Raw genomic sequence first — 67,638 nt, forward strand, 5'->3', positions numbered from 1 at the left:
ACCTCGAGATGTTTGTGCCGCGTCCTCCTGTGGCCTCATCCTTACTCCTTTCATACCTCCCCGTCGGGGTGCTGGGAGAATTAACTCTTGGCCAAATGCGTAGAACTGTCTTCAATGTTTGCTCTTAGGATTATTATTATTATTTTGTGGCATATGGAAGCTCTGGGGCCAGGGATAGAATCGGAGCCTCAGCTGCAGTAACAACCGGATCCTTTAACCCACTGCTCTGGGCCAGAGATCCAACCCAGGTCTGTACAGCGAGCTGTGCTGCTGCAGTCAGGTTCTTAACCCACTGCACCATGGCGGGAACTCCTCCCAGGATCATTATTGCTGTCACTTTTTTACCTGGAGGATCCTCTTCTTGCCTGTCACTACCCCTCTTCCGGCAGGGCTCCGGAGGGGGGCCGGAGAGACGTCCAGGGGTCTTATCTTCCTTGTAGGGAAGTCACAGGGGCAGGGCAGGCCTGCAGTCAAAGCGGGAGACGTGGGCCTGAATACAACCCCCAGCCTGGGATCCATCTGCCTCCCAGCAGGCTGAGAGCTCCCTGAGGCACATAGCAGGTGCCCGACGAATGAACAAATCCGACGAATGAACAAATGAATGCTCTGAGACCCATGACAGAACCGTATTCCCTGGCCATCTCCGCCCCAGAACAAATCCATTTGCTCCCCCTGAAATGTTCCTTAAGGGACTAAAAAATGAATCTGATGGAGTTCCCTGGCAGCCTGGTGGTTAAAGGATCACTGCTATGGCTTGGGTCGCTTCTATGGCTCGAGTTTTATCCCTGACCCAGGAACTTCTGCATGCTGTGGGCATGGCCAGGGAGCAAAAAAAAAAAAAAAAAAAAAAAAAAAGAATCTGAGAAACAGTGGATGAAAACGTGTCATTCCTATTGACCAAAGTGGATTACCCAAGTGGCTCCATCTTCGGTGATCACCCAGGAGTTATCTTCATCAGTTCGCCACTGTGTGCTGGGTCAGAACCACGAGCTGGGGATGCAGAGAAGCAGACAGCTCCAGCCCCTGATCGCCTGAAGCATGCATTTCCATGGAAGAGACAATGTAAATCAATCCAAAAAAGCAAACACATTTAAGATGGCAGTAAAAGTTTTAGGGGGTGAAATAACAACAGCTGGGGATGGTAAGTCTCTCAGGGAAAGAGACTTTTTTAGGGCCAAACCCACAGCATAGGGAGGTTCCCAGGCTAGGGGTTGAATCAGAGCTACAGCTGCCAGCCTACACCACAGCCACGGCAACACCAGATCCTTAACCTGCTGATCGGGGCCAGGAATCGAACCCAAGTCCTCATGGATACTACCTGGATACTAGCCGGTTTCATTTCCACTGAGCCACAACTGGAACTCCCTCAGGGAAAGAGACTTTTAAGCTAAGACCGTAAAACATGAGAAGGGGACACATGAAGAGTGGGAGGAGGAATGTCTCAGTCAGAAGGAACAACCTGTACAGAGATCTCAGGCAGAAAGAGCTTAGACGGTTTGAAGAAATAAAGGAAGATCGGTGTGGGTGGGACCTGGGGGCTAGGGGGAGGGGGAGCAGGACTCAGATCATGTGAGGCCTTGGGGGGTCACAGTGGGGCCCGGAGAAAGTTGACCCTAACCACAGGCTCTGAGGTGTCTTTAGTGGGGAAGCCTTGTGAGCTGCATTTCACAATTCCTCGGGCCATTGTGCAGAGAATAGATTAAGAGGGAGTAGGAGTGGAGGCTGCAGCAGATGGGAGAGGATGGGGACCCTGGCACAGGTGGGGCCGTGGAGATGAGTGAGGTAGAATTGATAATGTATCTGTTTTGGGGAGAACATCAACGGGTCTTGGTGATGGGTTGGCGGTGGGGTGACAGCAGGGTGGCACTGGATTTCGGGATTTTGAGTACCTGGGAGGTGCCCTTTAAGGAGGTGAGAAGACTTAAAGACAAGGTCAGGAGAGAGAAGGACTGGGCTTGGGGGGAAGAAGTATGGAGGACAGAATCGCCCACCACGTGGCAGTTTTGTATATGGTACCAACTTCTTCGACCCGTCTTCCTTGGGGAGGTGGGCTTAAGTCTGCTCCCCTTGAATCTGGGGGGCTTGGGATCGCTTTAGCAATAGCGTATGGTGGAAGCCACTATATGTGTTATCCCCAGGCTGGGTACTCAATGGCCATGGAGCTTCCTCCTTTTTCTCCAGGGACACCCTTTGTGTATGCACCCTTTCCGGCACACCTTCTCAGGGCCCAGCGTCCTCGCTGTGAGTGGCCCAGGCCACATGCAGAAATCCCATGTTGTTTCCCTCTTCAGCTCTAGCTGAGCCCAGCCTTTGAGTCTTCCCAGCCCAGATATGTGGGTTAGAAGCCTCCAGGTGATTCTAGGTCCCAGCTGTTCTGAGTTAACTCCTCCTCTGGCTATGCTGGTCTTTGCAGCTGAGACCCCAGCCTTCATGGCGCCGACAGAAGCCACTTCAGCTGGGTCCTGTCTAAATTAGTAATGATGGAATTTACAATACAATGGTTATTGTTTCAGACCAAGTTTGCTGGCGTGGTTGTTGAACAGTGATAGTATCTAGAACACACATCAAGTTGACAACCAAGTTTCAAGGTCCTACTGTGCCAAAATCATCAGAAATGGCTCTGGAAAGAAAGAAAGAAAGAAAGAGAGAGAGGAAGGAAGGGAGGGAGGGAGGAAAGAAAGAAAGAAAGAAAGAAAGAAAGAAAGAAAGAAAGAAAGAAAGAAAGAAAGAAAGAAAGAAAGAGAAGAAAGGAAGAAAGAAAGAAAGAAAGAAAGAAAGAAAGAAAGAAAGAAAGAGAGGAGTTCTTGTCGTGGCACAGAGGAAATGAACCTGACTAGGAACCATGAGGTTGTGGGTTCAATCCCTGACCTTGACCAGTGGGTTAAGGATCCGGCATTGCTGTGAGCTGTGGTGTAGGTCACAGACACGGCTCGGATCTGGTGTGGCTGTGATGTAGGCCGGAGGCTACAGCTCCAACTAGACCCCTAGCCTGGGAAGTTCCATATGCCGCAGGAGCAGCCCTAAAAAGAGAAAAGACAGGAAAAAAAAAAGAGAGAGAGAAATGGCTTTGAATGAGAGGCAAAACCATGGGGCTCACAATTACTCCTTTGGCAGGCTGAGTAGCACCTGCATTGGTTTTTGGTTTCTTTCTTGAGGTAAAATTGACATATAGTAAAATATATCCACTGTGGATATACAGTTACATGAACTTTGACAAACATATACAGTCGTAGAACCACCACCATAATGAAAAGGTAGAATCAAAGTATTCCTCACTCCCAGAAGTCTCCTCATACCTTTGGACAGTCACTGGTCTCATCCTGCACCCAGTCCATACTAACCACTGATCTGCTGTCTGTCCCAATACTTTGCCTTTTCCAGAATGTCGTATAGATGACACAACACAGTGCATTGCCTCTTGTGTCTGACACAGGGTTTTTGACATTTTTCTTTTTTTTTTTTTTAGGGCCACATCTGCAGCATCTGGAAATTCCCAGGCTAGGGGTTGATTTGGAGTTGCAGCTGCTGGCCTATGTCACAGCACTGCGTCTTCGACCTGTGCTTGCAGCGAGGCCAGGGATTGAATCCACATCCTCATGGATACTAGTCGGGTTCTGAACCTTTGGAGTCACAACGGGAACGACTGACAAAGGACTTTTGATATTCACCCATATTGTTGCTGCCTGTACCAGTAATTTGTCCCTTTTTATTGCTAAGTACTTTTCCCATTGTATGGATAAACTGCAGTCTGTTTATTCATCAGATGTTGGACATTTGGGTTGTTTCCAGGTTTTGGTAATTATGAATGAAATTGCTATATGTATGACCCAAGCTTTCTGTGTGGATATATGTCTTCATTCCTACTGAGTAAATACCAAAAATGGGACTATTGAGTTGTATAGTAATTGTATTTTTAACTTTATAAGAAAATATATAAACATGCTCCTTACCCTCACCAGTATTTGATACCGTTAAATTTTAGTTTGTCTTTTGGTCTTTTTTTTCCTAGGGCCGCACCTGCAGCATATTTTGGTTCCCAGGCTAGGGGTCGAATCGGAGCTGTAGCCGCTGGCCTACCCCACAGCCACCGCAACACGGGATCCAAGCCGCGTCTGCAGCCTACACCACAGCTCATGGCAAGGTCGGATCCTTAACCCACTGAGCAAGGCCAGGGATCGAACCTGCAACCTCATGGTTCCTAGTCGGATTCGTTAACCACTGCGCCATGAGAGGAACTCCTTTGTTTGTTTTTTTAACACATTCTAATAGGTATATAACAGTTATTGCATTGTGGTTTCAATTTGTACTTCCCTAATGAACAAGATTCAGAGTTTTTCTTTTTCTTTTTTTTGTCTTTTGTCTTTTTAGGGCCACACCCGTGGCATATGGAGGTTCCCAGGCTAGGAGTCCAATCGGAGCTACAGCTGCTGGCCTACAGGGATCAAACCCGCAACCTCATGGTTCCTAGTTGGATTCGTTTCCGCTGCGCCATGACAGGAACTCCAAGATTCAGAGTTTTTAATGTCACTTTGGCCTGGCCTAGGGCTGGGTGATTTGTAGGGTGGACTGGATTTTTTTTTTTTTTTTAATGCCAAATAAAGGTTCTATTCATTTGTTATCTCAAAGTGATTAGAAAAGCCACGGAACCTGGAAGATTTCATCCAAGGCAGAGAAAACCCACCTCTGGAGCAAGGACAGAGCTATCCTGTCCAGTCTGCTCATTCAGTGACATGATGACATCCCTGTCTCCTTCCTCCCTACCTCCTCATCTGTCCTACCCTGCCTTTGTGCCTAGATGGTGCGTCTCTCATTTTTCACCTGTGGCATTCCAATTTAAACTAAACGTCACTTCCTTTTGAAGCCGCTAGGATTTCCAGAAGCTTCCGGACATAGCATGCAAGATAATGTTGAAAAAATGCAGCCTCTTTGGGAGTCAGAGTTGGATTTGCCTTTTTGGCTTTGTTCTTTACTAGTTGTGTGATTTGGGGCAACTTAATTGCTTTGAGCCTCAGTTTCCTCTGGTGTAAAATGGGGCGAATACCTATCTCAGAGGCAGGTGTTTGTTGTGTAAGAGGTATTTCGTCACTATTATTATTACTACTGCTATTATTATTAATTTGCCTCACTGAGTTGAACCATAACTAATTCCTTCCTAGTTTCTCTCCCTTGCCAACTGCTCTTAAGAGGGCAGACCCTGTGACTTAGGCCCCCTCTGCCCTACCCCTGACACCATGTTGGTAAATACTAGTTCCTCAAATACTAGTTCCGGACCCGGAGGGGCCTCTAGCTCTCATCAGGGAAGGGAAGCTGCTTTCCTGGAGCAGGGACACTGAGTGAACACCCCGCTTCCACCGAGGTTCAGCTTGTGACTGGATTACAGGGGACATGTGGGTTGGATAGGTCAGTAAAAGGGGAACCGAAAGAACGGATGCTCAGGGAAAAAAACAAAGTGGGGAGGACAGGGATTACAAGGAAGAAACTGGAGAAGGCTGGTTTTGAAAGTGTGGGCCCAGTGATGGCGTGGGGACCAATGGTGAGGAGCGGGGGCGGGGGACGCGAGGTTGGGAAGGATGCAGGCCCTGGGGGCTGGGTGGTAATGGGAGAGGCGGGGGTGGGGGGGAGCGGGGGGGGGGAATAACGCACCGACACAGAAGAAAGGGCCTGGAGGCACTGGATCCGGATAAGAAGGACGCCGGGAGGGCTACGACAGTGGATGGGAGCGACAGACCCCGGGCGCCGGGAGTGGGCGGGGCGGGGCGCGGCAGGTGCGGGGGGCGGAGTCCTATCGGGCGGGGCCAGGAGGGGGCGGGGTCGACGCCGGGCCGGCGGGCGGGGTGCGCAGCTCCGCTCCTGCGAGACAGCTGGGGCCGCGGAGTGGAGCCGGATACAGAGTCCGGGCCCGGGCGGGAGTCAGGGCTGGGGCCGGGCCGGAGCGGGCTCCAACGATATGGGGTCGGCCGACTCCAAGCTGAACTTCCGAAAGGCAGTGATCCAGCTCACCACCAAGACGCAGGTGCGCACGGGGCCCCGGCCTCCCCACCCACTTGCCGGACTGGGGGCTGGGCAGGGCTGGGGGGCTTCGAGAACTTGGCTCGCCGGGAGATGGGGAGACCAGCTGGCCAGGAGGGTGACGCCGAGGCCAGGACCGGAGCGAGACTCCTTGGCCTGTACCCCAGGGCTCCATCCCCTAGCCCCCCACCCCCAACCTCTTCTCCCGGGAACATCCTCTCCCTCGCAGCTACTGCTGCCACCTTAGGCTGACGTGTGCCTACACCCCAAGCCGGCGTCGCCGCTGTCCGCCCCCCAGTCTGCACCCCCCACGCCCCTCCAGCCTCGCATGTCCAACCTCTCCCCACCCCCACCCACCCAAACACCTCCCTGCTTTCCTCGGTGCCCGTGGGTCCCGGACGCACAGACCCGGCTGACTCAATGCAAACAAAGCCTGCCGGCGCCCTCCTGGGTCGGGGAAACAGCTGGTGCGCGGAGGCAGCGGCCTCTCTGGGCCCAGGTCCATGGCCACGGCCAGGGAAGGCCCAGGTTTTACTGGGAACATTCAGAGTGGCAGGCAGCACTGCAGCCTGGCAAGCGGACCTGATCCCAGGGCCATGGAGTCCAGGTTCCCAGTTGAGGCCACTGCTGCCTGGGGCTCCTCCTTTGAGGCCCAGAGGTGGGGATGGCTGTGTTTGCAGGTGCCCTCTGTTCTCTGGATCAGGGCTAAGAACCATCCAGGCTGCCCTTGGACTAGGTGCTGTGGGGCCTGAGGGTATCTTTCACCCTAGTCCATTCTTTCTTGTACACTCTCTTGAGTCCACAAGTGACACAGAGACCACCTCCTTGTCCCCAACACATAGGATCTGGCCCCAGCAAGGGTACTCCCCTGCCCAGCCCTGTCTCCTTAGCCCTTGAGCCAGGCTGCTCTGGCCGCAGAGATGCCCAGCTCTGCTCCCAGATCCCCCACTTTCAAGGGAGTCAGGACCTGCCACCATTAGGGTTTCCATCCTACCCCCACCCCCAGGGCTCTCTCTTGTTCTTGGCAATTAGAATGGGATCAAGGGAGCTGTCCCCACAGCCAGCTGGTCACAGCTCCAGAGGCCAGACCTCTGGTCCCACACTCTCTTGTGCCCACAAGAGAAAGGTCAGGAGCCCAGCAAATGCCCAGGGCCCCTGGAGAGTCCAGCCCTGGCTAACAGGTATTTGATAGAAACCAGGCCTTGCTTCTTGCCACTTCCCTTATGGCTCCATATATCTCTGGCCTTTGGCTTTCTTGACATGGGGCTTCTAGATCTGAGGGTGGCAGGTGGGCCAGCCTCTCAGTGTGAGGCCACAGGCAGAGGAAGGGAGGGAGGCACCCATGTTTACCTACTTGGTGAGGGAGACACCTTATTGGAGGAACGAGCTATGGGCTATAGGCTCAGCAGCCAGGGTCCTTGACCGGGCCAGCAGGACTAGCTCAGCCAGGTCCCAAGGCATCTGAGTGGACCAGACCGCGATGCCCTCTGGCCCTCTCCCCCAAATACAGAGTGCCTCAATCTCTCCCCCAAATACAGAGTCGACTGAGATGGTGCTATCTGGTGTCCCAGCTGAGGACAGTGAGTTGGCCTGGGACAGGACCAGAGCTGGAGACAGCCTGGCTTTCCCTCCAGAGAGCCCTGGGGCCCTGCAGTGGTAGGGTGCCTGGGCCACCTGGAGGGAGAGACCTTCAGGGGCTGAAGCCACCAGCCCTGCAGAGTGAGGACCAGGTCCCAGATGGTCCCAGACCTTGCCGCTCAGTGTCCCCAAGGAGATTCAGGCCAGTTGTCCACAGGGTGTCTTCCTGTCCCAGGTTCCTCAGAGGCTGTGCTGGGAACACAGATTTTTGCTCGGGGCAGCAGACAAACTGGCCCAGCACCTTTCCCCGTGGCCTGGGCCTGAGTTCGGCCTCCCCTGCCTTCCTGAGCTGCATCCTGTTTTCTTCCTGCCCGGGCGAGGCCTGACCCTGGTCCTGAGGGTCAGCAGCCTTGACTGCGTTTCCCCAGCCTTTCCCGGAGGGGGTGGGGCCCGAGAGGGGGCCCATCCCTGGACCTGAGACCTTCTCCTGGCCCCTGCTGGTTTCGAGATCCTCTGCCACAGGCTAGAGGATATTGGGTGGGTGGGTGTGTGTTTACATGTGTGCACACGTATGTGTGTGTGTGTATGCCGTGGTGACATAGCCCTCCGGCACAGGTCACCCTGAGCAAGCTAGAGCGCCGCTGGTCCTTCCCTTCTTCCCCCAGTGAGGTTCAAAAGATGCAGCCGGTCCCCCAGGCTGGTGGGGGCTCTGGCCTGAGCCGATCCTGGCAAAGCTGGGGTAAGAATATCTGGTTTCCCACCGGGATAGCTTAGTCCCTGTGCCCTTGGCAGTGTGGGCCTGCCCACCTCCAGCAAAAATAGTCTTTTCAAAGAGACTGGCTTGGATTTTAGAAGCTTTCTTGCATTGGCGAGAGCCCAGCTGGGGTAACCGAGGCAGGAGCTAAGCCATGTCACGCCACCAAAATTCCAGTGACCCTGGCCAGTACCTGTAGCATCAGGCTAGCCTGGTATGGTCAGAGAATTGTCACCAAATTGAAGTGTCCAAGCCACTGCTGGGACCTGGAGAGGAGGCCCAAGTTGAGAATGGGGAAGGTGACGGTCACCACTGCTGACGTTCAAGGCCAGTTCCCACAGCTGGGACTTTCCTGGGCTTCAGGGCTGGGCTACCCTGGGGCCCCCCAAGCTCCCTCCTAAGTGCTCTCCTCCCTTTGAATTCGTTCCCCAGGTGACACTTGCCGGATGAGCTAGGTCAGAGGTCAAGTCCACCCGATGAGGAGTTTTTGCCCCTTTAAGGGGATAGTGGCTACGTGGGAGGTGGGGAAAGTGGCTTCCCAGAGGTGCTGCAGATGGTGGGGGGCCCTGCATGTTTTCTGGGACGTCCTTCCCCGCTCCTCCCCTCCCCCTTCCCCAGCACCCACACTGGGGTGTGCTTGCCCCCCCCCCCCGACCCCAGTGAGTGTCAGAGGGCTGTCCCTGAGGCTGGGGACCCAGCAAACCCAGCCCCAGGGCCCCTCCTGTGGTCTTTGTTCCTCTCCCCCAGCTAACTCGCTCTACCAGTTCTGGGACTGAGCAAGTCCTGGTGCCAGGGCCTGCCCTGCTGCTCTGTACCTCAGAGGGTTTTCTGGAGGTGGGGTGAGCTAGGGAAAGCCTGGACCTCAGTGAGGCTCATGACTAGCCCTGGGTTTGCACAGCCCCTCTGATGCTCAGATCTGGCCAGTGATCTGGCTGAAGGGATTGCTAGGACCAATCACAGCCTTGAGCTGAACAAATATTGGCAGCACGTCAGCCATATGCCCCAACTGCACAGTCAGGGAAGAAGGGCTGCTGGTCTAGTTGGGGCCCCCGGGGTGAGCGCACATGAGCCCATAGAGTCAGGGACTATGATGACTGATTGAAGGGAGTGGGGTGTGGGGTTCCAAGGTGGGAGGGAGCCCCTTGGTCGAGGATCTGGGAGACTTCTTGGATGAAGTGGCTTCAGGGAACAGATTTTTTTTTTTTTCCAACACTCACGGCAAGTGGAATTTCCTAGGCCAGGGGTTGAACCCAAGCCATAGCAGCGGCAATGCCGAGACTTTAACCCCTAGGCCACTAGGGAACTCCTAGGCTTTTATAACTGTATACTTTTTTTTTTTTTGGTCTTTTTGCCTTTTCTACGGCTGCACCCGCGGCATATGGAGGTTCTCAGGCTAGGGGTCCAATTGGAGCTATAGCTGCTGGCCAGTGCCAGAGCCACAGCAACACGGGATCCGAGCCATGTCTGCAACCTACACCACAGCTCACGGCAACGCTGGATCCTTAACCCACTGAGCAAGGCCAGGGATCAAACCTGCAACCTCTTGGTTCCTAATCAGGTTCGTTAGCCACTGAGCCACAACGGGAACTCCTATAACTGTATAATTTAACACAAAGTTGTGATCATCTTATAGTTTTTTCCTTTTTTTTTTTTTTTTTCTTTTAGGGCCATACCTGCAGCATATGGAACTATGGAAGTTATGGAAGTTCCCAGGCTAGGGGTCAAATTGGAGCTACATCTGCAACCTACACCACAGCTCACAGCAATGCCGGATCCTTAACCCACTGAGCAAGGCCAGGGATCAAACCCGCATCCTCATGGATACTAGTTGGGTTCTGAACCTGCTGAGCCACAATGGGAACTCCTAATCCGATAGTTTTATATCTTGCCTTTTTCACAAATTGTACCATGAGCATTTTCCACTCATTAATACTCTTTGAAAACGTGATTCTGACGGCTGCATAATATTCCATTGTATGACTGTGCCCTAACTTCTTAAACATTTCCCAGTTGTTGGTTGTTTAGGTTGATTCTAACTTTTCACTGTTGTCAGCAGTAAGTGGCACTTCAGTAACCATCCTCATACGCGCACTTCTCGGATCCTTTCCTTAGGAAAGATTTCTAGAAGGGGAGTTCAAGTTCAAATTTGTTGCCTATATGACCGACTCCATGACTTAAGAAGCCTAAGTGTGTTGAAGGCATATTGCCTCCATAGGATGGATGGGACTTTGGAATGTGTTAGAAGGGCTTGCTGGAGGAGTTCCCGTCATGGCTCAGTGGTTAACGAATCTGACTAGGAACCATGAGGTTGTGGGTTCGATCCCTGGCCTTGCTCTGTGGGTTAATGATACGGCGTTGCCGTGAGCTGTTGCCGTGAGCTGTGGTATAGGTCGCAGATGCGGCTCGGATCCAGTGTTGCTCTGGCTCTGGATAGCTGTGATTCGACCCCTAGCCTGGGAACCTCCATATGCCACAGGAGTGGCCCTAGAAGAAGCCAAAAAGACCAAAAAAAAAAAAAAAAGAAGGGCTTCCTGGGAAGAGGGGACAGTCTGAGCAAAGAAAGGCAAAGAGAGGACTTCCCTACTGGCTCAGTGGGTGAAGGATCCAGTGTTGTCCCTGGTGTGGCGTGGGTTTGATCCCTGGCTCGGGAACTTCCATGTGCTGTGGGCTCAGCCAAAAAAAAAGGACGAAAGTCAAAGAGAAAATAAGACGGGGTCATGTTCTTGGCATAGTAAATGCAAGTGTGATGCACGCACACACGCCCATACATGTGCACACCTGTGTATGTAGGTGTGTGTACGTGTACGTGCGTGTGCCTGTAGGTGCATTTGGGTGCAGTCTTGGCTGACGGGCCGAGGTCTGGACTCTGCAGGCAGTGGGGAGCCCTCACGGTCTTGTTTGAGGAAGCAGTGCTGTTGCTGCTGTGCTTTGCAAGTGGGTTGGGGGCAGTGTAGAGGCGGGATTAGGGGGTAAATTTGGGGGTGGGGCCCTGGTTTGAAGGTCAGAGCCCCGTGGTGGACACTGAGAGGAGCAGGTGTGGTCAGAGAGCCAGGGGGCAGCTCCTTTAGATTTGGCATCTGTTGGGTGGGCCGGGAGAGGGTGGTGGAGGTGTGGCTGGGAGGCCCCCAGGTGGGGAGGCCCTGCCAGCGTGGGATGGTGAATTACTCGGGGCTACACAGACCCTCAGGGACTGAACTGAGCTTTGGCAACTGAACTCAGTGCCTAGCTGACCCCTGACCGTCAGGGTCAGGTGTCCCCAGCCTGCCTGTGCCAGCCGGGGCTCCCACTTAGGAAGGCTCCTGGGCACCAGCAGGGGTGGGGTAGGGGGCTTCTCTCTCGGGGGCTCCCTTGGCTCCAGGTTGGGCAAACTGTGAGCCTGCCGGCAATCGATCCTGTGACTCTGGACACTGGGTCCCCCGCAGCCCGTGGAAGCCACTGATGACGCCTTTTGGGACCAGTTCTGGGCGGACACGGCCACCTCAGTGCAGGATGTCTTTGCGCTCGTGCCGGCAGCGGAGATCCGGGCAGTGCGAGAGGAGTCACCCTCCAACCTGGCCACTCTGTGCTACAAGGTGAGGGGTGCCCGCCGCTCGCTGCCGCGCCCACCCTCCCAGAGAGGCCAGAGCTGGCCCAGCCCTGGGCTTGGGCACTGAGGATGTGCCCCACCCAGCTTGGAGTAGTCCTAAGACTTCCCCTGCTTCTCCCCCTGGCTGGGCTCTGGGGGCACATGATGGCAGCGCCCCCTGTGAGGGCTGTGTGAGGGTGGCACATTCCATGGCTCATTTAGCTCATGCTCCGGGGTTGGTACTGTCTGTGTTGCCATATCACAGGTGCGGAAAGCGAGGCCCAGATGGGCAGTTACTCAGCAAGGTCTCCGCTGTGCGGGGTGGGCTGGGTCTCATTCCCATGATGCTCTAGGTGCCAGCCCACCCCCACCCCCGCCCCCAGCCCATGGCCGGTCCCCCTGGGCTGGCTGACCCTGTCTGGAGAGGCAGCCCTGCAGGGTGACCCGGCTGCCTCTCCCCCTCTGAAGGCCGGAGTGCCCAGCCTGACCCCAAGCACCAGATCCCCACTCCCCACCCTGCCAGCCTCTCTGCCCGTCCCCACAGGCTGTGGAGAAGCTGGTGCAGGGAGCAGAGAGCGGCTGCCATTCGGAGAAGGAGAAGCAGATTGTCTTGAACTGCAGCCGGCTTCTCACCCGCGTGCTGCCCTGCATCTTTGAGGACCCCGACTGGAGGGGCTTCTTCTGGTCCACAGTGCCCGGGGCAGGCCGAGGAGGGGTCTGTGTGCCTGGTTGGGGGGCTGGATGGGAGCTGGAGTTGTGGTGTCAGGGGAAGAACCCCCTCAGGGCCAGCCATTCCTCCAATCCCCTTCTTCGAGGACAGTGTGAGGGGGTGGGCAGTGATTCCCAGCAGGGCTAAGGCTCCAGAGTTTCGGGGACTCGCCTGGCCCCTCGCACTCAGCAGAGCCCTGTGTGGTCGCTCTTCTGCCTGAGGAGGTTTGGGGTGAATGAGCATCTACTTCCTGCCCTTCTCCCACCTCTTCCTCCATCCCTCTGCCCACGGGGGCCTGCCTGGACCAAGACCCTGTCTCCTTCCCGCCTTCGAGTCCTGGGGCCACCTCTCCTTGGCCAGCTGTGACTGAGAGGGCCTATGGGTGCCATGTCCCAAGCAGGGCGAGGATGATGACGAGAACGCCCGGCCGCTGGCCGAGTCCCTGCTCCTGGCCATCGCCGACCTGCTCTTCTGCCCAGATTTCACCGTCCAGAGCCACCGGAGAAGCACTGTGGTGAGAGGCCCCCAGCCCCCCACCCCCCTAGCTGAGGCGGGCTCTGGTCCCCTGCGGCTGGTTGAAGGTCCCTTGGGGAGGGGCTGTTCCGGGAGGGCTGGGCTGCCTGGCACGCATGGTCCCAGGGAGGGGGTGGTGGCTGGCATAGCTGGAAGGGAGCCAGCTGTGTGGCAGGCCCTGCCCCCTGCATCCGGGAGGCTGGGCAAAAGCACCCATTGTCTTCGCCTGGGCGGTGGGTGGGGGTGTGGGGCTTGGACACAGGAGGCCTGGGCCTTTCATTTCCTGTGGGTGCGTGAACTGGACCTGGAGTATTCTCTGCCCCCCACTGCCACACACCACCAGGGGCACCTGATTCCACTGTGCTGCCTCCCTATCCACCCCCCCACCCAACCAAACTGAAGCAAAGTGAGCCTTCAAGAGGCTGAGGACATTCATTTCTTCCCTGTGCATGAGCACCCGCGGCACTCGGAGGCTCTGTCTCGAGAATAGGAGGATTTGTGCTCCCAAGGATAGTGGCAGGCTTGGGTTGTCCCCCCTCAGCCTGACCTCTCCCTGACCCCGTCCCCAGGACTCGGCGGAGGACATCCACTCCCTGGACAGCTGTGAATACATCTGGGAGGCTGGCGTGGGCTTTGCTCACTCCCCGCAGCCCAGCTACATCCACGACATGAACCGGTGAGCAGTTCTCAGGCCCGGAGCTGGTGATGTCGCTGGACCCCAGGCCTCCTGCCTCCCACCCCAGCTCAGGGAGCACAGACCCTGCCCACCCGTGACCCAGCGTCAGCCTCGCAGGGATAAAATGGAGTCACTTTACAGACTGGAGCTGGGGCTGGGCGGGGAGGACATGCCCTGCTCCAGGAGGATTGAGATCCTCAGGCACTGAGCGTCCCTGCCCCCCACCCCCAAGGATGGAGCTGCTGAAACTGCTGCTGACCTGCTTCTCTGAGGCCATGTACCTGCCCCCAGCTGCAGACTGTGGCAACACCAACCCATGGGTGCAGTTTTTTTGTTCCACGGAGAACAGGTGAGGGCCCCCCTGGCTGTTCTTTCCATTCTCCCCGTCTTGGTTCCAGGCAGCTCGGAGCCCAGGCCGTTTACGAGCCGGGTGTCTTATTTGGTGGGAAATGCTGCCCCCTGGTGGTAGTGACCTATAATAGCAGCCGCACCTATGCCAGCGCTGTCCAATGTCCCACTGGGGAGCCCTGGGTGACTGCCTGCGACCTCCGTCTAGAGCCAGGCTGTCCAGTAGAAGTATAATGCAAACCACATATGCAATTTAAACATTTCTAGTAGCGACATTAAAAAAGTAAAAACGAGGCGTTCCAGTTGTGGCACAGCGGAAACGAATCTAACTAGGAACCATGAGGTTACAGGTTCGAACCCTGGCCTCTCTCAGTGGGTTAAGGATCCAGCGTTACTGTAAGCTGGGGTGTAGGTGGCAGACACGGCTTGGATCTGGCGTTGCCGTGGCTGTGGTTTCGGCCGGCGGATACAGCTGCGATTCGACCCCTAGCCTGGGAACCTCCATATGCCACGGGTTTTTTAAAAGATTAAAAAAAACAGTAAAAAAGAAACAAGTGAAATTAATCTTAATAATGTGTTTCATTTAACCCGGTGTATCGGAAATATTAGCATTTAACATGTAATCAATATACAAAATTATTGAAGTGTTTTACATTCCCTCTTCATACTAAGCTCTCAAAATCTGCTGTGTAGTTTACGTTGACAACACATCTCATTTTAAGCTCTTCATAGCTACATGCGGCTTGTACTGAGCCGTTTGTTTATTTATTTATTTATTTGTCTTTTTAGGGACACACCCACGGCATATGGAGGTTCCCAGGCTAGGGGTCCAATCAGAGCTGTAGCTGCTGGCCAACACCACAGCCACAACAACGCCAGACCCGAGCCGGGTCTGCAACCTACACCACAGCTCACGACAATGCCGGATCCTTAACCCACTGAGCGAGGCCAAGGATCGAACCTGCAACCTCATGGTTCCTAGTCGGATTTGTTTCCGCTGCGCCATGACGGGGACTCCCAGCAGTACAGTTTTAACAGTGGGTGGCAGGGGGGGTAATGAGTATCCTGAAGGCTGGGGGAACCCAGCCCACATGGGGGTGCCCCTGGGCTCTGGGGGGCATCTAAGTACATGGGGGAGTCACATAGTGTGATTGAGTATTTGGAGCAGGTACACCTGCTCCAGCTGTGCCCAGGGCCGGGCTGGCGGCACAGGGGTTAGTGCCCCTGAGGATCTGGTCTGCCTTCTTACTTCCAGACTCCGATTCCCACGCGGCCCACCTCAGCCTTCAGGTTTTGCTGGCCTCCTGGCCAGCCTTCCCCCTCCCAGCGCCCAGAAGTGGCAAGAACCCACGCGATGCCCTCCACCAGCTACAATCAAAAGCTGGGCTGGGTTTTCTTTGTCACCAGTCTCGGAGGGCAAACGGCCACCTTTGCCACTTCATTAACCTCCCTGGGTCTCAGTTTCCTCGTCTGTAAGATGAGGAGCCTGACCCCTGACATCTTACAAATCCCTGAAGGGAGTCATTCTGCGGCCGGGGAGCTGGGTGAACGGGGTGCCGGCTCTGCTTCCTGAAGGGAAGCCCCCCTCCCTGTGGGCCTCTAACTCTTCTCTGAAGCCCCAGGGGAGGGTCCCTGCCCCTCAAAAACCTCGGGGGCATATCCTTTATCCATTGATTCAAGCCCCTAGATTATACAACATCCAGAGTGAACCCTGATCTAAGCCGTGGACTTTGGGCGATGTAGGTTCATCCGTTGTAATAAATGCCCCCCTTCTCGGGGGTTGGGGGGGAATGTGGATGGTGGGGGAGACTGCACACGTGTGGGGGCGGAGTCTACCGGAAATCTCTGTACCTGCCAATCAGTTTTGCTGTGAACCCAAAACTGCTCTAAAAAAATAAAGTATAATAATAATAATATAATAATAATAATAATAAAATAGGCTTCAACCCCTGGGGGTGCGAAGCTAAGGCGTGTGGACACGATGTTCCGCACAGAGCATGACTCGTCACCCCACTCTTGGTAATAAACTCCTTCTGGACTCAGCCAGCCTGGCCTGGGTCGCAGACGCAGGAAGGGATGAGCCCCTGGTAGTACTGCTCCCTGGCCGGCGGACCAGGGCCTGGCCTTGAGACACAAGTGGAATGGAGGGACCGCTTGGCCGACCCTCCCACCTGGCGGTGGCTGGGGGATGGGACGGGTAGATGTGGGGACTGGCCCGGCGTTGGGGGGGGGGATGGGAGGGGCGGCCGGGTGGGTGGAGTCTCTGTAGCCCCGCCCCTCCTCTCCTGCCGCAGACACGCCCTGCCCCTCTTCACCTCCCTCCTCAACACCGTGTGTGCCTATGACCCTGTGGGCTACGGGATCCCCTACAACCACCTGCTCTTCTCTGACTACCGGGAACCCCTGGTGGAAGAAGCAGCCCAGGTGCTCATTGTCACCTTGGACCATGACAGCACCACCAGCGCCAGCCCCACGGTGGACGGCACCACCACAGGCACCGCCATGGACGATGCTGATGTAAGGACCGGAGGGGGGCGCAGCAGCCCAGCCAGCGTGGCTGGGTGGTACTCCCTTTAGCAGAGCCGGGAGAGGGATACTGGAGAGGCACCTTGTGAGTCTGGGGGTATCTGGGGTCAGAGGGGGCAGTGCCAACTCCCTAGGCTTGGGGTAGAGGCAGGGGGTGGAAGGATCTGCTCACCCCAGGCTCCCCCCTCTGCAGCCTCCAGGGCCCGAGAACCTGTTTGTGAACTACCTGTCCCGCATCCACCGCGAGGAGGTAAGTGGAACAGTGCACCTGTTCAGGTGGGTTTTTTTTTTTTTTACTCCCCCCTTTTTAGGGCCACGGCAAATGGAAGTTCCCAGACTAGAGGCTGAATCAGAGCTGCAGCTGCCTGCGCCACGGCAATGCTGGATCCGAGCAGCGTTTGCGACCTACACCACAGTTCACAGCCATGCGAATCCTTAACCCACTGAGGGAGGGCCAGGGATCGAACCTGCATCTTTTTACTGGTTGGGTTCTTAACCTGCTGGGCCACAATGGGAACTCCCCTCCGGTGGGTTCTTGATGCCCACCCCCCACAAATGTTATGGCCTTGCAGGGGCTGAGGGGATGCAGATGAGATGGGGGCAGAGAGAGTCCTGACCCCTCCATGGAGGAGCCACCATCTCCATGGACTCCGGCCACCTTAGGGAAGTGGTGATGGCAGGACCACGAGGGTCTTGCCATTCAGAAAAGGGCTGGTGGCCTCAGCTGGGTGAGCGTATCCGGGAAGACTTCCAGGAGGCGGGAGCTCTGATGTTAGGTTTGGCAGGGGAATGACAGTGGATGTCAAGGCCAGTCAGACCTGAGTTCGTGGGTCTTGTGACCTTGGGGGAGGTTCCTGTGTTCCCAGAGCTCTAACCTCTGCAGCTGTGACATGGGGACAGAAACTGCTCCCTTGCCTTGCGGTGAGGACTGATTGAGAGCATGGTCCGCCAGGAAGCAGGTGCTCAGTGAATGACAGCTCTTTGAGGATAGAATGCTCCTCAGGTGTGACAGGATGACAGGGAGGGTCGGGGGGTGGCACCTGTCAGTGGGGAGGCCAGGTGGGCAGGGGCCGAGGTCAGGGCGTGTGTATGTGAGGGTTCACTTGGAGCAGACCAGGGACCTGTGCTCCAGCGGAGGGGCAGGGGCTCTCTAGAGCTTCCTGGAACCCAGCCTCGGAGGGTAGGCCCTGGGACAGCCATTGCTAACAGTGGATGAGGAGGCATCTGGGCCCCTCTGGCTCTGGAGGTGGATCAGGCTCTGGGGAGTAAGGAGACATTTGCGGAGGGCCTGGCCGGGCAGCCGGGAGTGCAGGGAGCGGGGCCTGATGGGCCTGGCCCTTCCCCCACCCAGGACTTCCAGTTCATCCTCAAGGGCATCGCCCGGCTGCTGTCCAACCCCCTGCTCCAGACCTACCTGCCCAACTCCACCAAGAAGATCCAGTTCCACCAGGAGCTGCTGGTCCTCTTCTGGAAGCTCTGCGACTTCAACAAGGTGGGCCGGCCTGCGGGGCCCGGGTTGGTGGGCTGTAGTCTGCCCCAGGGATGGGGCAGCATCAGGGAGACTCCCAGGAGTGGGGGGAGGAGGGGACAGAGCTGTCCCTCCCTCTGACCCTGCCTCCTTGTCTCTTCATTCCCCAGAAATTCCTCTTCTTTGTGCTGAAGAGCAGCGACGTCCTGGACATCCTGGTCCCCATCCTCTACTTCCTCAATGACGCCCGAGCAGATCAGTGTAAGGCTGGGGTGGGCATAGGGTCCTGGGGGGTTCCTCGAAGAGGGGCAGCTTCAGCCGGAAGGGCTTCTCCCATTTCCCCCCCCCCCCCCCCGCCCGGGGCTCCCTTCCTCCCCTCCCCTCCCCACTCAGCGTGGTGACCCCTCCCCTGCCGCGTGCCGCAGCTCGGGTGGGCCTGATGCACATTGGCGTCTTCATCCTGCTGCTTCTGAGCGGGGAGCGGAACTTCGGGGTGCGGCTGAACAAGCCCTACTCAGTGCGCGTGCCCATGGACATTCCGGTCTTCACCGGTACCCACGCCGACCTGCTCATTGTGGTGAGGGGGCTCCCGCCGGGACCTGGGGGGCATGGGGGTGACGTCCCCTTGGCTGGGTCTAGAGGCGACAGGGGCCCCACGGCTGCCCCTCTGCCTCCCCGCACAGGTATTCCACAAGATCATCACCAGCGGGCACCAGCGGCTGCAGCCCCTCTTTGACTGTCTGCTCACCATCGTCGTCAACGGTAGGGGGGGCCAGGAACCCGCCTTTCCCGTATTCACCACCAGGTGGCGCCAGGCCACCGGCTGACCTGCGGGCGGGCGCGGGGGCGGGGACACCCCGCAAGCCGCACCGGGTCTAATAGAAATACAAGCCCTCTGGGTCTAATAGAAATATAACGGCAGCCGAGTATGTATTGGTCGATTTTCTAGTAGCCACATTGGAAAAAAAAAAAAGCAGGTGACAGTAATTTTGTATTTAGTTTAATCTGTTATATCCAAAATACCATCATCTCAATATGGAACCAGTGTACAAAATTATTGAGACTTTTACATTTCTTTTCGTGACCACTCTTTAAAATCTTGTGTGTGTTTCACATGTGGAGCGCATATTTCATTAGCACTACGTTTCAAGCCCTTCACGGCCACACGTGGCTTGTGGCTGCGGTATTGGACTGCCACGGTTTTGAATGAGGGCCCTACCCACCAGCAAGGGCTATAGGCACCTGCCTCTGAGCTGGGAGGGGGCTCAGGCCTGCTGGGGTGCTGCCCCAGCAAGGTGGGGGCCCTGGGCTGGGGCAGGGTGACTTTAGCATGGCTGCCTCTTGGAGAGGACAGTCCTGAATGGGAGGGTCTGTGACCACAGAGACCACTTCTCTGTGGTCTGTGAGTTCTGGGGACACAACCTCATCTTCCATCACTGGCTCCATCCCCCAAGTCTTTTTTTTAATGCTTTTTAGGGCCACACCTGCAGCATGTAGAAGTTCCCAGGCTAGGGGTAGAATTGGAGCTGCAGCTTCTGGCCTAGACCACAGCCACAGCAACACCAGATCTGAGCCCTGTCTGCCACCTACACCACAGCTCAGAGCAACACCAGATACTTAATCCACTGAGCGATGCCAGGGATGGAACCCACATCCTCATGGATACAGGTCGGGTTCATTGCTGCTGAGCCACAACAGGAACTACCACCTGCCCCCTCCACCCCAATCTTATCTGAGTGCTGGGATGGGTGAGGCCAGCTCTGAGGATGCATTTCTACTAAGAGAGCCACTGACCCTGCCCCATCCTGGTGAGGGAGAAAGACACGAGGCAAGGAAGTGCCCAGATAAGTCTGGGACTTCAAGCTGTGTGCAGCCTTTCATCTCTGACTCCCCCTTCACAGGCTGTGCAGAAAAATCCATATCTAGTTATACGCAGAATATCAACTGGATATTCTAGAAAGACAAAGATCCTGAATTGGCATCTCTGCCCAATCATTCCATAACTAGGGAACTGTGGGCAAGTGTATGTGCCTCTCTGAGCCTCAGTTTCTTCATCTGTAAAATGGGGATGGTCTCATCTCAAGTGCAGGGAAGAGTGGAGGAGAGGCTTTGCAAAGAGTACGGCTGTCCACACGGGCCAGGGACCCATGTGGGGTTCTGCAGAAGGCTAGGCCAGTGTGGCCTTGGCCTCTGGGGCAGGGACTTCACAGGCAGGGGGGCGGGGAGGGTCTGGGAGGGGGAGCAGCTTGTCCTGGTGAGGCTGAGGGTGTGCAGGGATGGCTGGCGGGGGCCCCAGGAGTGAGCCGTCCCCTCCCCCGCAGTGTCCCCCTACCTCAAGAGCCTGTCCATGGTGGCCGCCAACAAGCTGCTGCACCTGCTGGAGGCCTTCTCCACCACCTGGTTCCTCTTCTCCGCTGCCCAGAACCACCACCTGGTCTTCTTCCTCCTGGAAGTCTTCAACAACATCATCCAGTACCAGTTTGACGGTCAGACACTGGCCCTAGCTCCTGGCCCGGCCTTGGGGGCAGGGACGAGGGCGGGCAGTAGCCAAGGATGCCATCCCATCCGTGGAGGGCACAGCCCTCCGCTCCCCCCCCCCCCAGTTGGTTTGGCCAATGTGCACTTATGGAGCACCTGCTGCATGCCAAGCCCCGTGCTAGGTGCAGGGCACACAGTGGGGAACAAAGCAGAGTGCTTCCCACCCCGAAGCGCTCATAGCTGGGGAGGGAAGCACGAGGGAGATTTTAAACAGAGGGTCACGCAGAGACACAGATCATCTTAAATCTGATGAGAGGGAAGTTCAGGGTGGCACGGCCCTGCTGGACCGCTGGCTGTCAATGAGGGCCTCGCAGTTAGCGCTGCGACTGTGGGCACATAGCCTCTCTGAACGTCAGTTTCTTCATCTGGAAGATGGGCATAGCAATGGTAGCCTATCCCAGGGGGTGTTGGGAAGATTAAGTAACCTCCCCCCCACCAAAAAACACTTAGCATAGTCCCCGGTGATTAAAATATTGAGTTATTAGTATTACTTTCAGAATAAGTAATATTTGGACTTATCTATGAGGGATGAATGAGGGTTGGGTGGGGTAGAAAAACGGGGGGGGGGAGGAGTTCCCGTCATGGCTCAGTGGTTAATGAATCCGACTAGGAACCATGAGGATGCGGGTTCAATTCCTGGCCTCGCTCAGTGGGTTAAGGATCCGGCATTGCCATGACCTGTGGTATAGGTCACAGATGCGGCTCAGATCCCACGTTGCTGTGGCTCTAGTGTAGGCTGGTGGCTACAGCTCCGATTAGACCCCTATCCTGAGAACCTCTCTATGCCGCAGGTGTGGCCCTTGAAAAGACAAAAAAAAAAAAAAAGAAAAGCATGGGGGAGGGGAGTGCACAATATATGCAAAGGCCCTGAGGTGAGATGTTGAAGGGGGAGCAGAACTGAGTGGTGAGCGGCAGGGACCAGAGCAGTGAGTGGGGCATGGATGGCACAGAAAGCCTCTGCATCTCCCCCGGAGCCAAGGGCACACGTCCCATTGTCCTTCCTCGTGGTGACCTGGCTAGCCCCACTTTGCCTGAGATTACCCCTTAGTGCTGGGTGGTGAGAAGATCCAAAAAGTACCGGGAAGGGTCATGGGCGGAACTCAGCCCGGAAGCTCTCTTCCCAGAAGGTAGCATCTTTGGGTGGCATCAGCCGCATGTGCTGCCAGGTGCCAGCCCTGCCCAGGGTCCTTCTCTTCTGTGCCCTGTGCTGTCCCCGCCCCTTGGGGTAGACATCCAGCTGTCCTCCAAACTCCCCCTCCCCGGAAGCCCAGGCAAGTGGGGGGGCAGGTTGGGGGGCGGGGGGCCCTGAGGTGAGGCCTGCTCTCTCCCCACAGGCAACTCCAACCTGGTCTACGCCATCATCCGGAAGCGCAGTGTCTTCCACCAGCTGGCCAACCTGCCCACCGACCCGCCCGCCATCCACAAGGCGCTGCAGCGGCGCCGCCGGGCGCCCGAGCCCTTGTCCCGCACTGGCTCACAGGAGGGCGCCTCCATGGAGGGCTCCCGGCCCGCCGTCCCTGCCGAGCCAGGCACCCTCAAGACTAGCCTGGTGGCCACCCCAGGTCTGGCCCTGGGGAGGGGTGTGGATGGTGGCAGCAGGGTGCTGGCGGAGGTACTGGGGGGCTCAGGAAGGGTAGCTTGGTCAAGGGCCCCGGGGCCTAGGGGTGTGGGGGGGATCAGACGCAGCATCTCTCAGGTGGGGGGGAGATGCAGACTTGTGGGGGCCAGGCTGGTGCAGAGGCTTTCTAGATGGGGTGCTGCTGTGGCAGGGTTCTCACCGCCTCCCCCCACCCCCAGGCATCGACAAGCTGACGGAGAAGTCCCAGGTGTCAGAGGATGGCACCTTGCGATCCCTGGAGCCAGCGCCCCAGCAGAGCTCGGCAGAGGGCAGCCCAGCCACGGAGGTGGGCACCCAGGACTCCTGGAGTCGGCGAGCCTGGGCGTTCCCTTTCTCCCTGTCCTCTGAGTGTGGGCCAGGCCAGGGCCCTCTGGGGTCACCTGCAGCCGAGGGGCAGGCACCCCGTGCCCAGGGCATCAGAGCTGGCACTGCTGACTCTCGGGGGGTGGGGGGCTTTCACGGACCCCTCCCTTGTTTGTTGGTCACGGGCTCAAGCCCTTGGCCTTCAAAGTCCTCATGCATCAGCCTTATCTGAGTTCGGGCTGGCCTTTACCCAGTCTGCCCAGTCAGCCCCTGGCCCTAAACCTGTCACTGGCATGGGCTGGGTTGGGCAAGGCCTGGGGCCCAGGGCAAAGGGTGCTGGGCTGGGCCATCCCCTCCTGTGGGAGTGAGCCCCCCTCCCCCCAGCCTGGGCCAGTGGAGAGGCCTCATGGCCCTGCCTGTTCCAGACTGTGGGAGGGTCTGGGAAGAGGAGTTGCCCTCCACCCCCACCCCATACCCTCTCCCTCCACCCCTCACCCTCACGCCTTCCCCCCCACCCCTGACCAGGAGCCCAGCCAGGCGTGGCGGGAGCAGCGGCGACCATCGAGCGCATCAGCCAGTGGGCAGTGGAGCCCGACATCGGAGTGGGTGAGGTTTGGGCAGATGGCACCAAGGCGGGGCTCAGGGGTGCCAGCTCCTGGGAATGACCAGGAAAGGCTCGGATGGGAACGGGTCCAAATCCAAGGACTGCTCTGGAGGCAGTTCTCCTGTCTTGTGACCTTGGCCTTCCTGGTTTGGTTGCTTCCTCTGTCTACGCTGTCCCAGAGTTTGTTCCCCAGCAGGGTTCAGCTTCAGTTGTCTGCAACCATACCTTTCTTAATCAATCACCCTTTCCAGCTTCCTTCCCTGAATCACTTGCCCACTCCACCTGAGATCACCCCTGACTGCCTTTGGGTGGGGACAGTAAATGTCCCTACCTTGTCACGCATTGTCGGGATCAAAGGGCCCACTTTCTGGCATATCAGATGTGCTCAGTGAGTGGCCAGGCCCTTGCTGCAGCCAGCAGAGATGCTTTCTGCCTCGGGGAGCCCACGGTTCCAGGTTGGGATTCAGGCCTATGCCAGGGCCTCTGGGGGCTGCTCTGCCCACCCAGGAACCCTGGTCCGTCCCCCAGGTCCTCTCCTGGAAGTCCAAGCTGCCGCTCCAGACTATCATGAGGCTGCTCCAGGTGCTGGTTCCCCAGGTGGAGAAGATCTGCATTGACAAGTGAGGCAGGGGGCGGGGGGGGGGGGGGCTCAGCGGAAGCATGGGGCTCGGAGGTCCAAGTGGAGCCCCCTGCAGGCCTTGACCTGCAGACGGGGCGCCTTGGAGACCGCCCTCTCCCTGGCAGGGGCCTGACGGACGAGTCGGAGATCCTGCGGTTCCTGCAGCATGGCACCCTGGTGGGGCTGTTGCCTGTGCCTCACCCCATCCTCATCCGCAAGTACCAGGCCAACTCGGGCACGGCCATGTGGTTCCGCACCTACATGTGGGGCGTCATCTACCTGAGGTGGGCCCCTGGGGCGGGGGCAGTCAGCTGCCTGGGGGGCTCTGCCGGGCGGGGGCTGTGCCCCGCCTAGGGGGCGGGGTTAAGGTCAAGACAGCCAACCAGCGTGGTCCTGTCTGGTTGAGGGCGGGCACCCACTGCCCCAGGAAGGGGCGCATGGGGTGGAAGGACCACAGCCTCGTGCCTCCCTAGTCTTTCCCCGCAAGGCCTCCGGGCGCCTGAGTGACAGCCCTCTCTCTCCGCAGGAACGTGGACCCACCCGTCTGGTATGACACGGACGTGAAGCTCTTTGAGATCCAGCGAGTGTGACGATAGAAGTTTGCAGGGGGTGGGAACCAGGGGAGGGCGGGGTCCCCCTGTTGGTCCTCCCCACCCACCGTTCTGAGCTTTAACTTACCACCATCAGGGCTGGGGGCTTGAGGGACTGAGGCCTGGCTGGTGGGCCAGGGGCCCCTCATGGCTGGGATGGTAGGGGACTGGCCCCGTCCCCTGCCTCCAGGCTGGCCTCAGAGGAACCTTCTGTCTCCAGGGCTGCAGGCTCCGGCCAGGGCCCCCAGCTCACTCTGGCTCCCCTTCGGGACCTGTTTCTGTGCTGACCCTCCGTGCCCCTAGCCCTCGAGGCCACCCGGTCACCATGCCCTAATGGGCTGTCCCTTGAGGCACCTGGGCAGGGTGAGGGGAGCCTTTCCAGGCCTCCTAACCTGACACCACCTGGTCCAGGCCTGGCTCACTGCCAGGGCCATGGGAAGGAGGGTGGCCAGGCTGACAGATTACAAAAACCAGACTAAGGGACCTTATGCATTTTAGGCATTTGGAGTGGGCTGCTGAGGGCCTCCTGCCATATTCTTCCGGGTCAGGGGATCTAGCCTGGCTGGCTCTTATACAGTAATGGGGGGGTGAGGGGGTGGGTGTGGGGGAGCCGCTGTTTCAGTCCTCCCTGCCTCGGCCCACTGCCTGCATGCCCGGGATGGGGGGGAGGGACCAGGATGCCACCCCTCTGTCCTGCTGGCTCTGGCCGCTAGGTCTCCCCACCCCACCTGTGTCAGTACAATCTTTGCTCTGTACAATCGAAGTCTTTACACAATAAAACCCCCCTCTCCACACCCTGCGTCCTTGTGCTTGAGGGGAGGGCGTCGGGCCCTGGCTCTGGTTTTCGGGGAAGCTGAGGACTCCGCATCCCAGAGTCAGGCCCCAGAAGGCCCCTGGCGTGCGACTGGGAACCAGCATTTGTCATTTTCTTGGGTGCAGAAGTGGAGTGTTTGACTCGCTAGGCTGTGGTCCCACAGAGAAAGAGCCCATACGGGAGAGGCGACGGGTCTGCTCACAGCCCCCTGCATGGCCCCCAGGGTCTCTGCTGGCCCCGGGGGGCCCCTGGGACTAGAGTCCTGTGTGTGCCAGCACCTGGCTTCCTGGGATACAAGCCTGGCCTGCGGGGCCAGGACTCTCTTCCCTGGGCCTCCCCCTGGGCCTCGCCAGTGTTTGCGCTGGGCTGAGAGAGATGGATGGGCTGTCAGTGCCTTTCCTCCCCACCCCATGGTTCAGAGGATCCGAAAGGCCTGGGGACTAGGCAGCCAGAGGCCACAACCCTGGCGATGAGTGGGCACAGAAGGCACCCGGGGCTCTGTCCTGGGGGAAAGGCGTGCTGGCAAGGGATGGGGGGATGCGAGAGCCTCAGGTCCGTCGCTTGCCCCTCCTCCTGTGGGTCAGACAAAGGGTGTAGACCCCTCCTGGCCCAGAAACAGGACTGTCCCAGCTCTATAGACCAGCCCAGGAGGACTGTCCCTTCCCACCATATGCCGAGTGGCAGCTCTGTGCCCAAGAATAAATGCCACGAAGCCCAATGTAATCGATCAAACAAACAGGGTTTATGGCAGCGGGAGAGAGCTGTTGAACCCTGCCTAGCAGCTAATTAATGAGCTCATTAGGGAACAGAGCATGTGGGGAGAGAAGGGCAGCATTGCCTGCTGAGCCACGAGCTTCCAGATGTCCTGGGCTGAGCTTGGCCCGTGCAGGAGGCAGACTGTGGAGGCCTGGCTGGGTAGAGCCCCCTCCCCAGGCTCCCTGGGACTCAATCATTTAGGGCTGAACTTCCCGGAGAGTAGCTGGGGCTTCTTGGCTACACTGATTGAGGTGGTGAATCGGGGCAGGCGTGCACGCAGTTGTGGGCATGGGCATCAGCAGCTCAGTGTCGTGGCCCTGGCCTTGGGCTGTGTGCAGACAGCCCCCTTCTCAGAGAGCACCTGGGAAGAGGTGGTGTTGGGGAACCCGGGCTGGTCTAGGTCCCCCTGGAACAGGGCATCTGGAATATGTTTTCCCCGGCCGTGGAACTTTGGGGTTCTGCAGAGGGTGGGTTCCCTGGGCACCCTCAAGCCGCTAAGTAGACCTCCACCAGCCCCCCCACAGAGTGCATGCGGTAGAAGACGCCCAGGGGCAGGCCAAAATTGACGATGGTGAACCACGTCCGGTAGCCGTAGAAATCCTTTTCCAGCCCGTTCTCGAATTCCGGGTGGATGCCAAAAGCGGGCATCATCCAGAGCTGATGGAGAGAGGAGGGGGCGGCGTGGGGGAGGGGCTCTCCCATCCCCAAGGCACCCAGCTCAGGGGAGGCAGCCCCAGAACCTGCCGCCCCTCCAGCACATCCCCCACCCTAGCATTCCCTCACCCGTAGGCTTTCAGAGCCAGCCCCTCCCCGCCCAGATCCCCCTCGTCCTCACACCCCGGAAAGCCTCAGCCACCTCCTTGGCTTGCCTGGGGCACAGCCCAAATCCAGCTGGATCACGAGCCCCCAGGTGGCCACCACTACGGTACAACCTGCTCTATCACCTGGGCTCCCCTATGCCCTGATCTCAGTCACCTTACCCGTCCTGGGTTCATTCTTCCGCTAGTCACGACTCTGCCTGCTGCGTCCCTGCCCTGCCTTCTGTCCAAATTCTGCCCGTTCCTCAAGGTCCAGATCAAACTTCCACAAAGTCTCCCTTTGGGTCCGCACTTCCTTCTCTGGGCTCCTATCACAGCTTAGGGCCAAATTATTACTTATGCGCTGCCTGGACCAGAGGTTTCACCATCAGAGGCATTTTCAGCACAGTCATTATCAACGTGGCTCAGACAACCTGGAGTTGTCCCAAGAATGCCACTTGCAGGCTTTGGGAACGTGAGCACATCAAACAGCCTAAGCCTCAGTTTCCTCATCTGTTAAATAGGGACAGTAGTCGTGCCTGTTGCTTGGGGTCAGTGTGACGATTCAGCGAGATTCAAAAGTATCCCATGGAAAGGTGGGCTTGGGACCTAACAAGCACTGAGACACTAAGAAGCCATTGTTGACACCTTCCCCTAGAGATTCTTTAGAAAAACAGGTACTTTCTGATCTCTTCCTTTCACTTAAGTCAGTGGGCCATTAATTATTTGCTAATTCTCTGAGTGGTCCCCCTATGTCTCCCCAACTAAGCAGTAAGCTCCCCCAGAGCACGTAGCCACATGCTTGGCACATTCATTCATGCCAGACCCCTTGCAGGGAGCTGGAGGACACTCTCTACTCTCAAATAGCATCAACCTAGTTGGAAAGAGGCCTGCGTCCTCAACAAAGGTACAAGCTAGTTGCCCTTGGCACAGTCAATGCACAATGACTACACCTTGATCCATCCTTTCCTGAGTGAGGCTTTCTGGGGCTGCCTTGCCAGCTCCACTCGCATGCCTCTTGGCCCCACCACTCACTGTGATGTTACAGAGGATGAGGAAGAGTGAGATCTCCTTGAGGGCCCGCCGCTTCCAGTTGAGGTGGCTGTAGGAGTGGATGTAGGCCAATGAAGCCCGCCGCAGATCCTGGCCCAGCTCCAGCAGGGATCCCCTGCGGGGCGGCTCAGCCTCTCGCTTCCCAGCCAGGCTCTCGGGCGCTGCCTCCCAGAGTGGGCGCCGGTGTAGGCCCTCGATGATGAAGAGGTTCTGGGCTATGTGCTGCAGGATGAGCAGCAGCGAGTAGGCCAGGATGAGGCGGTTGAGCCCCTCGTGGGGGCGAGTGGCCACGATGGCCACGATGGAGAAGTAGGAGATGCCTATCTGGCCCAGGGCGGCGCCCATCAGCAGCATCACGTCCAGGCTGCGGGTGGGGTTCTTGAGAGTGTCCAGCTCTCGCTCCTCCAGCCCGTGGATGGCCGTGCCCGCCAGGCATGCCAGGCTCATGGCGGGCAGCACGGCTACATAGAAGGCGTAGTAGATGGTGAAATACTGGCGTGCGATGGCAGGGCCACTGGCTTGGATCTGGAAAAGCACGAAGACGCACACGCCTGCCACCAGTACCAGCAGGCCCAGCAGCGGCCCAAAGATGGCTCCGTGCAGGTGGAAGGGCGGGGTCCTGGGGTGGCCGTCTACGTGGGGTGCCAGGCGGCGGCCCACGTTCTTCCACATGACGAAGAGCACAGCACAGCAGATGAGGCAGTACTCGGTGCTGAAGGGGTAGAGCATCAGGTAGCCCTTCTGGAAGACCTTGCATATGGTGACATTGAGGCACAGACAGGTGTTGGTGTCGTTGCCTGGGAGGGGGCAGGGTGGGAGGGCACAGCTGTTCGGGTGGGCGGACCTTGCTCTGAGCAAACCAGCTGCACAAACCAACCCCCTTCACCTCCTGGAGAGCGGTGGAGGCGGAAGGGATCCAGCCACCCATTTCACAGATATGGAAACTGAGGCTCAGAGACAGAAATCAGAAATCACAGGCTGGTCATTCTTTGACAAAGGGGTCCTAGACCCCAGGTACCAAGCTTAGGTAAAGCATTTAACACATGATGTCTTTGATGCTTAATGTCACCTCCGCAGATTACCTGCTGAGCACAAGAGGAAACCTGTAACTTTATTTATTTATTTATTTTTAGGGCTGCACCTGCAGCATACGGAAGTTCCCAGGCTAGGGGTCGAATCGGAGCTGCAGTTGCCGGCTTACATCACAGCCACAGCCAGATCTGAGCCTCATCTGTAACCTACATCACAGTTCATGGCAACGCCAGATCCTTAACCCTCTGAGTGAGGCCAGGGATGGAACCCGTGTCCTCATGGAAACTAGTCAGTTTCATTACTGCCGAGCCACAGCAGGAACTCTGCAACCTGCAGCTTTATAATGGGAGGGCTGTACGGCTACACCTGGATGGTCAACAGCATCCACAGTGCGGTCCTCAGACCTCTTGCCTTGCGATGAGGTGCCTGTAAAGCACGCAGCAGCCCCTGTGGAATGCTAGTCCCCCAAATGCTTAACCTGAATCGAACCAATGCTTTGGGCCACACTTCCCCTTTCTAGGAAAAATAAGGGAGACAGGAGCAAGTCAAATGCCCCCACGAGGAAGCAACCCCTCAAATCTCAATGTCATTAGGGAAGAGACTTCACTGAACCACCAAAAGTACTGCATGTTTGAACAAACCATCTGGAAAAGACATTTCATGGGCCGATTGGAGAAAGTGAAATATAGGCTGATACAGAGGATGGGGATGGGAGTTCCCACTGTGGTGCAGCGGAAACGAATCCGACTAGGAACCATGAGGTTGCAGGTTCGATCCCCGGCCTCGCTCAGTGGGTTAAGGATCCGGCATTGCCATGAGCTGTGGCGTAGGTCGCAGATGTGGCTTGGACCCTTCGTTGTTGTGGCTGTGGTGTAGGCTGGCAGCTGTAGCTCCAATTGGTCCCCTAGCCTGGGAACCTCCATACGCCATGGGTGCAGCCCTAAAAAAAAAAAGAAAAAAAAAACAACAACAAAAAACAGAGGATGAGGATGATGTTAAAACATTTTGTTAGAAATTTTAACAGCATTGTGCTAATGTAGGAAAATATATTATTTCATTATTTTATTTTTGGCCACACCTGTGGTGTGTGGAAATTCCTGGGCCAGGGATCCAACACACGCCACAGCAGGGACAACCCTGGATCCTTAGGCCACTATACCACTAGGGAACTCTGGGGGAATATATTATTTTAAAGACATGCCTACTGAAATGTTTTGAGATTAAAGGCCACAATTTATATAATGTAAGTAACTCAGCAAAAATGTTGGAATAAATATGGCAAAATGTCAATATTTATTATGTCTTGGTGATGAGTATGTCCTGTTCTTTCACTCATCTGTATGTTTGAATTTTTTAATAATTAAAAAAATCCAGGGAGTTCCCGTCGTGGTGCAGCGGAAATGAATCTGACTAGAAACCAGGAGGTTGCAGGTTCGATCCCTGGCCTCGCTCAGTGGGTTAAGGATCTGGCATTGCCAGGAGCTGCGGTGTAGGTCGCAGATGTGGCTTGGATCCTGCGTTGCTGTAGCTGAGGTGTAGGCCGGCAGCTACAGCTCCAATTGGACCCCTAGCCTGGGAACCTCCATATGCCACAGGTACAGCCCTAAAAAGGACAAAAGACAAAAAACAACAATAACAAAAAATCCAGGCGTTCCCTGGTAACCTAGCAGTTAAGGATCTGGTGTTGTCACTGTTGTGGCTCAAGTTACTGTGGTGGTTTGGGTTTGATACTTAGCTCAGGAACTTCTGTGTGCCTTGAGTGTGGCCAAAAAAAAAAAACTTAAAAAAAATCTATGATGGAATTCCCCCTGTGGCGCAGCAGGATTTGCAGCATCTCTGCGGCGTTAGGATGTAGGTTCAATCCCCAGCCCAGCACATAGGGTTAAGGATCTGGCATTGCCACAGCTTCATTGTAGGTCACAATTTCGGATCGGATCTGATTCCTGGCCTGGGAACTTGCATATGCTGAGGGTGTGGCCATTAAAAAAAAACATGTCACTTACCAAAGCTTCTCTTTGTACAGCTCTTCTGAAAAGAGTATCTGGAGTATGAAGAATGCCCACGGTATACAGGCGTGCCGAGATTTATGCACTGGGTGTGTGAATGTGTGAGTGTGTGGCAAAGGCTTGGCTGTACACAGGTCAGGATGGTGATGCCACCTGAGGGGGTGCTGTATACATACAGGTGTGGCTGAATCTCACAGACAGCAACGTTCCCAGGTAGGTTTATGGGACATGAACTCTAAGGGCAGAATGTACCGGTAGGGCATTGCATACATGGAACAATCCGGAAGGTTCTTTCTCCCCAGAAATCTCCTGTTCCTCCTGATACGTCCAGGTACCAACCACTGTGTTGGGAAGACCTTCCTTTCAGTCTGGAAGGCTTTTTAGTTTCTTGCAAGTAAAATGCAAACACCAGGGGTGGGGTGCATACCTGGACTTATCAGTGAGTGGCCTGGCCAGGATTAGTAGCTGGCTTTACTGATAGCTAGATGGATGCCTGGAGCGGGGTTGCACAGTGCCAGCGCAGCATGGGTACCATTGGCAAATGTCAGTTTCTGTTTAGTTATGATCCGGCTCTACAGTTTGCTCCCAACTCTAGAGCCACTGAGCCTTACTCGGTTTTTTGCTGTTGTTGTTTTGGGGTTTTTTGCTTTTTAGGGCCACACCCCTGGCATATGGAAGTTCCCAGGCTAGGGGTCCAATCGAAGCTACAGCTACTGGCCTACACCACAGCCACAAGAACGGCAGATCCAAGCCTCATCTGTGATTTACACCACGGCTCACAGCCACACCAGACCCTCAACCCACTGAGTGAGGCCAGGGATCGAACCCACAACCTCATGGATCCTAACCGCTGAACTACGAAGGGAACTCCTGAGGGAGTGTAGCGTGTGTGGTGTGTGTGTGTGTGTGTGTGTGTGTGTGTGTGTGTGGTGTGCAGCCAGGGGTGGGTCCCCTTCGTACCTGAGAACTTCTTCATGAGGGTGTTGAGCTCGGACTCGATCTCGTGGTGCATGGAGTCATTGGTGACAGCCAGAAGCCACAGCAGCAGGTTCGTGGCCAGGGTCAGCATCAGGCCACACCTGGAGGAGGTGCGACACTCCGCCCACACAGCCTGGCGGGCTCCCTGGGGCTCCCACCTTCACCATCACGGCCTCAGGGGTGATGAGTCACTCCCAAAGCCAGGTCCTGTCCGCTATTAGCACTTCTGGAGGGACCTACACCCAGGGCCACCCTGCCCAGAGAAGCTGGGCGGGGGCGGGCACTCATGAGGGGCGGGGTTGGGAGGAGAGAAGGTGCCTGGATCTTACCTAGTGAAGTTGGTCTGGACCTGAACACAGTCCTTACAGTGTTTCCAGAGCACCCAGGTCTGAAAGACAAAGGGCCTTGAGCCCAGGGGCTGAGGTGGGATGCGGGTTGGCGCCGGGACCGTGGGGTGTGTGTTCTAGATGCTTGTGTGTATTTACAATGGAAGAGACAGTGGGGAAGCCAGGGTTAGATCAGAATCCTGACTCCACACTTTCCTTGCTGTGTGACTTTGGCCAGTGGCAAAACATCTCTGAGCCACAGTTTCCTTGGCTCTAAAACGGGACTAAGGAGGTCTCGTGTCTCAGCAGGTTAAGAACCAGACTAGTATCCATGAGGATGAAGGTTCAATCCCTGGCCTCGCTCAGAGTCTCAGCGGATCAAGGATGTAGCTTGGATCCAGGCTTGCTGTGGTTGTGGCTCTGATTTGACCCCTAGCCTGGGAACTTCCATATGCTGCAGGTGCGGCCCTAAGAAGAATAAAATAAAATAAAACGGGATTAAAATGGACTGCCTCTCAAGGGAATGCCCACTTATAGGAGCAGTAAAAAAGATGACGTAGGAGTACCCTGCTGGCTCAGCAGGTTAAGAATCTGATGTTTTCACTGCTGTGGCTCAGGTCGCTTCTGTGGTGTGGGTTCGATCCTGGCCCAGGCACTTCCGCCTGCCATGGGTGTGGCCAAAAAGAAAAAAAAAAAAGGAATAGTTCTGTGTATCTGGGGGCTGTAGATTTAGGTATACGCAGGTATGTACAGGCAGGTGTATCTATAGGTGTCTGTGTTCCAGTGGCATGGAGTGTGTGCCGAGGCAGATGCCTGTAGGTAGCGTGGCCGTGGGCACAGGGAGGCAGGTGTGGGGGGGGAGGGGCTGAGGTGAGTGAACGTACTCTGGGCCAGGTAGGTATCTGCTGATGGGGCTGCTTCTAGGCGTAAGTTGGGGTGCTTATGCACCCAGCATGGGGGTGGGAGAGGTCTGTCACCTGGACGCCCATGAAGATGATCTCGATGGCAGGGAAGATGAGCTCCAGCTGCGACTTGCAGTCACTGTGGCTGATGTCATAGCCCACGCGGAAGATGTTGAGGCAGATGGTGCAGCTGCCAAAGAGCACCAGGGAGCCTGGCGGGGCCAGGCGGCCATGGGCACCTGCGCTGGAAAGGGTCGTCCCTCGCCACCACCCCCCCACCCACCAGGTGACCCCATACTCACCCAGCACCCAGATGGGTCCCGCGTGAGGGTCCTGGTGGGGCACGGCGTGTGGCTGGCGGGTGGTGCCAGCGGTGTAGTAGAGGAGCCAGAGGAGGGACAGGGACTTCAGCGTGGCCAGCAGGATCCACACGTCGCCCAGTGTGATGGCCACGTTGTTGAAAATCATGCTGCAGATGAAGGCGCCGCCCAGGAACACCACGTTGAGGGCCAGGAGCCCCGAGAAGAGCTGCCCGGCCTTCTGGGCCTGCCGATCCCGCCGCAGCAGCAGTGAAAAATGCCTCACCAGCCAGGACTTCTGGACCGGTGGGGCAGGGGCCTTTGTCCCCTCAGCCCCCATGGCTGCTTGGCTCTCCTTGGCCGGGGTTTCGCCAGGCTCCTGTGCTTCTGGAGAGGCCACTGGTAGAGCTTCAGTAGGGGCTGGGGAGGGAGAAAGGGTTCTGGTTGGCTGCCAGGCTGATCTGGGCCCAGTTCCACTCCTGCCTCTAATGGCTGTGTGACCTAGGGTAAGCGAAGCAACCTCTCTGGTTGGGACATTGGAAATAACAGCAGCTGTTTCATCTACCTTTTTTTTTTTTAATTTTTAAAAAAATTTTTGGTTTTTTTAGGGCTGCACCCGAAGCCTGTAGAAGTTCCCAGGTTAGGAGTCGAATCAGTACTGTAGCTGCTGACCTACAACACAGCCACAGCAATGCTGGATCCTTCACCCACTGAGTGAGGCCAGGGATCAAACTCACGTCCTTGTGGATTCTAGTCAGGTTCATTACCACTGAGCCACAACGGGAACTCCTGCCCTATCTACCCTACAGGACCCAAGGTGGTTGGTTCAAACAGACCAGGGAATATGGAAGCCCTTTGTGCTCCACATAAATCCTGGAATTATTTCCACCGGCTTGAGGGGCACCTTCCCCTCACCCCCTCATCCTTCCCCCGCGCTTGATCCTAAGTTAGAATAATAATGTCTGTCCACTGGGCAGTTTCCAAGGCTGTGACTTTTTATTGCTAAAAGGCACTGCTCACTTTGGGGAGATCTAGGCTTCCTCTTTTGTTCTGACTGATTGGTTGGGTGGTCGCTGCCTGGGGTTTAAGAAGGACCCTGGGAGTTCCCGTCGTGGTGCAGTGGTTAACGAATCCGACTAGGAACCATGAGGTTGCGGGTTCGGTCCCTGCCCTTGCTCAGTGGGTTAAGGATTCGGCGTTGCCATGAGCTGTGGTGTAGGTTGCAGACGTGGCTCGGATCCCGCGTTGCTGTGGCTCTGGCGTAGGCCGGTGGCTCCAGCTCCGATTCAACCCCTAGCCTGGGAACCTCCATATGCCGCAGGAGCGGCCCAAGAAATAGCAACAACAACAACAACAACAACAACAACAAAAAGACAAAAGACACACACACACAAAAAAAGAAGGATCCTGAGGCTGAGTGTGGGCTTGGTGGGAAAGAATGCTCTGATGTGGGGCGTTCCTGTCATGGCGCAGTGGAAACGGATCCGACTAGGAACGGGTTCGATCCCTGGCCTCACTCAGTGGGTTAAGGATCCAGTGTTGCTGTGAGCTGCAGTGTAGGTTGCAGACAAGGCTCGGATCTGGAGTTGGTGTGGCTGTGGTGTAGGCTGGAAGCTGTAGCTCCAGCCTGGGAACCTCCATATGCTGTGGGGAAAAAAAGGATGCTCCGATCTGAAATAATACTCTATTATAGGTAATATAGGTGTGGGTAAGATTACTTTTAAAATATCTGTAAGATACCGCTGTTGCGGTAAATATTGGGCAGGTTGCACATGGAAGGCTGGCAGCTGTAGCTGCCCTTTTTATGGCCATACTTGCAGCATATGGAAGTTCCTGGGCTAGGGGTCAAATTGGAGCTGCAGCTGAGGTCTAGGTCACAGCCACAGCAGCATTGGATCTGAGCCGCATCTGCCACATACACCTTGGCTTGCAGCAACGCTGGATCCTTAACCCACTGAGAGAGGGATTGCACCGGCATCCTCATGGAGACTAGGTCGGGTCCTTAACCCACTGAATCCCAATGGGAACCCCCTCACTGTTATTCTTGCTTCAGTTCTGCCCCCTACCTTGTCCTGCCCCCTTGTCACACTCCAGACACCTGCTGCCCCCAAAATTCATCCAGTCCCAGCCAGAGGACTCCCTGTTTCTCCTGTGGGCCCACTCCTCCCGCCGTCACTCCTGCAGCCTGCTGTTCCTTCTGCCTCTCTTGCTGCGCTCCCCCAATGCTTTTGCCCATCGGTGCCACCAACCTTAGGCACCTCTCCTGGGAAGCCTTCTTCGCCTGGCTGGACAAGCCCCCCCGCCCCCAATTTGGCACAAGCATGAACTAAGCCAATATTTGCTGACTGACTCTGGCATTTTCTGGGGGAACTTTCAGCACCAGAAGCATGGACAGAGAACCTTCCCATCAAACCCTATGTACGCTGGCCCAGTGGAGACTTTCCGGGTGATCTTTGTCTTTCTTCCCAGGCTCCCCTGCCTAGGTTGAGCAAGACCCAAGCTCACAGGGACAACTCCCTGCTCGCTTTCTCCCAAATCTGACTGCCCCATCTCGCCTTCCCAGAATCCACCTGGAGGCAGGAGGATAGCCTAGTGATTAAGAGTCCAGATTCTGGCACGAACTACCTGTGTGACCGTGAACAAGCTTAGACTTTCCCGGCCCCAGTTTCTTCCTCTGTAAACAGACATACAACTATGGAATAGTACCTGCTGCAGGGTAGATGGTCAATAAAGATTTCTTGAAAGAGCAAACAAAGGAATTAACTTACCCGATGGAGATTTTTCAAAATTAAATGATTTGACACATGTACATACATATAGAGCCATGCCTGGCACACAGGAAGCCCTCAATTTATGTATTTCCTTCCTGTTCTGTCCAGGTCCTGGAGAGGCCGGAAAGGCTGGGATTATTGATGAATTTCAGGGGCAGGTGTTGATTGGACTGCAGGCCTAGAGAGGACACTGGAGGACAAGGTCCTATTCTCCAGGGTCCTCGCCTTGACTATCTTCCCCACCCCCACCCCCGGGGGGCCAAGCCTCCCTCGGCCGCTAGAGGGAGCTCTCAAAGTGGCGGACTCGTTCCTCGGTGGGGCAGGGTGTCCCGGTGGGCACCCAGGGTCACGAGAAGAGGGTGAGGGCTTCCAGATTGACTTGGAAGAATCCGCCACCCTCTGGCACGCCCCTGGGCGCGACGCCAGTCCAAGGGAGGGCCGGGACACCAAACTGGTTTGTAGGTCGCGATTAGAGGCAGGTGATGAAAGCTGCGGGGCCGTCGGGGCGCGGCGCGCCTGGACAGTTTCGAAGGAGGCTGCTGAGCACGGGCGGTGGGGGGGTGCTTCGGGCGAGATCTCTTTCCGAGCTACTCGAGTGACTGCGAAGCCTGAGACGGTCGCCACACGTAGGCCTCTGGGCGTCCAGGCAGCCCCAACCCCACCCTTTTTTCCGCTTCCGTCCGGGCTTTTTGCTTCTTTCCAGCTTCGGCGGCCCTTTTGACTGTGCGAGTTCAGTCCCGGCTAAGGCCAGGCGCGCCCCGCTGAACTCAGTGCGTCCCCAGTCCGCGGAAAGCAGATGGGGCGCAGAGCGGGGGCTGGGGTGGGGGACAGAGGGGGCAGAGGGGGGCTGGAGTTCAGGTCACCAGAGGTTGGCCTGTCTCTCGTCATCTCGCCCTCCCGCCCCAGTCCCTGCAGCCCCGAGTCTGTAAACCTGGCTTTGGGAGCGGAGGAAGTGTGAGCATCAAGGGTCGGCTGGCCCGGAAGGTTCCTCGGGGGTCCGAGGGCGCTCCGGGCCGGAAAGGCGCCGCGGGGGAGCCTTACCTGAGGCCGGGGCTGGCATCGCCGCAGGCTGACCACAGCAGCGCCGATCGTCCGTCCAGGTGAGGCCCCCGCGCTGGGAGGGATGCCCCCGATGCCCTTCCCCCGCACGACTGCGCAGCCGCCTCTTGGGCTCCGCGGCCCATTGATTTTTCTGTTGACTTTGGGGCTCTCATTAATCTTTCGTTAATTACCCCGCCGGGTGCTCCCCGGACGGTGCAGCCAATAGCGAGGCGGCTGGACAGGCGGGCAGGGCCAGAGGCGGTGCAGGCGCGCGGCGGCAGGGTCAGGGAACCCACCAGCAGGCCCACTTGCCACGTGGGGTGAGATGTCCTTAGGCCGCAGTAAAGGCCTTGAGGGTTCAGGCCACACTTTCCTCTGGCGGCCAAACAGGGAATGGATCCTCCCACACAGATCTGGGGTCCCTTTTCCTGTACCCCACCTTGCATCAGGCCTGGCTTTGCAGCAGTCTCTCTAACTCCCACGTGAACTTGGGGCAGAAGGCCAGTGGGGTGGGAAGGTGCCCCGCTCTGGCCCTCAACTTCCTGCAGCCTCTGAGACCTGCCCACCTCATTCTGCTGGTGGGTCCTGGCACATTTTCCTCGAAGTCCCCTGTGCCCCGGGAGCCACTGCTCCCTGAAAAATGTCATTTCTTCCTACCCCAGCCCCCACCTCTGCCTGTCCCCCCTTTCACCAGACTCCGCTGGCCACCAATTCCATCTCCTCTTCTAGCTGTTGGTGCCTCCTTCGTGCTCTCTCTGTGCACCATCTGATTTTCTGTCTCTCTCACTGCTAAGTCCATCTCTCTTTCCCCTTCCTTATTATTATTATTTTTTTTAAGATCAAGCTTTTATTTGAGGGGCTTTCCGAGAGGGTCAGAGGGCTGGGAGGACAATGAGATCCCACGTCCTCTGCCCCGCCAAGATCTCCCCCGCTTCGCAGTCACCCTGTCTCTACATCTTTGTAGACTAGAGGCACACAGGCTTTAGAGGAGTTGGGATGATGGGTAAGAGGAGACCCAGGGGGTGAGGATCTGTGCCACCCAACCCCTGTTAAGCTAGAGCAGCCGTGTCCTAAACTATGTTAGAACAGCCTATGTTATAGGCTTGGGTTCCTGAAATGTTTTTTTTTGTCTTTTCTAGGGCCGCACCTGTGGCATGTGGAGGTTCCCTGGCTAGGGGTCGAATCAGAGCTGTAGCCGCCAGCCTATGCCAGAACCATAGCACCCCCAGATCTGAGCCGCGTCTGCGACCTACACCACATCTCACGGCAACGCCAGATCCTTAACCCACTGAGTGAGGCCAGGGATCGAACCTGCAACCTCATGGTTCCTAGTCGGGTTCGTTAACCACTGAGCCACGACAGGAACTCCTGAAATGTTTTATTTGAGAGGGAAAAAGGGCTCTTATGCGTGAAAAAAAAAAAATGGAAAATGACTGTTCTTAGGCACTGGTTCCCTTTTGCTGTGTGGCTGTGGGCAAGTCATGTTAACATCTCTGGTCTCAGTTTTCTTCTTTGTAAAATGGTAGTTGGATTAGATCCGTCCTACCTAACCTTCCATGAGTTGTGGAACACATTAAAAAAAAAAGTCTATGTCACTTGAGGATGAAGGGAAGAGGATGGTGGCAGCCTGGGTACCCTGCCCAGCTCCTGGAAGCCACCCAGGTTCTAGTCTGTAACTAGTCTGTAATTCAGACGTGGCTCTGCGCCCCCCCCCCGAAGAGCTCGAGACCTGAGTATCTCCAGGGGAACCTGCAGCTTCTGCCCCAAGATCCCCTCCTGCGATCACCTTAGATGCGGCTGCTGAGACAAGAAATGGGGCACGGGTGGGGGAGGGGGAACATCAGGTTTATTGATTTCTAGCTCCAGGCAGCAGCACTGGCCAGGACACAGGACTGGGGTAGGGGTGCAGCCAGAGCCTAGGACACTTCCACATCTTGCCTGGTCCTAGAAACAGTGCAAGGAGAGGTCTTCCTCCCCCGTGGCCCCATGCCCCAGGGTCGTGCCAGGGTGGATGTGCGTGTCCTGACTGTGATTTAAAAATTCATCCCAGAGGAGTTCCCTGGCGGCCTTGTGGCTAAAGGATGCCGTGTTGTCACTGCTGCAGCTCAGGTCACGGCTGTAGTGCAGCTTCGATCCCTGGTCTGGGAACTTCTTCTTTTTTTTTTTTTAATGATTTTTTATATTTTTTCCATTATAGCTGGTTTTACATCAGCAATTTTTTTTTTTTTGGTCTTTTTGCTATTTCTTTGGGCTGCTCCCACAGCATATGGAGGTTCCCAGGCTAGGGGTCTAATCGGAGCTGTAGCCGCCAGCCTACACCACAGCCACAGCAACGCGGGATCCAAGCCGCGTCTGCAACCTGCACCACAGCTCACAGCAACGCCGGATCCTTAACCCACTGAGCAAAGGCAGGGACCGAACCCACAACCTCATGGTTCTTAGTCGGATTCGTTAAGCACTGCGCCACGACGGGAACTCCCTGGGAACTTCTGCATGCTGTAGGTGTGGCCAAAAAAATTCATCCTAGAAAAATAACTTTGCTGAAAATTCCACTCTGGGGCCAGCGGGGCATGGGTCGTTTCATGGCACCGTGACTGCTGCCTGGGGTTCCTTCCTGGGGGGTTTCTGGGTGGGTTCCTGAGCCGAGCCCCTCCTCCCCAGGTCTCTCCAGGGCTTCAGGACAGCACGTAGACCTCCACCAGGCTGGAGACCGCATGCATGCGGTAGAAGATGCCAAAAGGCAGGCAGATGTTGACGATGGCGGCCCAGAGGGAGTAGCCGTAGAAGTCCACCTCCACGGTGTTGCTGAAGTGAGGGCGGGTCCCGAAGGCGGACATGATCCACAGCTGTGGGGACAGAGGCGTGTCAGGACCTGGCCGCCCTGGCGCCTACGGCCCATCCTGTGGGCTTTGTGGGGGTTGAGGAGATGGGGGTCCCAGCCCCCTGGCTCGTGGACATCGAGGGCTGGGTGCTGCTGAGGGGGGACCTCCAGCATCTTGGGCAGAGCCTGGCACTCACTGGGGAGCTCAATAAATGTGCCCAACTGAACTTTCCCACCCCCCGGGGCTAGGGCTTCCCCTGTGATCACACCTCCCACCCTCAGTCTGGCCCACTTCTGGGTGGGGGGGAGGGGAGTTTCAACAGAAGGCCTGAGTTTGGAATCAATGGCTACACCAGGAGCTCTCTCCTGAGAGATGTTTGCAGGGTGGTGGTGGTGGGAGCAGAGAGACTCAGAGCAGGGGCAGGTCAGGATCCTGCCAGAAGGCTCTAGGAGCCCCTGCCTTCTAGCTCTGCCCCCCCCCTTCCAGGCTGGGAGGAGGTTGAAGCTGGAATCCTGCTTCATCTCTGGCTGTGCACTCCAGTGCTTCCAGGATGGGATCTCAGGCAAAGAACAAAGGCCTCTGGGCTAACGCCACTCCCCCAGCCCAAATTTGCCACATCTGTGGGCACATCACAGCCCAGATCTGAACCTGCTTCTGTCCTATAAAATGGAGGAGTCAGAGATGATGCTCTCAGAGGTGATCCGGGCTCAGATACCCGGAGCAAAAGCAGCCTTCCAGGGAACTCCCAGCCTGCAGGCTTGGCCTTGGGAGAAAGGGAAGGTGGGGCGGGGGCTGGAGGCCACACCAAAGGCAGCCCAAGACAAGGCAGGTGGTTTGAGGAATGGTGACCACCTTTTTTTTTTTTTTTTTAATAGGTTACCTGTAGGAGGGACAATATTCACAGGGCAGACTTCACCAAGAGTGCCCCTTGATTAGGGCATATATTTCATGTAGACCCCCCTGAGGTGCAGTCTCTCTGGAGGTGGTTCTATAGTGGGATATACCCGCACTAAGGCGATTTCTATATTTGGGGTGTCTTTCTGTTAAAGGTAACAGCTAAAAGCACTGTGTGGGGGTTTTTTGGGCTGTGTCCCAGGCATGTGGAAGTTCTCGGGCCACAGCAGTGACAATGCTAGGTCCTTAACCTACTGTGCCACAAGGGAACTCCTGAAAGGACTGTTTTTATATTGAGCAAAACTTATCTATTTGGGATGTACTCTCACACGTTTCTGTGTGAGAGATTTCACTCCAGGGGATTAAGTCTACACTGGGGCCCTTGTCTACTGGGTTGAAGCTCCACGGGGAGTATTTCTCTATGGGGATCCACTTTTAAGAAGGGTGTTCCCAGGAGTTCCCAGTGTGGCTCAGCAGTAAGGAACCTGACTAGCATCCATAAGGATGTGGGTTTGATCCCTGGCCTTGCTCAGTGGGTCAGGGATCCGGCGTTGCCATGAGCTGGGGTGCAGGTCACAGATGCAGCTCAGATCTCGCATTGCTGTGGCTGTGGCGGCAACTGCAGCTCTGATTTGACCCCTAGCCTGGGATCTTCCATATGCCTCGGGTGCGGCCCTAAAAAGCGCCCCCCCCAAAAAAAGAAGGGTATTCCTATACAGAATGTATATTTGTATTGCTAAGTCTGCTGCTATTCAGAGGCTTTTCTCTTAGAAAGGGGCTTTGCTGAATCATTGGGGAGGGGGCAGCAGTTGCGGATGGCCCCCTCCCGGCACCACTCACACTTATGCTGGTCTCTGCCACTTCCTCTTGCTGCTCCCATTAGATTATTCTAAGAAGCAGGCTGGTCACAAGTTCCCAGAAGCAGTCACACCTCCCATCTGGGAGTGAGGCCCCCCCCCCCCCCACGTCTCCCTCTCACCTCTTCCCAGCCCCCACAGCAGCAGCAGCGTTCCCTGGGTCCCCTCCACCCATTGCCTAGATGCCGGAATGCTGGAATTTCATTCTGTCCGTGTGCCCTAAGATGCTGTTTGCCAGGGGGACTGCCCCTGACCCTCTCCGAACCTGCCCCTTTCCTAGAGAGCCATGCACTGATGAGTAAGCTGGAGCAAGACAGAGGGGCCCGAGTGGAGGAACCTGAAACAGCATCTTTCCTCGGCCGTCTCTCCCCCGCAGCCCACCCCGCCTCCACCCAGTTACTCACGATGACGTTGCAGGGCAGGAGGAACAGAGCAATGTCCTTCAAGCACCGGCGTTTCCAGGGGCTCCTGGGAGCCACGATGCTGCCCACGGCTTCCTGTGGTCCTGCTGGGTTGGGCCCCACCAGCCTGGGGGTGGGTGGGCAGGTGGGCAAAGTGTGGAGGGCGTCGAGGTTGGTGAAGGTAAGGCCGTGGCAGGGCTCCTTGGGGGGAGTGGGGTGAGGCTCAGCCCCCGGGGGGCCGCGGTGGAGACTCTCAATGATGAACACATTCTGGAAGGTCTGCTGGGCGATCATGAGCAGTGCGTGGGCTAGGTTGAGAGCCGCCAGCAGGTCCCTGGGGGTGCCCACCACCACGGCCACGATGGAGTAGTAGGAGATGGCGTACTGGCCCAGGGCGGCCCCCATCAGCAGGGCCACGTCCAGGGTGCGCGTGGGATTCTTATGGTGGTCCATGGCCCGGCGATCAAATCGGTAGATGACCGAGCCGCTCAGGCTGACCAAGGTCATGAGCCCCAGACAGACGATGGTGAAGCTGTAGTAGATGACCAGGGCCTGCTGGGCGCGGCCCCTCTCCTCGCTCACCTGGACCTCGTAGATGATGAGGACGGCCAGCCCCACCACGAACAGCATCAGGCCCAGCACCGGGCCGGCAAAGAAGGTCTCCCGGAAGAGGCTGACCGAGGATGGGGTGTGGCTGTGGCCGTGGGTCGAGGAGGCCAGCAGCCTGCCCACGTTCTTCCACATGACATAGAGCATTGTGGAAGCAAAGAGGCTGTACTCAATGTTGAAGGGATACAGGTAGAAATACCCCTGCTGGAAGATCTGGCAGACGGCCGTGTTGCAGGAGCAGTCTCCACCGACGGTGCTGCCGGCACGCTCGACTGTGGAGAGAGGGGCACGGAGCTGCCCTCCCTCCCGTCTTCCCAGAGGCCCCCCAGATCCTCCCCCTTTGGAAAGATGGGGTTGCTCTCAATCGCCACCGAATCCCAAATGCCTACACCAGGCCTAGCACATTTGTTCACGCCGCAAGCATTTATTGAGCACCTACTATGTGCCAGATACTGTGGGACATGTTGGTAAACAATAGCCAGTGCTCGGAGGTCCCACTGTGGCTCAGCGGTAATGAGCCCGGCTAGTATCCATGAGGATGTGGGTTTGATCCCTGGCCTTGCTCAGTGCATTAAGGATCTGGCGTCACCATGAGCTGTGGTGTAGGTCGCAGACGAGGCTCGGATCTGGCGTTGCCGTGGCTGTGGTGTAAGCAGGCAGCTGTAGCTTCAGTTTGACCCCTAGCCTGGGAACTTCCATATGCCACAGGTTCAGTCCTAAAAAGACAAACAAATAAACAAACAAATAAACAATAACCAGTGCTCAATTTTAAAAAAATCTAGGAGTTTCCTGGTGGCGTAGCAGTTAAATATCTGGCATTGTCACTGCTAGGGCTTAGGTCACTGGCTGTGGTACGTGTTTTTTTGTTTTGTTTTTTGCCAGCCTACACCACAGCCACAGCAATGCCAGATCCCAGCCACATCGGCAATCCATGCTGTAACGCAGATCCAAGCCGTGCCTGAGACCTACACCGCAGCTCATGACGACCCTGGATCCTCAACCCACTAAGCGAGGCCAGTGGTCAAATCTGCATCCTCATAGATACCATGCTGGGTTCCTGACCCACTGAGCCACAACTGGAACTCCTGTGGCCTGAGCTGGATCTCCGGCCTGGGAACTTCTGCATGCCTCAGACATGGCCAACAAACAAACAAGACAAACAAGCCTGAACGGCAGAGCTGCACCTTTTATCCTATCCTATTCCTTCAGGAAAACACTCCCAAGCCTTCTCCCACCAGTAATGATGCCTGGCTGCCCAAGATAGGCGAGGCTCTGGTCCCGATAGAAGGCGGCCCTTTGGCGACCGCTGAAATTCAAGCTTCCTCACGGCTCTCCCCAGCATCCAACTCAGCCTGAAAGCAGCTGCTGTCCCCAGATCTCACCCGCGACCTCCCATCACTCTGGTTTGTACGGTACCCGTAGGAATGCCCACCTGCATCCAGACTGTGCCCTGTGGGATACCTCGGGCCACGGCGATCCTCTCTTGATCCCCGGAACTACCCCAGCTGCTGTTCCAGAAGGAGGAACTGAGGTGACTCACCCCTGAGGCACGGTCCTCTCCAGGGTGCCTCTCTGTGCCCCTGCAGCCCCAACGAGTTACGTTGGCCACCTCCTTGGGTTGGATTTAACCATCCGCAGGGACCCTCTGTCTGTGGAGGGTGGCCCCTTGTCAGTCCTTCTGGGCCAGGGTCTCCTGAAGACCTGGATCCCTGCTTTCCATTCCTGGACCCTCCCGTACTGGGTGTGTGTGTGTCTTCAGGTGAGGTCCAGATGGACTTGGCCGTCTAGTCTGATCCTGGCAGGGTGGTGGTGGTGGGGGAGCTCTAGAGAAGACCGGAGAACTGTGGGCCTATACTTCTTCAGTATAGCATATGGGCTCAAAGCAAAGATGGATCTTAACACCAGTTCTTCCGTTTCAAGCTCTGTGACCTTTGGCAAGCTACGTAACCTCTCTATGCCTTAGTTTCCGCATCTGTAAAATGGGACTATCAATAGTACCTATCTCACAGGGTGGTGGCAAGCATTAAGCGAGATAGTATTTAAGACACTTAGCACAGCGCCTGATGTCAAGAACTCTGTGAACTTCCCTATTGTCATTGCGATGGTATTTCTCCCTTCTCCTGGCCGGGCACTCCTGTCTGATTCCACGCTTCCACCACTGAGCCTCACTGCCTCCCTTCCCCTCTCTCCAGCTTCATCCCTCACCCCTTCTTCCTGGAGCATAAATCCCTCCTTTGGTTGGGATGGAGACCTGGACAGTGGGGCCAAAGCTGTACTGTCCAGGATGAGACAATGCCTCCTTGTACTCTTCCTCCTGGGTCACTTGCACCTAGATGTCTTCAGAGCTGTAGCCTGGAGCAGGAGGAGGCCCCTGACTTTCACCTTTGCCTCCATGCCCTCCCCAATCCACAGAGCACCCAGCCCAAGGCTTGGCTGCCCTGGAGCCAGAGTTAATCTGAAATGAGAGCACTCACGGTCCAGAGCAAGGCGGGTGTGGCTGGTGCTGCTGTTAGAATCGCTGTAGGAGTGCGCCTGGTGCACGGATTCATCCACCACGGCCGCCATCCAGATGGCCAGGTTGGTGGTGATGGTGAACATGAGGCCACATCTGTTTTAGGGGTGGGGGGTGGGGAGACCCATGAGGGTCTTCGGCTGACCTTGGGTCCCTGGCAAGGTGGAGGGTTGGGGAGGCTACACTGGGAGAAGGAGCTGAGACGCAAGAAAGTAGTCAGGTCCCTGTGTGAGCAGGGAGGCTGGGTTTGGAAGGAACATTGAGCCTGGCTGGGCTGCCTCCTAGGAGAGGGCTGGGAGTCGGGGTCCAGGCCACTGCTGCTCCCTCCCATAGGGGAAAGGACATTTGCACACTACACCTGCCATACCACGCATGCACACACCCACATATACACACACGTACACAAGGTGGTGGAAATCAGGCTGACAAAGCCAGGGGGCCTTGGCTGAAAGCCCACCTGGGGGCTGAAAGAGGACCCACGCCCCAGGTTTGGAAGCGCTCATTTCATGCCAGGGGAGCCTGGCACCTGGGCGTGACCATCGGGCTGTGGAGCAGGTACTCACCGAGTCAGATCCAGATGGGTGTGAATGCAGTCTTTAGCGGAGACCCAGAGGAAGTAAGTCTGTGTCGAGAGAGGGTGGTGGGGTCATCTACTCTGCAGACAGGCTCAACCCTGGAGTGCCCTGTTCTCACCTGGCACCTCCTCAAGAGCCCTCCTGCTACCCGGTCAAGTTTATTTCAGCTTTACAAACAGAGACATAAGCCTTCTCTTTTCCCAGTCTAAAATAGCCCTCTGTCCTTTAAAAGTTTGCAAAATGTCACTTGGAAATGCTCCGGTCGTGGGGTTTGTTTTCTCCTTCCTTGCAGGATGGAGGAAATGGAGTTTTGACTGCCTAGATCCCTGCTTTCCATTCCTGCCTCAGACTAGGAGGGAGGAAGAATCTCAGGGGGCTCTCATCTTTCTTTGACGGCATCCCTGACCCATCCTCATCCTTTCTTGCCCTGTATCTTTTGCTGTCCTGGCTCTCACCTGGCTGCCCACACATCTTTGCTGTCATGTTTGTTGACGTTGGTGTATCTGTATTCCAGTTTTCCTGAGTATTCTTCAGATTCATAAAGTGCAAAACTAAAACTACATAGGAGTTGCCTTTGTGGTTTAGGGGAAACGAATCTGACTAGTATCCATGAGGATGCAGGTTCGATCCCTGGCCTCGCTCAGTGGGTTAAGGATCTGGCCTTGCTGTGAGCTGGGGTGTAGGTCACAGACCCAGGCCCGGCTCGGATCCTGTGTTTCTGTGGTTGTGGTGTAGGTGGGTAGCTACAGCTCTGATTCGACCCCTAGCCTGGGAACCTCCATATGCCATGGGTGTGGCCCTAAAAAGACAAAACCCCAAAGAACTAAAACTACGTAAATACCCAAGTCATAAATGTAAAATTTAAAAACTGGACAGCAGGGATAATGTTTTGGGAGAGGGAACCATACATGGACATTCTGGGCAGAGGTTTTTTTCTGGTCCCGTGTGAGACCAGTCCTGCCTTAGCTCAATCAGAAGATTTTTCCAAGTGTTATGTACACGAAAATAAAAACTTGAACTTGTCTGAAAAAATCCCACGTGCAGGATGCCCTTCTTCCTGAACAAATACAGAATAGAGGGGACATGGTGGAGGCCAAACCGGCCGTGCCCACAGCAGGACCCTGAGCTGAGGCCGGTGCCCTCCAAGGGCATCCAGGGAGGGCAGGCCAAGTTCTAGGAGACAGAGAAGCTTCCACAACCCATAGTTCCCAGGTGTTAACTACTGAAACTGCTGAAGTTGAAATGAAATCGCAGGGCCCACATGTAAGCACTCATACTTGGCTCTTACGTCCTGTACCAAGTGCTTCCAGGTTTATGGACTCATATGCTCTGCACTGTGGGCCTATCCCCACCTTCACGGACTGCTCAGCGCTGAAGAGGAGTTGAGCTCAGGTCTCCTGCCCCCAGGCCAGGTGTTGGCTCCCTTCCACTCCAGGACACTCTTCCCACCCACCTGGACAATGACAAACACAGCCTGGGTGAGAGGGTGCAGGATCTTGATGGCTGACTGGCACTCAAAGAAACTGGAGTAGTAGCCGGTCTTGAAGACATCCATGACCAGAGTGCAGATCCCAAACAGCACCAGCCCACCTAGGAATGAGGGGTGGGAGGGTGCGGATCAGAGAGGCCGGAGAGAGGGCTTCCAGATTTGAGCATGGCTGGCTAGGTAGTTGGATGGTTGGGCGGATGGACGGATGGACAGCGGGATGCTGAATGGGGGAACGGAAGGATGAGCACAGGATTGAGTGGGTGGATGGACGGATGTCCTTTGGAGCCCCTATCTCTTTAGGGCTGCATAGACAAGGGGAAGGGCCTTCCGTAGGCTCTTTCGATGGCAGCTGACATCTGTTTTCTGCTCTCCATCAAAGTCTCTCCATGACCACCTTCTTTCAATCTTTAGACGGGGCAGAGAAATTCCTCTCCGTCCCTCAGCCCTCTTCCAGACTCTTTCCCTTCCTTTTCTCCTTCAGCACAGCCCACCTCATCCTAAGACACATCTGGTCCTCCCGGGAGGGAACTTCTCATCGGTCTACCTAGGGCACCCAGCAATTCCTCCGAGAGCCTCCGCCTCCAGCTCTGCGCCTGGCCCACCCCACTTCCATCTCCACCTCCCCAGGCACCTCGGAGCCAGATGGGACCTGCGTGTGAGTCCCGATAGGGGACAGAGTCAGGGCTGCGCACGGTGCGAAGGAGGTAGAAGAGGATCCAGAGCCCCGCCAGCAGCATCATGGCGGTGAGCAGCGCGAACACGTCGGTGTCATACACGGCCACCTTGTTGAAGGCGCCGCCGCTGATGAGCGTGCAGGCGATAAGCAGCACGTTCACGGCCAGCAGCACGGACAGCAAGCGGCCGCCCTTCTTCCACACCTCGCGGGGGCCCGCCCGCAGCGCCGGCGGGCTCTCCTTGGGGCCGGTGGGCAGCTCGTCGGACATGGCAAAAGGCGACTGGAGGAGTTTGCAGTGGTCACTGTGGGGGAGAATGGACAGGACCCCAGGTCAGCCCCGAGGGCTCTCCTTCCTCCATCTTATCCCTAGATTTGTGAACCGGGGAGCTTCCCCGGGAGGGTGGGGGCTGCGGGTGGAGGAGGAAGCACTGGAGATGGGGAAGAGAAGAGCCAGTCGTGCAGTTCTCTTGATCGAGGGCAGAAAAGGAAAAGGGGCTGCAGCCCCGTCGGACCCCATCCAATGGCCCATTCCCCAAATCCGTGGACCGTATAGCCCAGGACACCTACCTGGCTGGGCCGAGAGCCCGCACTGAGCTTGGGGTCAGGGGGCGGGGAGCTTGTCCTCTCTCTCACGCCGGGCTGGATGGACGCTTTATACAGGGGAGGGCAGGGTGATTTACAGCCGCGGGAGCTCAGCTCCATAAACCTCTCAGTCCCGCTCACATGATCCATCTTTTTTCCGAGCTGAATTTAGGGAAGAGAGCACGGGAGCCAGATAAGGTGAGATTTATATTTACCCATTAAGAGGCGCCCCCTCCCTCGCGGCCCTGTCACCTCGGCGCATCCCGGCTCGGGCGCGGCCCTGCACTGCGGCACCCAGAGGGCACCCCACCCCCCGCGCCCACCGCGCCCTGGCGCCCCGCGATCTCGACACCCAGAGTCCTGAGAGGTGATGCTCAAGAGACGCCCCAAGGGCCGGAAGGCACCCAGACGCCCTCCCAGCCATGGTGGCCCTATACCTTTGTGGTCCTCCGTTGCTGCCCCAAGATCAAGACCCCGTGGTCCCTTTCCCCGACACCTTCGCGGTGGTCGAAGTTCTCTCTTCCTCTGTCCCTTCCCCCGTCCCAGTTCCGCTGGATGCTACGAAGTGGGACTTGGATACGAAGTTCTCGCCCAGTCCTCTAGCGCCCCCTGCTGGAACGCGGCCGGCCCATCTCGCGCGAACGAGCCGACCGAATCCAGATCGCTGACCGTCTGGCAGTCGGTTCTCATAACCCTCTTAGGCCCACTGTCCTGGGGGTCAGGGCTGTCTTCAGACACCCCTCCCAGCCCTTAGCTCGTTCCCTTGACGGATGGAGACATTGGGGGCTGCAGCACGGGGACTCTAGTGAGGACAGCGTGGGGACTGTCCCCAGACCCGGCCTCACGTGGCGGGACGCTGGAGTGGGCACTTTTGGACAGAGGCAGGGCCCTGTGCGCTTGGGAGCAGGTCACTGCGGCGCGCTCGGGAGCAGGGTGTTTAGGACCCAGGGGCAGCCCGGGGCGGCCCTCTGGGCAGCGGGAGATCCTCCCCCACCTTCCCTGCCGGGTGAGTGGCTCAGATGTCCGAGTAGCAGTAGCGGGTGGCTCTGGCGCTCCGCATTTCTGTCTGCGGAGGCGGGGGCTGGCGGCCCTGGCCCCTGCCCGGCCCCCTCCCCTAACCCCATGCCTCAACTCTAACCCTACTGCCCTCCCCCGCGGGGGGCATTTCCCCGGTGTCCCCGGAGGTCCGTCCCGTCCCGTCCAAGTCAGGAGCCATGAATGACCAGTACCACCGGGCGGCTCGGGATGGCTACCTGGAACTCCTCAAGGAGGCCACCAGGAAGGAGCTGAACGCCCCCGACGAGGATGGCATGACCCCCACCCTCTGGGCTGCATACCACGGCAATCTGGAGTCCCTGCGGCTCATCGTGAGCCGAGGGTGAGTAGTCCTGTCCTCGCCCCAGCGCCGCGGGGGGAGGGAGGGGGGAGGGCTAAGAGAGCCTCAAGGCTGCTCTGGGCCCCTGAGACCCCCACCCAAATCCAGGGCATCTTTCCTTCCTCCTCTGAGCCAACCTGTCCCTATGACAGACCCTAAGGCAGAGCCTTGGAGATGGCAAGTGTGCGAGGGGGAAACAGGCCGAGGCCTGTGGCATTTGTGACCTGGATGTAGGGCTAGGAGGAGAGGGGCTGGGACTTGGGGGTCCATGACTGTGGGAGGGGCTTCAGAGTGAGGGAAGATGGGAGGGATCTCCTGGGTGGGTAGCCAGCCCCTGGAAGCAGAGTGAGGGGCATCGTGGGAACGAGAGAGAAGAGGCAGAAGCCTCAAAGGGGCCCTGAAGTGGGGCTGGGGAAGGAGAAGCTCTTCACTGCCCACCCCCCAGCCTGGGGTCCAAGGGGCCCCCCTGCCAGAGGCCCCCTCCCCCCCCCCACACACACACTGGATTTCACACAGCTCCCTCCCTGCTCATTCCTGGGATTTATGGGCACTGTCCACAGTACCAAATGTCACTCAGTTCAGCCCCTCCATTAACTCCCTCTGTGCCCCTCCCCCACTACAGGCTCCCTCTCCCCTCCCCCCAGTTGTCCAGGGCGAGGAATGGGCATTGAATCCAGGAATCAGGGTCAGGGAAGGGGTTTGGAAGTAGCAGTTGAGGAAGACGGGGTCCAGGGCCACTGACCTGGGCTCCCTAGGGCTGAATGACACTGGGGACCACTCTGCCAGCCCCAGCAGTTTAATTAAGAGAACTCAGGTTGACCTGGACACCAGGGTGGCCGGGACAGGGAAAAGGCGTGTAAGAGATGGCCCCAGGAGGGTTAACATGAACACCTCAGGCCCTGGGAAATCATGGTGGAGGGACAGGGGCCCAGCTGGCCCTGGTGCCAGGCCTGTGGCTTGAGCAGGTAGTGGGTGGGGACCCCCCTCTTATCCTCCCTCCGTGGCTGCTCCCCAGACCCAGCAGCGGGTGGGAGCAGCCCCTAAGACAAGGCAGCAGAGCCACGTTCCAAGAGGCCAAGACTGGCTCCCGTCCATGCCAAGAGGGCACACAGGGATCCTGCCGTCCTGCTCCCCCCTCAGAGAGGTTTATAGAAGGAGGGAAAGAAGGAGCCCCTTGCTGCACCAAACCCCACAACTCCTGCACAGGGCAAGGGTTGGTGCTTGATGGGGAGTGGGCCAGATGCCCAGCAGCTCTGGTCCATGTGGTCCTGAAAGACATGAAAACCAGTAAGGGCAATGAGGAGGGGGATGCAGGGGGAGGTGCTTGAGACAAAGAACTGATTCTTCCTCCAGCCCTTGCAGGGCGGCCTCCTCATTAGCGTGGGGCTGAGGGCCTGAGCTAGGCCCCTGAGGGAGGGGTGAGTTGGAGGAGCCAGCGGGAGCATGTGCAAGGGGGGAGGGGCCAGTCTGGGGATGAGGGTGTTGGAGGGGGCTGTGTGGGTCCCCTGGACAGGTCCAAGACTGTCTGCCTGGCAGAACTCCCAAAGATGGGCGCCCCCCAGACCGGAGGGCAGCTGGGCCCAGGTTACAGCTGCCCTTCCCCTCTGCTCCAGTCCTGGCTGCCCCCACGCTCCCCTCCTGGCCCAGGCCAAGACCCAACACCTGCTCTCATACGCGGCCTTGCCAGGCCTGGCCCTGCTCCCTGCAGACGTGGCCGTGCCCGCCGACACGCGGGCGCACACCCTCACACACTCAGCCAGGGCTCAGGCCCAGCACGCATTATGCTCTCATTCGCTTTTACTGTCACTGCTGCACTGACAGCCACACGCACCACCACGTCTAACTGGAGACCCACACTCGGCCCTGGCCCGCCACCTCTCTGGGCCAGCTCCCCGCTGGGCCCCATGAATAATTCACTCCTTTCTCTCGGGGCATCAAATATTTATCCCCTGAGATTCCCAGCCCTCAGTTCTCTAGGGGAAGGCCCCGCCCTGGCCACGCCTTCTCTGTCGCCCCGCCCCCTGCGTGCCTGGGCCGTCTTTAACCCTGGGCCCACTGGAGGTGCGGCCGGTGGCCCCCTGCGCGTCTCCTGGAGTCAGAGGACAGTGCCCAGCCCATCGAGTCCCCCTGGTGTGCCAGCGGGGAAGCTCGACCAGGCTGGGCGCTCCCCACACCTGCAGCCAGTGCCAACAGCCAGCCTGAGCTCGTGATGGCTCATCACCCCTCTCTGCGTGTCATCCTGCAGGGGTGACCCGGACAAGTGTGACATCTGGGGCAATACGCCCCTGCACCTGGCAGCCTCCAATGGCCACCTGCACTGCCTCTCCTTCCTGGTGTCCTTCGGGGCCAACATCTGGTGCCTGGACAACGACTACCACACGCCGCTGGACATGGGCGCCATGAAGGGCCACATGGAGTGCGTGCGCTACCTGGACTCCATCGCCGCCAAGCAGAGCAGCCTCAACCCCAAGCTGGTGGGCAAGCTGAAGGACAAGGCCTTCCGCGAGGCGGAGCGGCGCATCCGCGAGTGCGCCAAGATGCAGCGCAAGCACCACGAGCGCATGGAGCGGCGCTACCGGCGCGAGCTGGCCGAGCGCTCGGACACGCTCAGCTTCTCCAGCCTCACGTCCAGCACCCTGAGCCGCCGGCTGCAGCACCTGGCGCTGGGCAGCCACGTGCCCTACTCGCAGGCCACGCTGCACGGCACCGCCAAGGGCAAGACCAAGATCCAGCGGAAGCTGGAGCGGCGCAAGCAGGGCGGCGAGGGCACCTTCAAGATCTCCGAGGACGGCCGCAAGAGCGTGCGCTCGCTCTCGGGCCTGCAGCTGGGCAGCGACGTGATGTTCGTGCGCCCGGGCACCTACGCCAACCCCAAGGAGTGGGGCCGCGCCCCGCTCCGGGACATGTTCCTCTCTGATGAGGACAGCGTCTCCCGTGCCACACTGGCGGCCGAGCCTGCGCACTCGGAGGTCAGCACCGACTCAGGCCACGACTCCCTGTTTACCCGCCCGGGCCTGGGCACCATGGTGTTCCGCAGGAACTACCTGAGCAGCGGGCTGCATGGGCTGGGCCGCGAGGACGCGGCGCTGGACGGCGGGGGCACGCCGCGGGCTCGGCTGCAGAGCTCCCCCAGCCTGGACGACGACAGCCTGGGCAGTGCCAACAGCCTGCAGGATCGCAGCTGTGGGGAGGAGCTGCCCTGGGACGAGCTGGACTTGGGCCTGGATGAGGACCTGGAGCCCGAGACGAGCCCGCTGGAGACCTTCCTGGCCTCCCTGCGCATGGAGGACTTCACCCCCCTCCTGCGGCAGGAGAAGATCGACCTCGAGGCGCTCATGCTGTGCTCCGACCTCGACCTCCGCAGCATCAGCGTCCCCCTGGGGCCCCGCAAGAAGATCATGGGGGCCGTGCGGAGGCGGAGGCAGACGCTGGAGCGCCCGCCGGCCCTGGAGGACACGGAGTTGTGAGTGATGGGAAGATAGGGGCTGCAAGGCCCTGGGGTGGGGGGCATCTGCCTTTTGGGGAGTTGAGGGGGGGGGTAATATCTAGGTCGCCATCAGTAGCATTGCAAGAGTGCCTTTTTTTTTTTTTTTTTTTTTTTTAAACGCTGCCCCTGCGGCATATGGAAGTTCCCAGGCTAGGGATCTAATGGGAGCTACAGCTGCCAGCCTGTGCCACAGCCCCTGCAACACTGGATCTGAGCTGCTACCACTGCAGCTCATGGCAATGCAGGAGCCTTAACCCACTGAGCAAGGCCAGGGATCGAACCTGGATCCTCATGGATACTAGTTGGGTTCGTTTACACTGAGCCACAACAGAAACTCTGGTCCACACTTATTTACCCCCAATTTTGGGGGAGGAGTGAAAGCCGCCATTTACATGGGTAACATAAAATGCACCTCGATTTTGGAGATGTCAAAATGCAGGAAACCGGTGTCTTGGAAGGGATGAGACCCAGTGGTTATAGTAATCACGGCGGGGAATGTTGAGACCTCTCCCGGGTCCTGGAGATGCCCTTGCACTTCATCCTCCCCAGCCCTCTGTCCAGGGCCTGTATCATCCCCATTTTACAGGTGAGCAGATGGAGGTTCAGAGGGTTAGAGCCGATCACTCAGAGTTGTGCTGCTGCTCAGTGGCGGGCCAGGCTTGATCCCCTGTCTGTGTGGCTTCAGAGCCTAGGGACAAGCTGACTCCTGCAGGCTGGAGGGTGTGGCAGCTGGTCATCTCTCCAAATGCCCAAGCCCTCAAGGCAGGTACCTTACCTGCTGGTCCCTGAACCCTGTAACCAGGAACTCAACTGCATGCTCTCCACAGGCCCAGCAGTGGCCTGGAGGGTAGGAGTGTCATGTTTGAAACGCCCGCATGTGGAGCTCAAGGCTGCTGTTGCGCAGGCAGTGCTGTGGGCCCATCCCTGCCCTGCCCCTGTGTGCTGGCATCCCACAAACCCAGCGAACCCCCTTTACCCCGTGCCATCCCCTTTATGTCACACAGCTGGGCAGGGGTGGGTGGGGGAGGCAGTCTGTTTTCGAGTTTGGGCACGGGGAGGGCACCCCTAGGCCGGCGGCCCCATTCCGGACCAAGAGCCTGCCAAGAGAGGGGGTCAAAATAGTTGGTCCTGGCTTAAAATGATGTCTCCAGAGGCCCTTATCTGAGGTCTGTGTCTGTCTTTTTCTCCACAGATAATGGGGGGCTCCTCTCCCCAGACCAAAATGAGGTGCAAGTTGCCACAACCCACGGTGGGGTCACGAGGTCCTCGTACTTGCCAGCCCTGCGGCTCCCCGGCCCCTCCCCAGGAGCAAGGGTCATGCGGGCCATTTCCCTTGAAAGCCTCTCCCCTTCTCTGCTGCAGAGGATGTGGCCTGGAGGCAGCTGGAAGGCCAAGAGGGTGATCCAGAACATCGATCCCGAGGGGTCCCGGGGCCCCCGAGCCACCCCTCCATGAGCGGCTCTAAAGGACATAGGCATTCATGGAAGGCCAGCCTCAAGTGCAAGGGCCGGGCCGCTAGATGATGCGCCCATTAGAACTGGGTGGGAGCGGGGGTGGGGTGGGCCTGTCCCAGGGGCCACTGTCTCTCCCCACCCCTCCTCTGAGGGTCCTGCTGTCCTGCTCAGGCTGGAGACTCCTCACCTCCTATGCTGTCCTGAAGGGAAGAGTTTGGGCTGCCTCCCCCCATCCCCCTGCCTGCCACCCCAGAGAGGAGGGTCCCAGCCAGACTCTTCAGCCAAATGCCCTCCCTTTAGTCCCCGCCCCTGCCCCAGCCCCCTTCTCTCCTTCCACTGGCCATGCTGGGGAGTAGGAGTGCCAGGCTGGCCTGGGCTGGAGGTGACTTACCCCGGGGCGGGGCATGGCCCGACTCTGCCCTCCTCACCCTGTCTTTCTCCACTCTCTCACCTGGGATGTGCAGCCTGGTCACCCCCCTCCCAAGGACCCCAGAGTGTCAGAGAATAGATCTGAGGTGCTAGAGCAACCCATGGCAGTATTATAGCCCCGAGGCTAGCTGGGCATGCTCTGGGCTGGGGACAGTCTTCTGCTGCCTGGCTCAGAGTCTCCCAGGCCTGAGACAGGCAGAGACTGGTTGTGGCTGGGTGTCCAGCTGGGTGTGCAGCCTCGTGTGGGCAAGTCCTGCCATGTGGACATGGGGAGTCTGAGAATGTGGACAATCTAAATGGCTGATTGTCCCCGGGGTCCCCAGGGCTCTGTGTTCGGTTATTTGGTGGATGGCACTGGAGGTCTGGGAGCAGCTGGGTGGCTGCCTAGTTCTGCATGGACAGTGGCAAAAGAGAGGGCACAGCATGGGTCCCTGCTCTGTGATGCTGGTGATGCCAGGGGAAAGGCCAGCCTCAGAGGGTCCTCAGACCGGGTCACAGATGTGGGAGAGCCCCTCAGGAGCCCACACATTGTTTGCACATAGACACCCCTGGCAAATGTGCCCCCAGCAATGGTCCCCCTATCTCTGACCTTCAGCTTGGGAAGCAGCTCCTACTGGGAGCATTGCCACAGCCCCCAGCTCCTTCCTGGGCCCCCCTTGTCTGGCACGGGGGAAAGAAGCCCCCCAAAGAGTGCTACAGACCTCCTTCTGGTGTGTCTGTGTTTGGGTGTGGGCACACAGGGGCACAGAGGCTCAGAGCTGGGCGCGGGATGGAGGGGGTCCCTGTTCCCACACCGAAGGCTTGGGTGCCTGCCACTGCCACCCTGAACCCACCTCAGTCCTTCTCCCCATCCTCTGGGCCTGGGGCCACCCCAAGTGCCGATTCGACTTTCCCAGAGCCCCAGGCGCTGCCCTTTCTCTCCTGTTCCCTGGCCTTGTACTGCCCCAGCCCCCCTCTGGGTTCTCTCAGTGCTGGGCTGGGCAGACTCCCTGATTCCCCCACTGTGCAGCAGGCTCATTATAATTTTTGTAGCGAATGTTCTGCATCCTTGTCATGCTGTGTCTTGTTTTAATCCTTTGGGGGTGGGAGATGGATGGGGTGATGAGAGCGAGAGGGTGGAGGCGGAGAGAGGGAGGGTCTCTTTATGCCTATGAGAACTTGGTCCTCTTCCTGGGAGGGGCCCTGGGATAGGTGGCTGCCCCCCCCCCGCCCCTGGCCCTGGCCCAGGCTGCTCCCATGCGTCTCTGCAGGGCCTTCCCCCATCCCTGGGTCTTCCCCCTGCTCTCTCTAGACCCAGAATTTTGAGCTGATGGAGAGAGAAAGTTCAAAAGAACTATGACAGGAGACTCGCGGGAGCTGAATGAGGAGAATGGTCCAGGTTCCAGCCCTGTTCCCTGCAGCTGCTGAGGGCAGGTCAACACTCTCTGCCTTCCCACTGGGTCTGCCTGAGCTTCTCCAGATGGGAGCAGCAGCCCAACGCAGGAGCCTGTCATTGATCACCAGGGTCCCACGAGCCCTGGTCTCAAGGCCCCAGCCCAACCCTGGGAGGCCTCCAAGGGGAGGGGTCTCCCTTTCCCTCACTCTAGAGCCCTCCTTTATGCCAGGGGGTAAGGCGCCCCCTTCAGCTGCAGGACACTGGGCTCTGTTGTCTCAGTTAAGTCTGGGAAAGGGCCTGGCGTCCTTTTGTTTCCTTCCCTAAGGCTGCTGGGCCAAGTGCTTCTGTCAAGGGCAGCTCAAGACAGCCTCCTCCCTCCACTACCATCAGAAAGGTCCCCAGGACACGCCGCAGCAAGACTGCCTAGCAACCATCTAGCGTTCTAGGCCACCGCCTTCCACTTCGCAGATGGAAGACGTCAGGCTTACGGAGGGGTAAGTCTGGATCCAAAGCATAGGCTGGGCGTGGCTACTGCCACGCATTCCTCAACCCCAGGCTGCCGAGGGCGCCAGTAAAGATGCGAGCTTCTGGAGCTCCCCGTCGTGGCGCAGCGGAAACGAATCCGACTAGAAACCATGAGGTCGCTGGTTTGATTCCTGACCTTGTTCAGTGGGTTAAGGATCCGGCGTTGCCTTGAGCTGTGGGTAGCAGACGCGGCTCGGATCTGGCGTGGCTGTGGCTCTGGCGTAGGCCAGCAGCAACAGCTCCGATTCGACCCCTAGCCTGGGAACCTCCATATGCTGCAGGAGCGACCCAAAAAGACCAAAAAAAAGATGCGAGATTCTGCCCTCGGATGCTCCAAGGGCGGGGTGGGGGGGGGTGGTGGCGTCCTTCACCCTGCGACCCCTACTGGCCGACCTGGTCACTGCACCTACTTCACAGAAGACGAGCTTCCAGGTGCCGCCAGTTCAAGGAAGGACATGAGGGGAGGGAGACTGGCAAAGACGAGACAGAGCGGATCCTAGCGTCACCGTGGAGGCGGAGACTAACCGGAAGCAGTGGAGGCTGGGGTCTTCATGGATCCATGTAGCTGGAGGGTAGAAGCCTGGGGTGCAGGAGCAGAGGCTGCTCCAGAAAGCCCGAAAGGGACCCTTAAACACAGTGAAGGGAAGAACTGTACACGGTAGGGATTCAACTTTCTTGACTCCGTCCCCTAAAAATTTAGATTGAGGTTAGGGAAATTCTAAAAAAACTAGGAATTTCTTGGTGACCTTGTGGTTAAGGATTTGGCGTGGTCACTGCTGTCGTGTGGGTTTATGCATACTAAGGATGCGGCCAAAAAAAAAAAAAAAAAAAGCTAGAATAATCAATGGTTCTCGGCTTTTGGGGATTAGAATTTGCTACCAATATGGACACTTTCCTTGGGGGGAAAAGATACACATTGAGCACACATACAGTCATATATAAATTTCCTTGTAACTCCAGACAGTTCCTGGAGCCCAAAGAGGTCCAGAACCCCAGATCATGAAGCCTTAGGCTGCTGTGAAGTTACATCATAAATGGGATTACTGATTTGATGGAGATGAGGGTGGTGGAATGAATCAGAGGCAGGAAGGGGCTCCAGGTATGGGGCACATCCTTTTAAATTTTTTTTTTTTTTTTTAGGGCTGCACCCATGGTATATGGAGGTTCCCAGGCTAGGGGTTGAGTCGGCGCTGTAGCCACCGGCCTACGCCAGAGCCACAGCAACGCGGGATCCGAGCCGTGTCTGCAACCTACACTACAGCTCACGGCAACGCCGGATCGTTAACCCACTGAGCAAGGGCAGGGACCGAACCCGCAACCTCATGGTTCCTAGTCGGATTCGTTAACCACTGCGCCACGACGGGAACTCCTAAAATAGGTATAATTTCTATGTGTTAAGCCCACAGGTCATTAGGACGGTGAAATGATAATGCATGTAAAGCACTTAATGCCCCGCCTGATATTTACTACACACCAGTTACACCGATCACAGTGACAAAACAGGCCCCTGGGGAGCTCCCTGCATTTGTGGTTCCAGTCGCCCAGTAGGGGAGTCCTAGGCGGTCCCAGGGAGCAGTCCTGCTTTTCTGACCCCTATAGGAGACAGCCGGGTCCCACCCGTCACACTAGCTCCTGGAGAAGGCCCTGGAGGCATCCTGATCGGACCAGTAGGGGGCGCTGACAATCCAGAGGGCCGCTGAAGAATAGCTAGCTAAGGGTGGGACACCCACAGCGCTCACCTGCACGGACAGAGGGAGGGCTTGGGCTGAGAAGGCAGATCAGGTCATGGGGCCACTGGACAGGATACAGAGGGCCTGGCGAGAGGGTAAAGCTTTGTGTCTCCAGCCTGCGGAGGTGGGGGAACAGGCCTTCAGAGGCATTACCTCCCAACCAGAGAGTCTGCCTCTTTCCTTTCTGTCTTCTTGTCTCTTGGTTTTTGTCCAATTTTCCCCTCCTGGTTCCTGACACAGAGCTCCTAAATTCCACAGGATTTCCTGGGTGAGAGGAACAAGCTTTGTTCTAATGAGGTACCTCTTTTTTTTTTTTTTAACCATGCCCGTGGCATATGGAGGTTCTTGGGCCAGGGATCGAACCTGCACCACAGCAGTGACAATGTCAGGTCCTTAACTCACTGAGCCACCAGGGAACTCCTAAGGAGGTGGTTCTTGATGGGCTCCTGGATGGCTTCAGGATGGGGACTGGTCACCAGAAAGACCAGGCCATGATTAGACACTTTCAGCCCCAGCCCCACCCCTTGGGGGGAGGGGAATGGGGCTGGAGGCTAAATTATCAGTTATTATTAATTGATCATGCCTTCATGATCAAGCCTCCATAAAAATCCCCAAATCACATGATTCCAAGAGCTTCGGAGTTGGGGAATGCCTCCACAGGTGGACTCCACGTGGAGCTGGGTCGAGGCTTCTGCACTTGGGACCCTTCTGGACTCTATGTATCTCTCTTTTTTTTTTTGCTTTTTAGGGCCACACCTGTGGCACATGGAGGTTCCCAAGCTAGGGGTTCAATCAGAGCTGTTGCTGCTGGCTGAGCCGCAAGGGAACTCCCTAATTTGCTATTCCAAACCTGGGTGTTTTGGTCTGTGAGTGGGGATAATGACACCCCAAATTGCAGGCCAGTTGTTCAGATAAACTCCATAAAGCCCTTAGCTCAGCCTTGACACCCAGTAGGTAGAGGACCAGCCCAGTGGCCTGGTGGACAGGAATCTGGGGATGGGAGATGCTTAGGGGGCAGAAGCCAGACCTGGGCATCCCTGAGCTGGTGGCAGAAAGAACATGCTGGCTTGTCCCTAAAATCCCCTTTATATGCTCATTCAACTGGAAATGCAAACCATTTGTGAGTATCATTACCAAAACCAATATATAATTTAAATTTTATCAGTAGCCAACATAACACTAATGTTAGAATTACAATAGTCCAAGGAATGGCCCTGGTGATAACGTATTTTCCTTGAGCATTTGCCCTTTTAATTACCTACCCGGGAAAGTGTCTAGTATCACCCTCCTCCACGCCAAATCATCCTCTCAGAAAATTGAGGATCAGAGAAGCCAAGTGACTTGCCTAAGGTCACACAGCAAGGACTGGAACCTGGATGTGCCTCTGTCCAGAGCCCCGCTCCAGACACTGCTCGGCTGCCTCCATGCTGGGTGAGAATAGCGGCCCTCACTCCCCTTCCAGCCCTGGCACTGGTCTCACCAGGCCCAACACACACCTTTCAGGCTACTGCATATCCCAGAGTCACTCACACACGCTGAACTGTGGTGCTGACCGAATGCAGGAGGAGGAGCCAGTGACCCTTGGAAAACCTCACGAGGAGGGAGTCTGGGCTGCTAAGGGCTCCAGATTGGGTTTTCAAAGACCTAAGCTGCTGAGGTCGCCTGGGCCTCAGTTTCCTGGACAGTGGGGACAGATTGAGGGCTGTTGGAGACTCAGCAGTATCTCCTCACCAGTTCAAGGTCAGGGCCCCTTTCCCTCACCCCTCACTCCCTGACCTACCTCTGGTCCGTCACCAACCTGGCTTTGTCCTCGCGGAATGGCTGGCAGCCTGGAAGGTGGGATGGAGGCTGCAGTGGCTGTGGCAGCCTGGGTGTGGGTCCCTGGAGGCGAGGCTGAGACACCCTGTCCGTGTGGCCTTGTTCTGCTGGAGCCAGAGCACTTGGGGTGCCAACCCCACTCTCAGCTGCCCAAGATCTGAGCCAGAGGCCAGGCCACCTCTCCCCTAGGTCCATCAGCCCCACCCCTGTGAATAATGCCACTTGCCTCATGGAGCTGGGCTTTGATGATTTGGGGGAGGGGGTGGCATGAATGTGTGGAAGACAAGAAAGGGTTAAAGACCCGGCCTCCTAGGCTTAGAGCAGAGAAACGGTTATACTGCAGGCAGGAGTATAATCCACCCTGGGCCCCCCAGCCTCTCAGCCCCTGCCCCCAGGTCTCCAAACCCATCCCCACCTCTCAGGATTCCCCCTCAGGCCCTGGGGCCAGGGTGGGGCTCCCTCCCACCCAGTCCCAACCACAACAATAATTAACCCTGGTGAACCCCAGCAAATAAAGGTCTGAATCTCAGAAGGGAAGAATCATCACCACCCCAGGGTGGGGACTCCACAGGTCCCAGGAAGGCCAAGCCCGGCTTCATCGGACACCACACGCCCGAACTGTGGATGCACCCATGGGCACAGCCCCCTGGAGTCCCAGAGGAAGGCTTGCTTGAACTGGATGGGACTGGAGTCTTTCCACCAGCTGCTTTTTTTTTTTTTTTAAACATTTTATCTCTTCCTTCAATTCTCTAGCGTCAGTTTTCCTAATATTTCCAGGTACCCATCTACTTTTTTTTTTAAGACTGCATCCATGGTATATGGAAGTTCCCAGGCTAGGGGTCGAATCGGAGATGGTCCATACCACAGCCGCAGCAACGCGGGATCTGAGCCGCATCTGCGACCTACACTGCAGCTCATGGCAACGCCAGATCCTTAACCCACTGAGCAAGGCCAGGGATCAAACCCGTATCCTCATGGATACTAATGGAGTTCATTACCGCTGAGCCACAATGGGAACTCCCTCCATCTAATCGTTTATTCAACGAATGTTTAGTGAGCATCTGCTATGTGCCACGCCCTGTGAGAGGCCCTGGGGAAGCAGGGTTGACCTAAGAACAGGAAGGACCCATCTCTCCACCAGGCCCCATCCCCTCTCCTTCAGGCAGCCTGTTTTGACTCACCCAAGCCTGGCCACCAGCTAGCGAATACTGAGCACTGGCACTGTGCTGGGCCTGATGGGTGGGTGAGCATGTGTTGAGGGGCAGGCAGGCTGGAAGTAATGGGGGAGGTTCAGGAAAATGTTGGGGGAGGCGTGTGCAGGGTTGGTGTCCACAGGACGCTCACAGTGCCATTGGTGATGGGATGTAGACTGGTTGCATGGTTGTTGGCGCAGCTTGCTCTTCCTGGGCATCCAGGAGGGTTACAGTCCCAACTCTCCCTGTGGTTAGGTTGGGGGTGCACGGCTGAGTTCTGGCAAGTGGGAGGCTGGTGGAGGCGACGTGCATCCTAACACAGCTTTCCTATCTCTCTCCCGCTCCCATGGCAATCATGGCAGCCTGTGCCAGAGATGGAGGCATCTTGAGATGGAAGGAGCAGAATCCCCACGTCTCTTCCTGAGCGGATGGTGATGTGAGCAAGAGATCAGGCTGTATGGTGTTTAGCCCCTGAGATATTTGGGGTTATTTGTTACAGGAGCCAGTGTCACTTCTCCTGATTAATGCAGGCAGATGACACAGAGCCCGCTAAATCTTACGGGCAGATCACATTGCCAGGCAGGGGACGATGGCTGGTGTCTTACGCAAGCTGGGAGATGATGAGGTCAGAGGGAGGAAAGGACAGAGCCGGTGAGCCTGGTATACAGTAGGTGCTCAATAAAATTGGTCCACTGAGTAGAATATAATATATGAGAATATTGGAAAAGGTTTGTAGGGGTCGCTGAAGTCACCAGAGCCCCAGAGGATGGGTGGGGCTTGGAAGGGGTGGGGTGAGAGCAGAAACAATTTCCCTGGGAATAAAGACAGAGAAGTGAGGAGTTCCTGTCGTGGCTCAGCAGAAATGAATCTGACTAGTACCAGGGAGGATGCAGGTTCGACCCCTGGCCTCGCTCAGTGGGTTAAGGATCTGGTGTTGCCTCTGAGCTGTGGTGTAGGTTGCGGCTCGGATCCGGCGCTGCTGTGGCTGTGGTGTAGTCTGGCGGCTACAGCTCTGATTTGGCCTCTTAGCCTGGGAACCTCTATAACGCTGTGGTGGGGGGGACAGAGACAGAGAAGTGAGAAAGGACAATATTATTCAGGGTCAGAGGTCAGGGAGCAGTCACTGTGACCCAAGCAGGAGAGTGGTCAGAGATGGAGACTGAACTTGGAGGGCCTCAAAGATCAAGCTGATAAGGAGTTCCCATCGTGGCTCAGTGGTTAATGAACCTGACTGGCATCCATGAGGATGCATGTTCGATTCCTGGCCTTGCTCAGTGGGTTAAGGATCCAGCGCTGCCGTGAGCTATGGTGTAGGCCGCAGACATGGCTTGGATCCTATGTTGCTGTGGCCCTGGCATAGGCTCGCGGCTACAGCTCCAATTGGACTCCTAGCCTGGGAAACTCCATTTGCTGCAAGTGTGGCCCTAGAAAAAGAGGGAAAGACAGAAAAAAAAAAAAAGATTAGGCTGATCAATTTAGAGGTTAGGCTGTAGGCTAGTCATCTCGAAAGTGGTGTGTGCACAATCTTTTGGATACAGGAAGAAAATATTAGAACGCTTATTGATATTTTTCTCATTCCTTTGTTAGTGTAGCTGAAGATACTAAGGCCCAGAGAGGTTGAGTAACTTATCCAAGGTCCCACAGCGGGTATGCTAGACTCCAAGGCTGTGCTCTTCACATGTGCTAAGTCTTGTGCTGACAGGTAAGGGATTGAGTGGGAGCAGAGGCAGGTCTCGGGGATGGTGGCTGGGAGGCATAGACTCCCGCCCTGACTCTCTCTGCCTCAGCCACGTGGTGGGCAGAAGGCAAGGGGCCTGCCCAGGCCTGCCCCCCAGTGCCTGTGGTGAGAAGTGGAGCAGAGAGCCTTGATGGGAGCAGCCCTGCCTGGCCAACTACACAGAGCCTTTACAGCCCAGGCTTCATTCTCACAACAACTCATTCTCACCTTTGTTTTGTTTTGTTTCATTTGTTTTTTTTAGGCATATGGAGGTTTCCAGGGTAGGGGCTGAATAAGAGCTATAGCTGCTGGCCTACGCCATAGCCTCAGCAACACCAGATCCAAGCTGGGCCCTACACCACAGCTCACGGCAAGGTTGGATCTTTAACCCACCGAGAGAGGCCAGGGATTGAACCCACAACCTCATGGTTACTAGTTGGATTCGTTTCCGCTGCGCCACAACAGGAACACCTCTCATTCTCACCTTTGCTGGGAGCCTGGAGCTAGAGGACCGGAGGCTGAGCGCTCAGAAGGAGCAGTTGGAGAGGGATGGAGAAGAGTTTGGTAAATCAGTAGCTCTGTCACCCCAACACACTCAGCTGCCCACCCTCATGGCCAAGGGAACCCAGACGTCTGCCCCACCCTGTTTCCCACACTTGACTGTGCTGGGTTTATGGGTGACATCTACCTTCTGATTTATATCTCTTCAAAAAATCACCACTTTAGGATTTCCCATTGTGGCCCAGCAGAAAGGCATCTGACTTGGAACCATGAGGTTGCAAGTTCGGTCCCTGGCCTCGTTCAGTGGGTTAAGGATCCAGCATGGCTGTGAGCTGTGGTACAGGTCGCAGATGTGGCTTGGATCTGATGTGGCTGTGGCACAGACCAGTGGCTACAGCTCAGATTGGACCCCTAGCCTGGGAACGTCCACATGCCGTGGGTGCAGCCCTAAAAAGACAAAAACAAAAACATTTACCAGTCCCCAGAAATCCAATGTGCTCTTCTGGTCATCACCCTACGTCGTGGCCATCCTAAGCCTGATTCTGAAATTTATATGAATGAAACAAAACGGAGGCTGGGCTCTGCTGTGTCTCACTTATTTTGCCAACATTAGATTTGGGCTGAATGCTGCTCCATGGCATGTAAATACCACATTTTAACCACATTTTTTTGGTGGTCTTTTTGTCTTTTAAGGCCACACCCATGGTATATGGAGGTTCCCAGGCTAGGTAGGGGTCCATTCAGAGCTGTAGCTGCCGGCCTACACCACAGCCACATCAATACCAGATCCAAGCCACGTCTGCAACTACACCACAGCTGGAGGCACCACCAGATCCTTCACCCACTGAGTGAGGCCAGGGATGGAACTCACAGCCTCATGGATGCTAGTTGAGTTCGTTAACTGCTGAGCCACCATGGGAACTCCTTAACCACATTTTATTGATCCTTCTCCTGTTGGGGGACATTTGAGGGGTCCCCAGTTTCTGCCTATGTTGAGTATTGCTGCTGTGAATGTTTTTCTGTTTCTTTGCATTTCTATGGAATACAGACCTCAGGAAGGGCTCAGCTTTAATACAGCTCTTTCCACTTTAAAGGACAATCGGCTTTGCTCTTTGGTTTTTGCCTTAGTTGGCTTTATTGAGGTCTAATTAACTCTAATAAAACGCACCCATTTTGAGCATGCAGGTCAGTGACTTTTGACAGACGTAGGCACCCACGTAGCCACCACCACAATCAAGATACAGAACAATGCCGTCCTTCCAGAAAGTTTCTCTATGTCCCTTTGCAATTAATATCCCCCACTCATCCCTCCCCAGGCAAGGACTGATGTGATTGCTATCACTCTGCAGTAGTTCCACCTGTCCTTGACCTTCTTATAAAATGGGATCATGCCGTAAGTAAGTGTCTTTTTACCTTCCGCATAGTGTCTGTGCAATGACATCTATCAGCTCATCTACACAGTGGCCTGTGGCAGCTCCTGCTTTTTATTATGTAGGTTGGCTGAATGTATCAGAGCTGGTGTATCCATTCACCTGTTGGTGGACATTGAGGCTGTTTCCAGTTTGTTCTAATGAGGTACGCCGTGATGGTGATCATTCATGTCTTTACATAGGTACATTTGCCACTCCTGCTGGGCGAATACCTGGGAGCAGAATTGCTGGGCCATAGGGTGAACGTATATTTATCGCACAAGGAACTGTCAAACTGTTTTCCAAAGGGTTGGTGCCACTTTCTACTCACGTCAGCAATGAATGAGAAGTCGGTTATGCCATGTCCCCTTGCTGATGCTTGTTGGGGCCTGGCTATTTACCATTTTCCAGGTCTGAAGGGCTCTCTCCTTGGGATTTTAATGTGCATTTCCCTAAAGACTGACATAGGGCATCTTTTCCTGTGTTTATGGCCCATTTGTACCTTTTCTTTGGCGAATGGTCTATTCAAGTCTTTGGATTTTCTTATTCCCCCATCTTCCACTCCACTGCAGCCACCTACACCCCCAGTACCCTCTTGTTTTAAGTCTATTCTAAATTAAGTCTGCCTGTCTCCAAGGAGGCTACCAGTCAGCCACATCCCATGAGGATTCTTCACTCCTCCCAGCTCCTCTAATACACATCTGCCTCTTCTGTTTGGCACAGCATTTTTCTCCTTACAGCATCACTTAGCTGTCCAGAAAGTAGCTGAGGCCTGAAGAGGGGCTTCTTGGTACCAGGAGGGTCTCACGTGTATATACAGTAAGAGCGGTAGGATTCTGCCCTTATAGAATTATAATGTTGCATATTAATACTGAACATGCTGATAAAAATTGTAGGCATCTCCTCCCTGAAAATGCTAGTATGGTTGAGAGAGAGAAAGGGCACCTCCTTCTATGTCTTAAGAATCTCTGATAGTAGTGGTATATTTAAAAACTCTCTACTAAGCTACCAAAACAACCAAACGACAACCACAAAAGAATCTCTGATAACAAGATAATTGGATTTGGAGGAGACGTCCTGGATTTGAGCTCTAGTTCTGCCTCTTAGTAACTCTGCAGTGGAAGTGGGCAGATCTGGGCCTCCCGTCAGGTAAAGGGGGGCCATCCTCAGGGAGTTGGGGTGAATACACAAAACCAAATAAGTCCAGAGAAGTCAATGATAAACTGTAATAAGATATGTGTGTGTCTGATGAGAACTGGCCTATTAAGTTGTAAACGCTTTAGAGTGCCAAACTGATAAAGAAGTCTCGCCCTTTTGTAAAATATTGGAGGAATAAACTCATAAGAAATAGTGAAGGCAAACACCAAGAAAGACAGAGCACTCCACCTTTCCCTCTTCCCCCTCCTCTCTCTCCCTCCCCCTCCTCTCTCTCCCTCCCCCTCCTCCCCCTCTCCCTCCTCCCACTCCTCCATCCCAAAGGTCTCCTGCTGCCCTGCTGCTGCTCTTAGGCTCCTAGACCTCATTTTCATATGAAACCAGGGGAAATTTCGCCAAAAAAGAAAAAGGAGAAAGGACCCTCCAAAGCCAAGAAGGGTGTTTACAGAACACAGTGGCTTGCACACCCAGGGCCCAGGCCAGCCTCCAGCAGCGCTGGGTCAGGGTCAGGGCCAGGGCTGACCAGAAGGGGCTGGGACAGGTGCTGCTCCCAAGTCTCAGGGGCTGTTTGCCATGATCTTCAGATCTGGGCACCCCCGCCTTCCCAGTGAGTGGCAGTCCAGTGGGAGCTCACGTGGAATGTGACCTCTGAAAGTATTTTCTGTCCAGCTGTCCCTTCTCACCCCCAAACCCACTAGGCTGGAAAGCCAACTCTCCAGGAGGCACCGCTGCTAAAGTCAGGACCGCCTCCCTCCCACTTCCCCATCCATCTGGATAGGGTGAGTCCTTGAACTTCCTGTCCCATGAATTAAAAAATATTTCTGGGCCAAGCCCTGTGTTTTTAGCACTGAAGACACAGC

The 67,638-nt window shown here is 56.6% G+C and overlaps 4 protein-coding genes across 6 annotated transcripts; 2 read left to right on the forward strand and 2 right to left on the reverse strand.

Annotated features, from left to right (window-relative positions):
• Nucleotides 1-5,461: 5,461 nt before the first annotated feature.
• HID1 (HID1 domain containing) lies at nucleotides 5,462-25,212 on the forward strand. 3 transcript variants are annotated; one of them, XM_047757599.1, is made up of 19 exons: nucleotides 5,462-5,533; nucleotides 11,764-11,913; nucleotides 12,451-12,621; nucleotides 13,016-13,126; nucleotides 13,698-13,804; nucleotides 14,037-14,153; nucleotides 16,447-16,669; nucleotides 16,872-16,928; nucleotides 18,030-18,170; nucleotides 18,317-18,407; nucleotides 18,572-18,723; nucleotides 18,830-18,908; nucleotides 20,468-20,632; nucleotides 22,019-22,246; nucleotides 22,482-22,588; nucleotides 23,131-23,211; nucleotides 23,738-23,829; nucleotides 23,954-24,112; nucleotides 24,355-25,212. In XM_047757599.1, exons 1-19 carry the CDS (start codon nucleotides 5,516-5,518, stop codon nucleotides 24,416-24,418), a joined length of 2,313 nt encoding a protein of 770 aa, XP_047613555.1. In that variant the 5' UTR covers nucleotides 5,462-5,515; the 3' UTR covers nucleotides 24,419-25,212. The 3 variants fall into 3 exon arrangements, with proteins under 3 accessions (XP_047613555.1, XP_047613554.1, XP_047613556.1); XM_047757598.1 differs by having other exon boundaries at nucleotides 5,463-5,533; nucleotides 13,016-13,129; XM_047757600.1 differs by lacking the exon at nucleotides 5,462-5,533 and adding an exon at nucleotides 5,829-6,013 and having other exon boundaries at nucleotides 13,016-13,129.
• An 824-nt stretch (nucleotides 25,213-26,036) lies between these two features.
• OTOP3 (otopetrin 3) lies at nucleotides 26,037-35,499 on the reverse strand. Its single transcript, XM_047758700.1, has 7 exons — nucleotides 35,448-35,499; nucleotides 33,385-33,882; nucleotides 33,158-33,294; nucleotides 32,184-32,242; nucleotides 31,837-31,955; nucleotides 27,821-28,635; nucleotides 26,037-26,645 (listed from the first exon to the last, which is right to left on the reverse strand). Exons 1-7 carry the CDS (start codon nucleotides 35,497-35,499, stop codon nucleotides 26,475-26,477), a joined length of 1,851 nt encoding a protein of 616 aa, XP_047614656.1. The 3' UTR covers nucleotides 26,037-26,474.
• A 4,169-nt stretch (nucleotides 35,500-39,668) lies between these two features.
• OTOP2 (otopetrin 2) lies at nucleotides 39,669-48,296 on the reverse strand. Its single transcript, XM_047757640.1, has 6 exons — nucleotides 47,984-48,296; nucleotides 47,317-47,453; nucleotides 45,852-45,910; nucleotides 45,251-45,384; nucleotides 42,171-43,048; nucleotides 39,669-40,039 (listed from the first exon to the last, which is right to left on the reverse strand). Exons 1-6 carry the CDS (start codon nucleotides 48,294-48,296, stop codon nucleotides 39,869-39,871), a joined length of 1,692 nt encoding a protein of 563 aa, XP_047613596.1. The 3' UTR covers nucleotides 39,669-39,868.
• Nucleotides 48,297-49,026: 730 nt separating this feature from the next.
• Nucleotides 49,027-53,452, forward strand: USH1G (USH1 protein network component sans). The gene is made up of 2 exons (XM_047757620.1): nucleotides 49,027-49,988; nucleotides 52,231-53,452. Exons 1-2 carry the CDS (start codon nucleotides 49,825-49,827, stop codon nucleotides 53,450-53,452), a joined length of 1,386 nt encoding a protein of 461 aa, XP_047613576.1. The 5' UTR covers nucleotides 49,027-49,824.
• Nucleotides 53,453-67,638: the final 14,186 nt, after the last annotated feature.

This window comes from Phacochoerus africanus, chromosome 14 (genome assembly GCF_016906955.1).
Source record: "Phacochoerus africanus isolate WHEZ1 chromosome 14, ROS_Pafr_v1, whole genome shotgun sequence".
Taxonomy (NCBI): Eukaryota; Metazoa; Chordata; class Mammalia; order Artiodactyla; family Suidae; genus Phacochoerus; species Phacochoerus africanus.

Bases quoted from the DNA above. Each gene is read 5' to 3' on its own strand.
- OTOP2 (XM_047757640.1), bottom strand. From the start codon at position 48,296: ATGTCCGACGAGCTGCCCACCGGCCCCAAGGAGAGCCCGCCGGCGCTG. The intron at 45,385-45,851 runs GTGAGTACCTGC...CCCCTAAAACAG, and splicing joins ACCCATCTGGATCTGACTCG to ATGTGGCCTCATGTTCACCA. The intron at 43,049-45,250 runs GTGAGTGCTCTC...CTCTCTCCACAG, and splicing joins CACCCGCCTTGCTCTGGACC to TCGAGCGTGCCGGCAGCACC.
- HID1 (XM_047757600.1), top strand. From the start codon at position 5,948: ATGGGGTCGGCCGACTCCAAGCTGAACTTCCGAAAGGCAGTGATCCAG. The intron at 11,914-12,450 runs GTGAGGGGTGCC...CCGTCCCCACAG, and splicing joins TGGCCACTCTGTGCTACAAG to GCTGTGGAGAAGCTGGTGCA. The intron at 23,830-23,953 runs GTGAGGCAGGGG...TCTCCCTGGCAG, and splicing joins GAGAAGATCTGCATTGACAA to GGGCCTGACGGACGAGTCGG.
- USH1G (XM_047757620.1), top strand. From the start codon at position 49,825: ATGAATGACCAGTACCACCGGGCGGCTCGGGATGGCTACCTGGAACTC. The intron at 49,989-52,230 runs GTGAGTAGTCCT...GTCATCCTGCAG, and splicing joins CGGCTCATCGTGAGCCGAGG to GGGTGACCCGGACAAGTGTG.
- OTOP3 (XM_047758700.1), bottom strand. From the start codon at position 35,499: ATGAATTTTGGGGGCAGCAGGTGTCTGGAGTGTGACAAGGGGGCAGGA. The intron at 33,295-33,384 runs GTGAGTATGGGG...TGGCCCCGCCAG, and splicing joins GGGACCCATCTGGGTGCTGG to GCTCCCTGGTGCTCTTTGGC. The intron at 32,243-33,157 runs GTGACAGACCTC...TTTGTCTTTCAG, and splicing joins TCATCTTCATGGGCGTCCAG to ACCTGGGTGCTCTGGAAACA.